Source organism: Cupressus sempervirens, chromosome 8, assembly GCF_028749045.1.
Source record: "Cupressus sempervirens isolate cs-2001-9-10 chromosome 8, ASM2874904v1, whole genome shotgun sequence".
Taxonomy (NCBI): Eukaryota; Viridiplantae; Streptophyta; class Pinopsida; order Cupressales; family Cupressaceae; genus Cupressus; species Cupressus sempervirens.
In genome coordinates, this window is record NC_143125.1 from 250,542,832 (window position 1) to 250,614,920 (window position 72,089).

The following is a 72,089-nucleotide window of genomic DNA, read 5'->3' on the forward strand; positions in this document are numbered from 1 at the left end:
GAAGAATCTAGTTCTTCGCGCAAGAGGTGGGTGTCTCCCACACGAGAAACCTCACTAACATGCATGAAGAAATAGCACACCCTATTTCTTCATGTGAGAAGAGATCATCTTCGTGCGAGAAAGGATAGTCTCACATGAAGACCATTTCTACAAACCTAAAACATGCTTAAAAATGCAATAAATGACCTCGTAAAGTGTGAAAATGAAAGTACAAAGATGGAAAATTGTTAGTGGTCCATAGTTTATTGGCCAACTGTGTCATCTAGAGCTCTCGAAATGATGGTATCTCACGTTCACTGCCATGTCTCTCTTAGAGCTCAATTCACTACAAGACAAAAAAAAGCACAAATGAATTGAAAATGACCCCTTGGGCCCTTATATAGCTATTGAACTAATTTCTCAAAGTGCTTTAATTTACGTAAAAATCACCCCTGTGGCTAATTTGACCGTTCTAAATCCATTTTTGAGATCGAATACAAAATCTGATACACCTAAGTGCCTCAAAAAATGCATTTAAAAATTTTGAGAACCGACACGATTGAACGCTTGTGTAGCCCAAATCTTTCTGATACTTTGTGATTCTTGGAATCTTGTCAACTCAAAATTCTTCAAATTTTCAAAATTAATTGTCAAAAAAAGTCAACTTTGGTCAACTTTTGGTCAGACTTGGTCTTCTAAACTTCAAAACCATGCTAAATTAACTCTTAATCTTCTTTCAATTTCTTCTACATTCTTTTGAATCTCATATTTCTTCTACTTCTTTATGTAACATTTCTGGTGTGTCATCTTTCAATTTCACTCCCAAGGGGGCAGGATGATTACATCATTGAATAATTTTTGCTCGGGGCATCTTGTTCCCATCTTATGTCCTCATCATTTGGGGCATCTCACCACTAGGGGCATCTTGTTCCCTCTTTCTGGCATCTTTTTCATCTTGTCATCATTTGATTATAGGTATCAGGACAATCTAAAACTCGACTCCTAAGTATCAAGCCTCATTCTAGGGATGATTCTATATCTCATAATTCGATTTTTTTATCTGCTATCACTCTCAGGTATCTAGGTGTTCTATCTAGATCCTTGAAGGTTAAGCTCCATTCTAGAGATAATCTTCTAAATGCTTTCAATCTCAGGTATCTAGGTGTTCTATATGGATCCTTGAAGGTTAAGCTCCATTCTAGAGATAATCTTTTAAATGCTTTCAATCTCAGGTATCTAGGTGTTCTATCTGGATCCTTGAAGGTTAAGCTTTGTTCTAGAGATAATCTTCTAAATGCTTTCAATCTCAGGTATCTAGGTATTCTATCTAGATTCTTAAAGGTCAAACTTCATTCTGAAGAAACCTTTTAAATGCTTATCAATTTTAGGTATCTAGGTGCTCTGCTTGGATCCCTTAGGATTAAGCTTTGTTCTAGAGATAGTCCTTAAAAGCTTATCAATTGGTCTTTGTATCATCAATTTTGGAACCAATCTCATTTCTTGATCCTTGCATCATGCTTTCTAATTTTCTTTCAATTGAACGTGTTGCTCACACATTCATTCAAAGAGGGGAAAAATGTAATACCCCAAAATTGGCTCATTGCCATTATACCAATTTTGGTCTATTTTTGATCAATCCTAAGACCTATTCTAATAGGCAATTCTTATTCTACTACTCGCTACTTGACTTAATTGTCAGATATAGAAACCCTAATCTGTATTCATCGTACTCATTATTTAATCCTTATAGTATGCACTCATATTAGCCACATTAAACCTGTTTGATTTCAATTTAATTTAATCTAAAGTATTCATACTTTATTAATTTAAATTATCTCCTAAGGCTAATGTACTATGGAATTAAATTTATTTAATTTAATAAATATGCCTATTCTAAGTAATTAAAAAAAATTATTTAATTAAATGGAGAAGCTACTTCTAAATTAATTAAACAAAATTATTTAATTAAATGGGAAGTTATTCCTAAATTAATTAAATGGAGTTATTTAATTAAATAAGAAAAGTATCTCTAATTAATTAAATATAAAAAGGTAATTATGAGAGCATATCTTATTTTATTAAATTAAATATCTCTCTTAATTTTCTCTGCAATTCAAGAATGGAAATTCCTAGTTCACTGTTGATCAAATTAGAAGTGACCCAGATCACTTACTCTCACACTGAAGTCTATCTGAGTTGACTGACTCTTACACTCAGATTTGAGCCAGTTAACTCCCTCTAATTTGGGAATCTTCCACCTTAACTGAACCTCATCTTCAATCCTAATCGTTGATTGAAATTGATCTCAACCGTTAATGGATTCTAGGAAAGTCTATTTAAGAGACCCTCATTTCCTCATTACAACGGTTGAATTCTTATGCTATCGAATTGTTGGTAAATTGCATACTCATTTTCTTATTATTTTCATAGCTTAATATCATCTAGCTCAATATCATTTAGATTAATTGTTCTCTCTCATTTAGATTTAATGTGGATACATATAATCTAGTTTATTTTATCTGTTCTTAGATTAATGCTTGCATAACATATAGATTAATCTACATAATCATATAGTTGCATTTAAATCCTTCATTCTTAGAGGGTTTGGTTGCCTACCCCTCGAATCTAAGGACATTAATTAGGCAAGATCTCTTTATATAGGAGGCAACAGGTCACTCTATCAAGCATTCTGGATGAACAATCCAATGTTTATCCCAAGATGACTTTACAGGTAATGACCACATTGAAGTGTCTGTGAGGTTCACATGCCCACAATTCATAGGTACAGGTCCATGCTTGATGCTCCTTCACCTCACGCCAAGTGGTTACCCACAAGAGATATTGGCTTTGTCATGGAGGTTCCATAAGCACAAACAAGGGAACACATATGTTGAGTGTAAAATCTTTGGGTGATCTGGGTAGTTCACTAGGATCGATCCTTGCACCAAGAAGTTGAGAAGAAAAATAGGGTGGTTACTAATCTTAGGGTGTTTAGAAAGGCCTTTTGTTCATAATGTTCCTCTTGTACCCAACTAATGGACACCCCACTTTGCGGTGGGTAATAGACCTCACAGTCACAAGAGCACCTTAATTAAACTGGCGTAGTGATCTCCTTATGGTCAAAATCCCATAAGTGATCACACTAAGAAAAGATAAACACTAAGTCTACCAAGGTAGCCTTGATTTTATAGTGGGTTGAAAGAGTCAGGTAATTTGCTTGTCCCCACTTGGGTCATTCCTCTCAAGTTGTTTGAGAGCAAGCCCTCTAAAGGATTCTAACTATAAAAAAATGGATCCACTCTCAAGGGTTAAGATTTTTGATTCACCACAAGGGTGAAGAGCATACTCCCTTATCTTGATTGTTTCCCCCAAACATGCCAAGAAGCTTTAATTAATCATCTTATTCTCAAAATCCAAAGGTGAGTCAAGATTTCTCATTCACCACAAGGGTGAAGAGCGTACTCTCCTATCACCAAAGAGTCTCAATGATAAGTTTAATTTTCTATGAAATGAAAGAAACTAGTAGAGTGCCACACTTGGAATAAAATAAATAGAAGAAAATTTTGTTTTTATGCTTTTGGCAGCCCCTACAACCAAGTGTTAGTAGCCCTTGCACATTTGAAGCTTTGACATTCTTTCTTTTTAGGAATGAAAAGAAAAACTCCCTACAAAGAAGCCAAGCTCAGGGCATAACAACCAAGTAAGACCTACAACAAAAAGTGGTTATTTTCCTCAAAGATCCAAGTTATCTTCCAACCAAGTGTATGCAAAGAAACTGCAAGCTAATCACAAATGCTTTCATTTGTACTCTTTGCTTTTGACCTAGTCAACAAGATTAAACTTTTTTTCTATGATTTTGGATCCAAAAATAGAAATAAAAAGAAGAGACCCCTACTACAAACTAGAGAGCTTTCCAAAAATGCAAGAAATTCAAAAAAATCTTTTTATTTGTGCCCTAGGGACCCATTTTGTTAAAATAGACCAGATTTATCAAATTGAGTTTTTGATCCTTAATATGACCTCAAAATTCAAAACACAAAGAAAGTACCACCTGTAGAATTCAAAAACCTTTCTGAAAATGTAATTTTTTCTTTAAAAATTCACTAACTTGTGAACAAAAATGACTTTTTATGAAAAAAATAAAAATTCATAACTAACGCAAATCAAGTCAACATTATCTAAAAATTTGACTGAGACATCTTCAACACAGTCAACTTGCAAAAAAAAATTCAAAACCGAACTCCAAGTGGTTTAGGAGATAATACCAAATCTTCAAAAACCTAGGGTTTTGGCCTTCAAACCAATCTTCATATGGGTTAGCCTTAAAACCAAAGTGAGAACTCTACAAAACCACTTGATTAGATCCAATATGTTGTTATAAAAAACTAAAAATAAGAAATGAAAGTAAATGGAGCTAGAAACTTGATTCAAGCCCCACAGTGGGTGCCAAAAATGTACACTAAAAAGGAGTCACACTCTAAACCCTTCTATCCAAATGATTCCATAAGTTCAAAATGCTTGGATGCCATCTTAAAGCTCCCTATCCATAGAGTGTAAGAGGATATGATTCAAGTATGAAGGCTCTTAGCTGAGCCTCAGAGATACACATCATGCTAGTAAACCATGCAATAGGAGGTTCTTTGAGATAAGAGAAAGAATGCAAGTGTCTACAATGAGAACTTTCAAAAATGTAATGCAAATGGAGACTAAGCTAGAATGAATATGAAAAATACAACTATGTTAACAAGAATGAAAGTATTACAATCCAAACTAGTTATGCTATGTGATCTTAGATTATTCCAAAAAGAACTAAACTACCATGCAAGATACTTGTAAACTAGTATGCAATGATTATGAGAGAATGAGACAAGGAATGAGAAGTTCTCCACAAAGCTCCAAGGAAACTTGTTAGAAAACCTGCAGCATAACAATATTAAAATGAGGATGGATCCTTTGAGGGGGAAATCTCTCTCCCTTTTAAATTTGTATGGATGGTAGAGATCAAGATGAAGATGGTGGATGATCAATGAAGGAATTCAAAAAGAGGAGTGATCCATGTGCACACACAAGTCAACCAATAGAATATAAGTTGACTTGTCATATAAGACGAAAGTCACAAAGCCTTTTCTTTTAATTTGAAAAAGGAATTTATGTGTGTACTTTAAGTGGGTTAGAAGAATGGGGTGTTTTATTTAATTAAAAGGGGACATGTTCTTTTAATAAAATAATGAACTTAGGATAGCATAGTCAAACTATAGGTTATAATCAAATTAACTGATTATTACCAATTTGGTCTAGATAAGTGATTAACTAAAATAGCCAAAATGTTGAAAAGGGAGCTAATGGTCTAGATGACCATTTTTAGGTGATTACACTATGATCCTAATGAAATTTACGCTATTCCTTTCCATGCATTGCTTCAATATATCATGTAGGATTACAAGGTGTAAGATTCTAGGCTAATATTGTACCATTGAACAAATAGTTCTTACTAATGTCTCACCATCACATAGATTTTCTAAAATGATTAAGAAGAAATCCATTTGGGGAAAATTAAATAAGAAAAATAATGTGTTGCAACAATTAATTATATTCCTCTTTTCTTAATTTTCTTTTTATTTTCAACAATTTCCCTAATACATAATCCTTTTTATAGCAAAGGAAACATTTCATACTATAATGAGGTGTAATATATACCAAATATGATCCATTTTATTTAATTTTAAATGGGAGAAGACATTAGAATGTAGTGAACCACACTCTACAAGGAGAAACACAATAGGCACTCAAGGCCAATAATGGACACTCATTACTGACTTCAACTATGGGGTCACACAAGAAATCAAACCACACTTTAATTTTTTTCCTAAATTAAACAAATATCATTACATAAAAAAGACACTATAACCACTATTGCCAAGGTATCCACACACATGGATCATTGTACACTCAAAATACAAGAGAAATACACCAATCATAAGATGCCCTAATGACATTCTCAATGTAGGATATCATGCACCTCTAAGAGCTACATGAAAATAGAAGATTCACTTTCTTCTCTACACATTAATCAATTAATTTCTACTAGATAAGTGAGTTCATCACACCTAGGTACCCTAGTTACATAATGCCATAGGGTCACAAAACTAAACAAATGTGCTCACACAACCACAACATTTATTATGTGGGTAACATATGCATAAAGATCCTAATATTTGAACATAGGATTTGATACTATATGTAATTCCCCATGTGATAGTCCTTAGAAATAAGGATTAAATATACTTTAGTTTTTTTGTTTAAACAAAGCATAAATGCATGCATACATTAATCATAAATATCACAACTGGAAGACTTAACCAACTAACCAAAGATCCCCAAGTGTTCCATTACTTACAAAATGTATACTTTTCCATATAGGTAATTAATCATGCAAGGTTAATTCCATTAAACATGATAACATTAGATTTGATTTTTATTTTAATGTCCAAACACAAATTCATAAATGTTTAAACATACATGTTTATTTGTGACTAAAATGTAAAGATAGCGTGAAAAAAATTCTAACCATTTTAAAAGTATACGGTACCCAATATGTTTTGACTTCAGAAGATACAAACCCCAAATGGGTATTCAAGTAACCAAATCATATAATTTGAAAAAATACATAAATTCTCACTATCAAAGGTACAATGAAGTACAATTAGTATTGTCTGATGAAACTCCTTTAGAATTCCAATGGAAGAGTTTATCATCTAAAATGATGCTAAAAAAGGGTGCAAAGTTTCACCAAAATGTCATACAATGAAATATTCTAATATACATTATTGAAGGAATTTGTGTAATGAATGATTATACATGGTAAAATAAAATATTATACTAGGCACAATGAAATATTCAAGTGAGCACGATGAAATGATGACAATGTGTGATAAAATGGCCTTCACTCTAGAAGTCATAACTTTTACATATAGACTCTAATTGAGACCTTCCAGAATGTGTTAGAAAGGTCTTGAAAATATCTAAAAAATCAAGGCCTAAAATATTCATTAAAAATTTATTTTTGATACCATACCAAGGAAATAAACATGGCCTAAAATAGGTGATCACAATTTCTAAAATATGTAACTGGTAAGAGGCTATCAACAACCAAAGAAGGAACATGGCAACACAAAAGTACAAAATAAAATGAAAGAAAAATTTACACTAAGAAGTAATAGATACATTAATATTGAGGCACAATCCACTCAATTAAAAGGAAAAATGATAAAAGCAAAACATCTAGGTTATCCATGAAGATACAAAAATAACATAAAATAACAAGAGTGCACACCAAAGTGCAAGAACAAAAGTTAAGTCAAAAGGGAAAAAAAGGAGGGATAAGTTGACAGTATCCTTCATTCGAAATATATCCATATTTTTTCTTTGATCCTCAACAATTGTATAGGTGGAAATACCTCCTAACCATGTAGAACTCATAGGACCACCCCATCTTTCTCATAGAGATAATAACCCAACCAAAATCTTGAAAGAAAACCATCCAAAGATAACACACATTCCAATTAGTGCATGATAGAAGAAATCAATGATATTGAATTTAATGCAATACATTATCTCACCAACTAGGTACATTATATGATAAATTTGTAGGGACTCTAGTGGAGTGGCATTACTCGTCTCATATAACCTAAGTAGCATTGATCCTTCATTCTGAATCCCATAGGAGGAAATATCTAGAATGTATTTTTTTCTAACTCCTTTGAGAGGATAGATACTATCTCTTTTTTATAATTTCCTCTATGATGCTAGACACAGCTCCTTAATTCCAAATCCTTTGGAAGGCTAGGTCAATAATTTTATCTTTCATTAAATTTTATTACATAGGTATTTATTTGGTTATCACTTATTATACCTCTCTGTTTTATACAACCATTTCTAGGTTGGATTAATTATGAGAAGCCACTCCAGACTTCTACCCTACATACCCATTCTATTCATACAATGAGTGTCCATAGGAATTGGAATTTTGGAACATAACCCCAAATGAACAATCACTCACCAACCTAAATCCAAGATTTTTGGTCGCACAAAATCCCACCCTACACATGCATACATTCTCATGGGTTGTCATGAATAACTTTAGAAAATAATCACGATAAACCCAATTTAAGGATTGGATTCGAGAAATACAACAAATGGTACAAGCATAAACACATTTAGGGAAAGCATTTGAATGGAAACCATATTAAATATAAAATATAACATATCTCAATCAACCACTTTTTTGAGAGAAAGGATTCCCATGGAATCCTCTAATCATATTTTTAGAACATGAGGATAGAATATGATGCCCAAAATACACTAATACTACAAAATCTAAGAAAATCTAATAAGAACCAAAATTCACATTTACAATAAAAATATGCTTTTGCATAAAAATATAAAATACCTTAGAATTTTCTCTAATCATTTTAAATCCATGATCCTACCCCTTTTAGCTTATGCTACTAGCCCATTAATAAAGTCAATCCAAACAAGGTGATATACAAACATTGGTGGTGCACAAACCAAGGAAACAATAAAAACACCCAATATTCAAACATCCTAGAATTTGATGGAAAAAAGAATAAAATTGAATCATAATAAAACTCCCATAAATCAAATAAAATTTAAGTTCCAAATAAGCATGCAAGATCTGATAGCATAAGATTACCAAAACTTTTATTTTCAAAAACATGAAATAAGAAAATGCTCATTTTTGTCCAACTAGGTGATATAACTGCATGAAAATAGAGGGGAATAATTCTTCTCAACCTCTAATCATTTAGAAATGAAAATAATTTATTAAATTGAAGTAGCACAAAAGAAATAGGAGAACCCTACCTCACTCCAAAAGCTAAAGGTTATGGCATAGAAAGAGATCTATGTTGTTGTGATGTCCCCCCAAGAGTATTTTTATGAAGATAAGTAAACATATATATATAATTTTATATTAGTCTCAATTATTATTGAACTAATATAAATTAATTAATAGTATTTTAAAACTATTTCATAGTTAACTATTATTAAATAAGCGATTCCTGGATTCAGTTTCAATTGCACACGAGAATGATAGAATTAGTGCCTTTAAATTACCATTTTGGGGAAATTGTGAGGGAGGCTTGATTTAAAATAAATTTTCAACTTGTAGAAAAAAGTAAGAATTAAAATTCAATTTTTCAGAACCTTTATGGCCTAGTGGAAATAAGGAGTGAGTGAAAATGTCCATTTTATCAGCAGAGAGAAACATGCAATGATTATCTAACTTTGGGTCTAATCACATGGAGATATATTGGTAGAACAAAAGAAGAAAATAATTTCAGCCCATTTTAGTTCTACTTAGTAATTTTCATAAAGGCTAGGAAGCGGACAAAGTGGTTGTGCAAAAAAATCTATGGTTTATTCTTTGTTTCTTAGTGGCAAAGGAATTTGGAGTTATGCACAATAAGACAACTATTCCTTTCCGGTTGGAAAATGTAAGAAATGAAGTGAAGGTATGAACATATTTCAAAAGTCATTCACTATTGTAGACTTTAGAACATGTTAAGGAAAAGACAAAATGTTTGACTTTAACACAAGGGAGATATTAGGGGTGATGATTTGGGTTCCATCGTTGACAAAGAAAGATGTTGTGAAGAGTTGACAGAAGTGTTGAAACATTATTTGCCAAACTTTCTAGTCCTAACATGGTGGTAACTAGTGAAGACCTATTGTGGTCCCACAATGCATGCCCCATTACAATTAGGAAATGGGGACCCCCTACTTTTTTAGATTTCCAGGCCAATTCTAAGGCCCTAAGTCCCCATCTAGATGGCAAAGAGTTAGGAAAGTAAAAGTGAAAAATCAAAAAGATCATAAAAAGTCAAAAAATTGAAAAAACCAAAAAAATCATAAAATTGAAAAAAAAAATTTAAAATTTTTTAAAATATAAATATAAATAAAAAAATAAATTTTTGCATGCATGCATAGCTTCAAAGGTGCGCAAGTGTGCACACCTTCAGTAATGTGCAAATGTGGACCTGCACAACTGGGCATGCGCTCACTCACACACCACTAAAGGTGGGCGAGCATTATATAAACCCCTTGCCCCCCTTCACTCCCCACCTTTCTCTTTTTTATTTCCATCATCTTGCATTCTCACCAAGAAGTTTACATTTGTTTATGAGCTCTGCACTCACTTCTCGACTCCACGCCTCTTGTCATGGCTCCACACAATAAAGGTGCACAAACATGGCCAATGCGCACTAGAGCACCTAACGACTGCACAAGTGCGCACTAGATCCCCACACCCCAAACTCGCTTAAACATGGAAAACACATAATGCATGAACACCATGCAACTGCACATCCATGTTGCCACGGCTGTGCCTACTATCTTGCATGCCCAACATTCACAACCCTCTCAGTGAAAATGAAAACCCCCAGGCACATCAACCCACTGCATGCATCATGTTGTGCACCCCATGCCACCACATGCATCACACCATGCATCTTGCATACTCATGCACTACGTACCTCCATGACACATGCAACAAAAAAGGAAAAAGAGAGAGGGTGTGAGGTGTACACCCAAACTAGTGTGCACCTATGCACACTCATTATGTAAAACCTCATGCCACAAAATAAAGAACCTAAGGTGAGCTAGACAGGTGCACTAGTGTGCACCTCCACTCATTAAATGTTTAAAACTTTAAAAAAACCTTAAACAATGTTAACTTGAAAAAATGGATCCTCCTACCAATTTTGATGCACACTTGCACACCTAATCTTGTGCGCAAGTCTGCACCTTTTTTTTTTTCTTTTTTCTTTGATAAACAAAAAAGGGGAATCATGTGGTTTTTGTGATTTTAACTTTTAGGTTTTCTTAATTCCATGCTAATAGACATCTCTTCTTTATGTAGATATAATGGCATCCTCATCTAGCGAGAAGATGGCACCCAAGCCTATGGTTTTAAAATTCCAAGGAGTCCCATCAAAGTCAAGATTCCAAGATGACTATGCAAAAATTAAGGATATTGATTTGGGACATACTAACTTGGGAGAGTTCCTTAGAATTCATAGAAAACCCACAAAGAGGTTAGCTCTAGTATCTGCTTTGATTTGATCAGGGTTGGTGAGCACAACTTCATACCCAACCTCAGTACAATCAATGGAGTTAATAATGACACTGGCACAACACTTTGTTCTTGGAGAAAGAGTGGTGAAAAGTGATAATATTGAAAGGGTATTTCATCTCCCAAGGGTGGATTAGTTCATAAAACTCTCTTATGAGGTAGTGGAAAGGTGGTATAGAGAGCACCTGAAAGAGGCAACATATATCATCCAATCATCTTACCTCATTGAGAAGACTCCTATGGGTAGGGTGACAAGAAAAGTGGATATGATGAGAGGCTATATAAAAGAAGATATTAGCTATTCCATCATTCTTCTAAGTAGGTTCATGGGTTTACCAACATCGGGGCACCTCAACATTTTCATGGTCAATTTCATTAAGACAATGAAGATGGTAAAGATGCCAATTGATTGGGCCATCAAATTAAGTGAGAACTTGTGTGAACAATTGGGGGTAGTTAAGCATAAGAAGAAGTGCTATATAACTTCCGACATGGTGTATCTACTAGCAGCTAGGGCCACAAATTATCCTAGACTATACAAGAGAGGAAACATGTAGGATCCTAATGCCTGGTCTTATATTGTTTACCCTCAACTGGTGAGGAAGAATCTCTTGGCACAAAGCAAGGAATACATGATCATGAATGATGCATTCATATTTGCAATCATCTAACACATAGAGGGAGACTATACAAAGAGGTTATCTAATGAGGAAATTGCATAGATAATAGTTGTGAGGACCTACTACATCTAGTTTAAGACATTCACATGTCTACAAGTAGTTGGTGCCTCTGTCAACCCCAAGAAGCTCCCTAGATATCCAAGTGATAAACTAGTGTTATTAGAGATTGCATGGCAGATTGAGTCTACATATGATAGGGTAAGAAAGAAATAGAGACCATGTCGAACATGGCCCCTAGTCATAGGACCATACTAGGTGAAGCAGAAGTAAGATATTCCATCTTTTGAGTGGGAGTTAGAACATTATCCCCTAGAGGAATATAACTCTCCCCAACCCTATTTTGGTAATATTGGGAAAGTTGAGAGTCTAGCTAGTAGAGAATTCCACCATGAGGAGGTCATTGAATACCATTGGATGAATGCAACAAATGACTTCAATGTCCATATTTGGGACTATTGTAGGATGAATTTGTATTTGGCATAGAAGGCTCTCAAAATAAGCATTCTAGAGGAAATAAGGTAGCAAGATTCTAGGGAGCTATTGGACCCCTATTCAACATGGACAAAATCAGAGAGAGATCTATCATGAATGTTGAGGTTGACAAAGAGGAGGGTGATGATATTAATCATCGGGTGAGGCATGTAATCAGAATGACAAGGGATTGGATCAAGAAACCTTTTCAACTTGATTCAATACTTGATACCATGATATTTCATGTGCAAGCCCGCCTAGAGAAAGGTAGAGGAAAGAAAGCTACAATTCCTACCTTTGCAGCCTAGTCTCCTATCAAGCCAAAAATATTATACCAACTTGACCGCTCGATTGGATACTATCACCCTCTAGAGAGGAAAGGAAAGAGGAAGAAACCCAACAAGTCTCTATCCCTCCTCCACAAGCAGAGCCAACATCCCCTTCTGCCTCCATGAAATAGAAAAGGATTAAGATCCAAATGAAGAAGAGACAAAGGGTGACTAAAAAAATGGTTCCTTGCCCATCTTTCCCTGAGACCATTCTAGAGGGAGAAGAGGAGGAAGAAGAAGATGATAAAGAGGAATAGGTGCCTTTGCAAGGAAGAACTTGACTAGCCAGAGCCACAAAACAATAAAGGAGAAGAAGTTCCACAATAACACTACCATCCACCCCAGAGAAACCCTTAGAAGTCTCTTCTTCAAAAGATGAAGTACAACAATGAGTGGATGAGCAAAGTGAAGAGGGCGATGATATTTTCAAAATGTCAAATTTTGATTTTATGCCCATAGGGAACAAATTGGTTGGGGATAAGATCAAGGATACCCCTATGGGTGAACCCCAACAAGAAGACTAGACATAGATGCCACCAAATTCATAGGGTCCTGATCTTACTCCCCCATCTCCACCACAAGTCATGGTGGTAGATAAAGGCTTGGTCACTACTCCACCCCAAAGTTTAAAAGAAGAACAAGTTCAAAAGGAACCTTCACAAGAGGATGAACCACAACAAATGGTGACTGATGAAGTATTGAAGGAGGGAAAAATGGTAGAATATTCTCAACCACCTTCCCAAGCCACTAAGGTGCAAGCTGGAGGGTCTATGAAAATAGAAGTCGTAGAAGAAGAGTCCTCACAAAGGGAAAGTACTCTGAGGAGTGATAAGGGAAAAGAGATAGAAGAACATACTCCTTCATCGTCAAGAGGTAGGTCTTCAACTGAGTGCATCCCAAGATGGTTCTAGAAAGAAATAATGAGGAGCACCAAACCTCAATTCCATGCTGATGAGGAAGAAATTTTTGAATTGGTTGAAATTTTGAACAAACCTGAGTCTCTATTACATGAGGCAAGACCATTAGCATTCATCAATAATACCTGAGACTAGGATTTGTTTGCACAAGTGGTCATTCCTCTTGAAGATATAGATGCAAAAAACCTCAGTCCTCAAGACTATCAAATTAAAAAGGTCATGCTTGGCAAGCCCACATGAGATATATCTTGATTGATGGTAACCATGGGGATTAAGGAAGTCTTTAGGAGCATGGAATAGGAAGAGGTCAAAATTTTAACACTTCGATGGAAAAATGAGATCCTGAGGGGATATTTAGCTAGATTGGTTGGTCATCTAGATCCTAAGCACCCCAAGGATACATTGAACACCATACTCAAAGAAGGGGAAACTGTACATTCAGATCCACTTTTGAAAGCTTGTCAATAGTGGTAGGAATTTTTTGAAGATAAGGGTATTTTGATCATCCATAGAACTTGAAATTACTACACACTACACAAGAGAACATGAATAAAATGGTGGCAATTCAGAAGTAGGACTTTAGCATTATGGATGAGGTAAGGGCTTGGTGTAAGGACTTACAAATTTTGCAAGCAATAAAGGGGCAAAGGTACATAATTTTGGTAGATATATATACAATAGAGGAATTAGATTTAATTGATGATTGGATAGAGAAGATTTTTTATAGTAATAAAGTAATGGAAATATTACATGTGGAGATCCATAGGCTCAAGGACCAAGCCTGAGAGTGAATTTTGGAACTAGAGAAGCATTACAGTGATGCATGCTTAAGGATTTTTGAAGATGAGGAATGGGAGAAGTTGTTACCTATAGAGGTAGTGGTAGAGATTTTTAAGAAGATTTTTGAGGAAGCTAATAATGACAAAGATATCTAGCAGGCTTTCAAAATAGAAGAAGCCTTGTTAGAATTAGATACCAAACTCGAGGATTTTGTTAACACATGAATTGAGGTAGAAAATTATAGACAAATGGTCAAAGACAAATATAAGGCTCTATATTTACTATATGTAGCTAAAATTATTGATATTATAGAGAAATTTAAGGGCAAACGTCTAGATATAGCTCTAAGATGAAGGAGAAAAAAACCCAGATACCAGAATTTCAATTTTCACAATTAGTAAAATTTTGAGATTTTGGACCATTTTGAGGTGCACAGCTCCATAGGTCCATAGCTTCATAGCGTAGGTCTGTAGGTCCACTTTTCTAGAGGTGTGTTGATAGTTAATTGCTAGTTCTAAAAATACAGCATTCCATGCATCAGAAACATATTCTGAGGGTAGTTTAACTTCGACAAATGCCCAGTGAAGGATCAACTTCCAATTTTGGCACTTCAAGACACTTCAACTTCAACTGAAAGATTTCTCATTCTTTCTTCTCTCATAAATTCTTTGTTTGTGACATGTAAAGGCTCATGCATCCAATTAATGAATAAAAATCGATGGAGTCCTACTTAGCACCAGTTAGATTGTTAGTTTTTTTAATTAATTAAAAGAATTTTATTGCAATAAGATATCTCTCACTCTCAACACAAATTAAGCAGACAATTTCTTATAAATAGTCCATTGTAATATGTAATTGAGGCCATCGTTGCTTTTCAATAGAATTGTGCTTTTGGTGCTCACATTCGAAGTGTAGTAATTCTTGCCTAAGTGTGTCATATTTTTGTGAATGAATGTTCATGGGATTATGATTGAGCCAAAGGTTTATTTCTTTATTTTTGGTTTTACAATTCATTAGTTCTGGTGTTTGTTATGGTTTTGACAAATTTTGCTAACATAACTAGCTTGAGAAGAAATCATCAAATTGTGCTTGCATAACTTTTTTGTCTCGCATGAGTGCACTTTCTATGGCCTTGCAATTTGATGAAGGGTGAAACATCATGTAATCACTAAGTTTCTCACTGACAATTACATCAGTGAAATCAGGGAAGCGCTACTCCTTCTTTCATTGGTTACCTACCAATTTCTTTGAAAGCTTAATTCACAAAATGTGTCATTTTCCATAGCTTATGTCCATTAGGAATTTCAATTTCATGCTATTTTCTTTGCTAACCCCTTGATTAGAATAGGAATTCATTCTAGTTTCATTGTTAGATTGCATTCATAAAAACCATAAAAAATACAAAAAACGTAGTTTTCTTGTGTGTTATTTTGAAGTAGTGTGTAGATTCTTTGTCTTGTCCAAAATCAAAACGAACCGGCAAAGGCCTCCTTGTGAACAATCATATTTATCTTCAACTAAATAGATTCTAGTAGGTCATGAGATCAACCCAAAACCTTGGAGTTAATTCACAAAATCATCTTTTCAAGAGAGGAGTTTGCAAGAATTCCTACCATTTAGCATCGTGCATAATGACAACTCAAGAGCAGTGGAGCTAGAAGGAGGGCCACACTTTTTATTCTCAAAAAAGAAGGAAATTGGCCAAAATTCAAAATTTTACACTTTTCACAAAAACCTACATTTTATATAAGTTCAAGAAATTTTTTGAGTTTTTAAGAAATTCAAGTTCATAGGTCTATAGATCCGCAGCTATGCAGGTGTGTAGGTGCGCAAAACTCTATGGTGTGCCTGATTTGTGAGAAAGTGTACTTCTACAGAAGTGTGTTTTTTTCCATAGTTTGTACAAATTGGAGGGTTTTTATCTAGAATCCCCATTTCAGCAAGCATTAAGATCTTCACCAAGGGCACACGAGTTTCTTGAGCTTACCCACTTTAACAAACCAAGTAGTGATAAAGGGATTCCTCAAATTCAACCACTTTCATTCAAATTTTCATCATTTTCTTCAATTCCACCTCCACTCCAGCCACCTAGTGGACCACCACATACTCCAATAGTTCCACCTCAACAACCATCCTTAGGTCTGCCAAATCTTCCAACGACCTTCTTCTTAAACATTGTAGACTCACCAATAAACTTGAGAGGTGCATTCCATGACCTCCCTAAGAATCCCAAAAAGTTTTTTTGAAGGTTTATTTACAAAGAAACACGAACTGCTGAAGACCACATTAAAGTATTCAAAGAATATGCAACCAAAAGTAGATTTCCAATAAGGATATGGTCCTTCATTTATTCCCTTACTCTTTGGGGGAAGTTTCCTACAATTGGTACATCAATTTTCCACCTGGGTGTATCAGAGATTGGGACACCTTTGAAACATTGTTCCTAGAGCAATTTAAAACATTTGTGAACCCAACATTGATACATCAACAATTCATATCAATTAAAAGGGATCTAGCTGAGATAATTTCGTGCTTCAATCATCACTTTCATATGGCATATTGCAAGTTGGAAACACCATACACTATACTAGTTGACTATGGATCCTCTTATTGCTATCTTTTTGAGAAGGCTTCCTCTAGTAGATATCGATACATTAGAAAAGGTCTTCACAGAAGCAATACATTTTACTAAGCAAGCCAATCCTAATAGAGGAGGATTGATTCTTCTAGCCCAAGCTATTATAGTAATGCCAACATACCTAGTTAGAGCATCCCTTAGGCCTAGTCAATTTTTACCTCTAAACCTAGTTCCACTATAATAGGAACCTACTCCATAGAACCTCATTTTGACATATCTAGGGTATGAACCTCCAAAGATTACTTTCTTTGAAAAGAAGGAAATAGTCCTTGTAGAAGCAGACAATAGCTTCATTTCAGAATTTCATCAGATGAAAAAGACTATGTCACAAATGAAAAATGAATTGACTTGTCTTAGGTTGTCATGAGGATAGAATAAAAACTTCCAAAGAAATAATCTCGGTCCTTACAACAACAATTATGGCCAAAATTATAACAAAAACTTAAATGGAAACAAAAACAATGTAGGAAATAATAATTGGGGGAACAATTTCAATCCTCCTCATTGAAATAATGGCTTCCAAAGATAGAATCGAAAGTGGAACACCCATCCAAATAATGGGAGCATTCATGCTGACAAAAACAACAATAACATTCAGTATGTAGATATCAATGCACCTAATGACAATGGTATGTACTGTAATGGAAATCAAGAAATGAATCAAAGCTCACAAGTAAATGATAAAAATCCTCCTATGCAATTTAATGCTATGCTATTAGAATCCTACAACCCCATGAAAAAGCCACAAGTAGAACAATGTACTTATGAAGAGTTCTCATTTCCATTCAACCAAGAACCTAACCTTTAGCATGAAGAAATGTTTTCCTTTCATAGTGGCAATCAAAATATTGACAACTTGAGAAGTAGAAAGGAACCTTTCATAGATGGAATTCCTCTAGTGCTACAACTGACTCCTCCCAATCCAAGGGCGAGCAAAAATTTGGCACCATTTAAACCTACACCACTTGGAGGACAAAAAAATCAAAACCAAGTACATGTACCAATGATATTGAAAAATCCTGCTTGGTCTACTGAAAGATACAATGTAGTGGAAGACTTCAAATGAACAAAAGCCAATATGTCTATGTTTGACATGTTGCAAAACTATCCACAATAACAAGGAGTTCTCATGAAGACCCTGGACCATACAAAGACTTCCCACAATGTGAATACTACCCCTCAAAAGGCAGTGTCACTGTAAGTTAACACTACGGAGGCATTACCCACTATGTTTAAAGACAAGGTAGAGGTACCCCCATTTTTTCTCAGTATCATAATATATGGGAAGAATCTTCATAATTTCCTTATTTATTTAGGAGCTTCGTGCAATTTCATGCCATTATCCATAGAACAAAAGTTAGGGGTCACCCCTCAACTTACCAACCGAATAGTGATACAGTTAGACAAAATAAAGGTGAAAGTCATAGGTGTAATGAAAGATGTATGGAAATAGTTGGCAATTGACCCTCGAATTCAAGATTTCATTGATATGCATGTGGTTAATATCCTAGAGATGTATGGATTACTCCTCAATAGAGAATGGACGAAGTGTCTAAGGCGATGGTTTTGCATAGATTTCACTCAGCTTTGGTTACCATGGAAAGGTCTGAACAATTGAATCAAAATAGATGTGGAGCCCAAGTTTAAAAAGTTGATTATAGATTACAATTCTCCTAATGAGGTAGCCCTCTTACACATAGATTTAAGCTCCTACAAGGTGATTCGTTTTTATACAATGTGGACTAGAAAACTGGATGATCAACATATCGACTCCATTATTTTAGCCCCAAAAGATGAGGTTGTAACACAATTCATAAACCATATGATGGCTAATCTACAATGTCTAGGAGAAGAAGTTTATCTCAATATTCTCCTCCTCCTAGGATTTTTCCAATTGCATAAAGTTAGCCATTTAAAGTTTGAGTGTTCATCATGTCAAGAAGTAATTGCTAAAGTGTTGACACAAATGGTCAAAGTAAAGAAAGTTGATGACCCACAAAATGGACCTATAGAAAACCAAAGTCCTACAAACACATATGATTCTATTGAAAAGGTTGAAGGGGAAACTAAATATTTGAATGCATCATATAGTGACACCTCTTCAGATAGTGAAGGTTTATCTTCTCCTCCACCCAAAATGATCAAAGTACAAAGAAGAAGATGATACATAAAGGGCTAGGGATGGACTTCAATGGTCATTCGTCCTCTACCTAAAGTGGAAGAAACTAAATAGTTGATAGAGGAAATTCAAGAAAAACAAGAAAAACATGCACTTCCTCTATCAAGAATTCACAATAGAGAGTCATCAAGTCCACCTCCCAAAAAATTATAAAGGGTGACTCCTAAGAAATAATCCTTTAAAGCTCAGATAAAAGAGAAATTGAGAATAAATAAGCACAAGGTTCGAAAAACAAGGAAAGCTCAATTTGGACTCTTTGCTTTGATGGTTACAAATGAAAATTAGGAGTCAGTGTAGGTATCGAGCTAATTGGTCCAAAAGGTAAATCTTTCTACACAGCATATCAGTTGCAATTTAGATGCACTAACAATGTTGTAGAATACAAAGCATTGATTTGAGGACTTCTCTTTGCACTTGAGAAATTAGTTATAGCTCTCATCATCGAAGGGGATTCTCAATTGGTTATCTGACAAGTGAAATCATTGTATTCTTGCAATGATAAGAGATTTCTTGCCTATATGAAAAGGGTATGGGATCTATTAGATGACTTCCAAGATTTGAACATAAAGTCCATCCCAAGGAGAAAAAACATGGTAGCTAACACCCTTGCCATTTTAGCAAGTGCATTACAGCCAGTTGAAGGAACAAATTTGAAATGATTTTTAGTTGAATTGGTTACTACTCCATCTATTCCTGACAATATCACAAACTTCCAAGTTTTTCAAGATGATCAACATTGACTAGAGTTTATTATGTGTAGCAGTCACTATAAGGGACAAGAAATAGATGACACCCTAAATGATGTATTTGAGGATATCACAACCCAAGATGAAGATGGAATCTTGAACTTGAAAACTAATACTATTCCAAGGGGGATGGTTGAATTAGAACGTATCTTTGATCATGATGTATTAGTACTTAACAAAAGAATCACTAAAGAAAAGGGGACTAACAAATGTGATTCTTACAATTTAGGAATGGAAGATGATCCTAAGATGGTAAGGATTGGGAAGGAATGTAGTTTATAGGAAAGGGAAGACATGCTCAAATTTCTCACATAATATAAGGATGTTATCGCTTGGAGCTATGAGGATTTGAAGACATATGATCCTTGGATCATTGCACATGATATTCCACTCAAACCTTATGCCAAACCTTTCTAAGAAAGGTAAAGACCTGTCAATCCTATCCTCAAGCCTCTCATAATGAAGGAAGTCAAAAAATTATAGGATGTGAAGATTATCTTCCCTGTACATCACTCTACATTGGTGGCTAATTTAGTTCTTGTACAAAAGAGGATAGGAGAGATTTGGCTTTGCGTCAATTTTTGCAATTTGAACTTGGCATCTCAGAAGGATAATTACCCATTGCCCTCACTGGATGAAGTCTTGCAAATCATGAACAGTTCAAAAATGATGTCTTTCTTGGATGGATATTCTAGTTACAATCGAGTAATGGTAGAAGAGGAAGACACATTAAAGACTTCCTTTATGACCAAATGGGGAACCTTCACCTACAAGAGAATGCAATTTGGTTTGATTAATGCGGGGGCTACATTTCAGCAAGCAATGAATGAAGTATTTAAGGGATTAATTAATACATGTATAGTTATCTATATGGATGACTTGAATATTTTTTCAAAGGATCAAACTACTCACATCGTTGACCTAAGACAAGTGTTCAATAGGTGTTGTAAATATGGCATATCTATCAATCAAAAGAAATGTTCATTTGGGGTCACTAAAGCAAAACTCCTTGGTCATATCATTTCTAAAGTTGGTATCTCCATAGATCCTAATGGATTTGAAGCCATTTTGAAGTTATCACCCCCAAACAGTTGGAAGGAACTCAAATCCTTCTTTGGAAAGATAATTTTTGTTCAAAAATTCATAGAGATTGTGCATCCTCTCAATAATTTTCTCAAGAAGGGAGCTAAAATGGAATGGGTTCCTAAGGTAAAGAAATCATTCAAGGATATCAGGTAGCCATTTCCATGGCCCCAGTATCAGTAAGCTCCAATTACAACCTTCCCTTTAAGATATATTCTTTTTCTTCAAAGCATTTGTGCACAGGGGTCTTGACCCAGAAGAAGGAAAAGGAAGATGAAAGACCTACTAATTTTATGAATTTCCCACTGAGAAATACTGAGTTGAATTATTCTAACCTTGAAAAATAGCCTTATTCCTTGGTTAAAGTAGTGAAGAAGTTTCACCATTACATATTAAGGAGTAAGGTGTATTCTATAGTACTTGACCCAGCAGTAAAGACATTATTGATGCAAAATGAGCTTGGTGAAAGGCAAGGTAAATGGATGGCGATACTTCAAGAATTTGACCCAGAGATCAAACCTATGAAATTAGTCAAAGGTCAAGGATTGTCAAGAATGATAGCTAATAACTAGATTGGCATTGAAAACAAATTTGAATTTGAGAAAGAAATAGGTGACAAAGACCAGAAGGAAATGATAGTATCTCAAGTTGATATTGGCCAAGGTGTGGTGACAAATGTTTGGTACTAGAATATTATGTATTACATATGGCAGAATCGATGCCCTAGTTGGATGAGTAGTTCACAATGTAGAGGTCTTAAAATGAAGTGTGAGTCATATATGCTACAAGACAACAAGTTATACAAAAGGAACTATGAAGGGATCTACTTAGAATGCCTAGGATGTGAAGAAGCAAAGGAATTCCTAGAACAATTTCATGACAAGTATGGTACAAGGCATGGTTCTACAGAAGTGATGGCTCATATGATTTTGAGATCAAGTTATTTTTGGCCCACATTGTTCAAAGATACTTTTGAGAACGTACACTCTTTTCATGTCTATCAAACAAGTGCTAATAGAGAAAGACATATGGTGATGCCACTACAACTTGTATATGAGGTATGCCCTTTCCCAAAGTGGGGGCTAGATTTCATTGGTCTAGTTAATCCACCATCATCAACTAGACACACCTAAATTTTTATGGCCACTAATTATTTCATGAGATGCACAAAAGTAGAAACTTTTAGAAATTGCACCACCAAGGTGGTAACAAACTTCTTGGAGGAACACATTGTTACCAAATTCAGAATGTCATTCACCCTTGTGTGCTATAATAGATCTTCTTTCGCATCAATATTTTTGACTCAATGGGCATTTGAGAATAAATTTATTATCAAGTTCTCTTCAAATTACTACCCACAAGGAAATGGGGTAGCAGAATCTACGAACAAGAACTTGATCACAATAATAAGGTGGTTGTTGAAGGAGAACCCTAGAGACTGGCATACGCAGTTGAAATATGCCTTACGGATAGATCGAGGATCAAAAATTCTTTGGGGACCTCTCTATATTTTCTCATTTATGGACAAGAGACAGTGTTACCACTTAACCTCAAGATTCATATTTTGAAGTTCATGAGTGGGTATGCTAAAGATGTTGACAAAGTACAAATCAAATTGATGAATCTTCTAGAGATGGATGAGAAATGGATAGTTGCATTGGAGCACATGGCTAAATATCAAGATATCATGAAAAGATGGTTCCACAAGAGAGCCACGATAAAATCATTCAAGATTTTTGACCTTTTTCTACTTTGGGATAAGGCAAAAGAAAAGTCTAGCAGCCATACCAACTTTCAACACTTGTGGACGGGTCCCTATTAGATTGCAAAAATCTTTGGAGAAAACACTTTTAGGCTCAGTTCCTTATAGGGGGAATTTCATCCCTTTCCAATAAATGGGAAATTTTTTAAACATTATTTTGAAGCCTAAAAGACACAAAAAAATAATAAATTAGTTAGGTTTTATTTCTGCACTTAGTTAGATTTTGTTTCGACAATTAGTTAGGTTTTATTTCTGCAAGTGTGTTTATTTTTTGCAAGTGTGTTTTGCTTTTAGTTGTGTTTTTTTTTCAGTCACATGTTTACTTTCAAAGCTGTGTTAGTCCCAAAAGGTAAGGTGTACTTGAGATTTTATCTTGCGATATTTCACTAACCACTCTTTGGTTCCAAATTCAAGAAGAGGTATTTCTTTGTCAAAACATTTGGATGATTGTGTGTCTTATACCAACTAAGCAATAGACATTGCTTGCAATAATAGAAAGACCTTTAGTCTTAAATTTAGAGTTCTAAATCAATGAGCTCTCAACACTTTGCAAAGTTAAGAATCGATCATCTTAGGTGGTGTTGAATTAAGGTTAAAGACAGCAAGGGACGATTCAAAATCTAATTGGTTCAAACAAGAGGGGTCTTCTCATTTCTAAAAGTTCTAAAAGAGGAATGCAAGGGATGTTCACCAAAAGATCAAATCCAAGAAATGACACCAATGTCCTATCTACATATTCTAAGCATAGCCAGGATACAGAATAAAGAAAAAAAATGGGAAAAGGATACAATTTCAAAACAACATATATTGTACTAAAACATTGCTTCATCAAGTAGTTACATTACAAGATACATGGAGTGATTCTTCAAAATTTTCCAAAAAATTAAAAGAAAGTGACAGCCCGCTAAGAGTCCTCGAACTAATTCTCTCATCTGGTCAAGCAAGCAATCAATAAATAACCTTAATGAAGATTCCAAATGGATGAACCAAGAAGGGTGGGAGATTGTTTCTATGTTGTCAGAAAACTCTAATAAGATTGCATCCTAGGATGTTGAAGGGAATGAATACACGAATCACACATTGAGCTCGAAGGTTTTGGATTTTGAAGTTTTGACTACGAAGTCATTCAAACTTTTCTCGAAGCATTTGCAGTTTGGTTAGTGTTCGACACATGTTGAAAGAATGTTTCCTGATGAAGAAATGCCTTTTTCATTTCTTCCATTTTTTGGGGCTATTTTATGTGGTCCCACAATGCATGCCCCATTTCTATTAAGAAATGGGGACCCCCTACTTTTTTGGATTCGGGCCAATTTAGAGGCCCTGAGTCCCTGTCCTGATGTCGAAGAGTCAAGAAAGTAAAAGTGAAAAATCAAAAAGGTCATAAAAAGTCAAAATTTTGAAAAAACCAAAAAAATCATAAAATTGAAACAAAAAAATAATAATTTAAATAAAAAATTGTGCGCATGTGTAGCTTTGAAGGTGTGCAAGTGCACACACGTTCAGTGATGCGTGGATGTACACCTATGTACTTATGCATGCACTCACTCACACACCACTAAAGGTGGGTGAGGGTTATATAAACCCCCCACCCCCCTTCATTCCTCACCTTGCTCTTTTTTCTTTCCATAATCTTGCACTCTCGCGTAGAAGTTTGCATTTTTTTTTTGAGATCCACACTCGCTTCTCGACTCCATGCCTCTTCCCACACCATTTCATAATCAAGGTGTACAAACATGGCTGGTGCACACTAGAGCTCCTAACCTATTGCATAAGTGCACACTAGATCCTAGTACCCCAAACTTGCTTAAACATGGAAAACATATAATGCATGAACACCATGCCATTGTGTATCCACATCGACACAGTCATGCCTGCTATTGTGCACACCCAACATTCACAACCCTCTCTGCAAAAATTAAAACCCCCATGCACCTCAGCCATCATGCGCATTGTGTTGCGCACCTCATGCCATCATAAGAATCGTGCCACACACCTCATGTCACCATGCACATTTTATTGTGCATCACACATACTCATGCACTGTGCACATCCACGTTGCATGCAAGGAAAAAGAAAAAGAGAGAGGGTGTGAGGTGTGCACCCAACCTAGTGCACACCTATACACACTACTATATTTGACCAAAATTTTTGACTATCAATTAAAAAGGTAAATGTTGGTCGGATTATAGAAGGAAAAATTTTGTTTTTCTTAAATCTAAGCCTGTGTTGGTCAAAATTTCGACCAACACGAGCTTAACATGAAAAAAAAAAGTTTTGGATTGGATGTTATTCAGCTCAAATTTGTGTGCACCAAAATCTCTCTTCCAATTATGCTATTAGGGAGTCATCTTGTCAAGACCTTATTTGAGTGTATGATATGAGTTGACTCCTCTCAGAGACAATAAGCTTCTTAACACGGAGCACGCGAGAGCTGCACAAGCAGAAGAATTGGTGAATGTGATTGACTATATTTTGGGGCTCTTAGCATGTGAATGAAGGCCATTAATGTTCAAATGGTGATGAATGCAAATGAGTTCTTTTTCTCACACTTGTAGATGGATATATGGATTTTAGATTTCAAAGTGGTGATTTTTGTTCAGAGCATTTATGATCGATTTCCCATCTTGACAATATGGAATCATGAGGTTATGGATATCAAGAAATATATCATCCAAAGGAGTTTGAGGTTCATTGAGAGGCTTATGAGTTTCGTGGAGAATGGATTTCTGACTGAAATTATTGTGGTTAGAGTTGGAGACAGAGGATGCAAGAACACTGCCACTAGTGAAGATGGGATTTTTCCAGCCACTGGGGTGTGATGAATACAGTCCTTCCTTAGCTCATCAGGGACCATAGTAACCCTAATCTCTTTCTTTTTATCATTATAATTAGTAAATAAAATCATCTATTGCTATTACTAATTATTCTTGGACTAATTATCTTGGAGTTCTTCTGCAATGCTCTATTGATATGTGGGTTTTATTTTCACCCTATCAGTGGATCTATCACTTAATTATCACAAATTGTAAACCTATGACATTGAAAGTTACAGTAAATAAGCCCCAAATATTCACTATCCATGATATATATCCAAAACATCAAGGATTTATTGAGGGTTTTGAAATTTATTGTAACTAACATGAAGGCATATTGAGTGGCTGAATGTTTCTCTTGGACCTGAAAAAATACTTAATACCTATATCTTGTTCAAGTTTTCAATAGCCGTACTCATTCTAATTTTTTTCTTAGCTTTAAGTTTTTAAACAATCTTTAGAGATTAGATAGATTTGTTCAATTATGTAATAGTAAGTTTAACTTGGAGTGTCTAGTTATTTCTTTCCATGGGAGATCAACTATACATTGTGAATGAAGCTGCTTCACAGGCTTCCTATTAGATATCTATAAATTCAATACAGTGGCAGTGTTAAATGTTTTGTATAGTAAATAATACTTCATACATTCACTTGTATGATAGCCTAGTGTCTATATACTGTGTAGGTGATTTTATCTTGTGATGAAGACCCTCCAATTGTTAGAATAATGGATTACAGGTAATCTCTGGTAATATATTGTTTTAAAAAGACAAATATTCTTTTGCATTTTATTTGATGAAAATAAGATCTACTATAAAGTATGGATTTAATGACGACAAATATCCATATTGGTTCTCTATAATGATAGCATTTGAAATTGATATATCTATTTCTTATAGTTCCCAACATAGTCGAAGATACTTTAGGCACTCATCTTTCTGTTGTCATTGTTGGTTGTACTTTTGACTAGACTTCTATTTATCTGTTGGTCATTCATAAACATTAATACAATTTCATTCTTTCTATTAAATTATGAATTATTATTGTTGTTACTTGCCCAAGGTAAAGTAACAATAAAAAAAGGACAATGAAGGTCCATACAATTAAAATGGCACAATAATATGTCTTCCGTAGCTTATTGTTCGTATATGGTTTTGTTAAAAGTTAGGAAATTGATGAGAATGTGGATGAGAAAAGAGATGTACAATTATATGAAAAGTGCTTTACCTAAACAAGTTAGAGGAAAGATTTAATATATAATTTTTTATAGATCAGTGATGTCCAAATCTAGTAGTAACACATAATTTACATTTGGATGCAAATTATGTACCATACTGATTGAAATTTCATGTTTTAATACACTTTTCACAGTTCTACATCTTGAAAGTTGAGGCAAGATGGTTAAAACATATGTTAAGCACTATTATTCATTTTATTTGATGACGTCCCAATGAAAAATAAGAGAAGCTAAAAATGGTGATTGGAAGGGGTGTGATGCAGAGACCTAGGTGGACTTTAAGCTTTTCACAATAAGAGGGACTTTCCTAGTGTTCTCACAACACAATCAAGCTTCTTCATAGGATCATTCTTCTTGATCCAGTCAACTTCAAACCATATCAGAGTACACATATCATTCTTTTGTGCCACCATAGGATCTACATCTTATAAACATAACCTTTTTCCCTCAATCCATCCATTGGATTCATCTAAACAATCTTGTTCACCAATCTATCAAATGCCCTCAATGCCTCAATAGGCTCCAATCTTGATTTCAATTCAACTAGGTGTTTTCTCTACCCCCTCACACTTCAAAAAACTTCAACTCACCTATTTCCAAGGTTTCTAAACCCCCATCTCATCAACTGGTACAAATACTCACTTCTAGCCCTTCACAAAGCCTATTTCCCAATTAGCCCAGCCTAATCAATTTTTCACACCTTTCTTCTACTTTTCCCAAAACAATTTGAAAGCTAAGACCATTTCTAGATACCTTTTTCCAAGCTACACAACTATCTCAAAGTTTCATACTGCTCCTTTGGACCAAATGCCCAAACCAACACTGTTGCTCCATAATTAGCCACTATTAGTCCTCCTATTACAAAGTAACTACTAACATCTCTCATTCCTAAAACCATTTAACCACAAAAAGAGTTGTATCCTAACCCAAAACAATGGATTTTCACATTTAAAAGAGATTCCACCAAGAGTTTCATGCTCAACCAACAAACCCTCCTTCCTAGGTGCCTATGCCTAGGTTTTTTTAAACTCACCTTTCCAAACACTTGTTGATCCTTCCAATGGATACAACACCTTCACATAGCCCTAAAATGACCTTCCATGCAATAAAATGTAGCCCTCATGTGGATGGAACTTCCAAACCTTGACTAGCCCAACATCTAGTGTTCCAAAACAACACTCTATCTTCAACTAGAGACCTTCTTCTCCAATCTCATTGCACATTCCTGCATATCTTTGCACAAAAAATCATTATATAGATTCATTTAACATATTTATAGCCTCTCCCATGAGTTACATCTCCATTATAGTAGTGGGAGAGGTGAAACTTTAAGTAATCTCAGAAAATTAACTCTCTATCAGATGACAGTGACAGTCACTAAATTGTTATGCAAAATCTTTTACAAAGGACCTATTCAAATGGAAAGAACTTTGAAAAACCTTCTAAAACATTTTTATGTTTGAAAGGAAAACTTGTAATGAAAAAAAACTTGTTCGAATCAAAAGACAATTAAAATATAATGTCACTATTCTGTGACAGTCTACAATGGCAGAGAAACACTATCTTTTTATTGTTTTTTTCCCAAAGCTTTCTTAAATGCTCGATACATCTCCTCGAAACTCATTTACATCAAATTTTTATAGACTCCTTTGGCACCTTTAAACTGCCTAATCCCCTAAGGAACCAACCAACTTCTCCTAACTATCTGGGTGACAGTTTTGATTAACTTTTAATAACTTTTAATAATAGTTCTACACCATAACCTTGGGTAGTGAAAGACTAAAGACCTTTTAACACAATTCCTAAATGACTCGATACTCCTTAATAAGACTTAATGACTCTCAAATAGTGCAATGTTCCCAATGACTCCTTCTTAACTCCTTGATTCCCTTAATGTGGCCTATTGTTAACACTTTGACAATTTGACATATTTTGCTAAGTACATTAGACTTATCTTCTTTCCATATGCTAATCATGACCTTTTGACCACATTCAACCATCCTAATACTTTCTAGGATTCCATTTGCCCTTGAAACATCATAAATGACCCTAGGTACATTCTAATTCCCATAATGCCATTTAGGCTTACATAATGATCGTAAAACATATTTGAAGGACCATTTCATGGTCTCATTACAACCAATGAACTATCATGGTCATGTACACATCTTTTTGCCTTTAGTGCCTTCTTGTTTCCTCATCCTTGGCCTTGATGCTCTTGCATCAAGGTGGAATCCATTTCTGGTCCTTGGGACCAAGTCCACATACCATGCATCAAAACAAGTAAAAGCTTGGGAATAGCTCTACTTAAATGCTACACCCACATATTCAAGTTTACTAATCTTAGCTCAGTCAAAATGTGAAAAGAATAAAATTAGCAGATTTCATTTTCAACATTCCATATTCAAGCATACTATCTTGAGTTACATCCATCATAAAAAAGAAGAATGGGTAGAACTCAAATCAAAATTGATATTTTGAACTCAAGATCATCTGTTAATTGATAGCCTATGGGATTTCTCTTAAGTGTAGTTAAACAAGGATATGAAAACATTACATTCTACTACAAAATCTGGGATTTGATAGTAGACAGCCCAAAATTATTTTTCCATTTTATTGAATTAGGCCTTGATGATAAACTCTGCAATTTGAATAGCAAAAACAAGGCTATTATAAAACCAAAAGGAAAGTGATTCTCAGGGCTATTCTGTATATATTTCTTATTTTGTGTGGGTGGGTAGTCAGTGTTTAGGACATGTTGATTATTTATTGGCTGACTGATCATTCTCTATTGAAGATAGTTAGCAAAACTCATGAATATCTTTAATTTTTACTTTTAAAATCAATACAAAACTTCTTAACTTTGTCGTCTTATCAATTCAAACAAAACAAGGAAAAACCTAAAATAGAAAATATTCATTTAGCAAATGACTTATATGTAATGATTTACAAGTTCTGATGTTGAATTTAGAGTACGTGATAGATAAGTTGAAAACAAGGCAGATGGCATGACCTTCTACTTTCAATCCGTCAGGTCAATTTGAATTTCATTCTCTACTTTTTCATTTTCTCTATTTTTATTTGCTTGGTTGACATTGATATCCCCTACTACTATCATCTCCATCAGTGCTATGAGCTTTTCTGCTATCTCCAAAGCCTTTCTTATCTTGTCTTCTTGGAATTCTCTGGCCCACTTGTTGGAATGTTTTATCAGCAAATCTGGTAATTGCTGAACACAACCCCGAATAAGCTCTCTAAAGTAACCAATCATTTCATTTCCCAAGCCAGTGATTAGAATGTTATCGTCCTTAAAATTATTATCATTTTCCAATTCAAATATGTAAGAATCTAAGACAGGGATGTAGACAAAATGTTAGCTCTTGTTTAGTGCATGTTTCTTATAGTATCCATGTTTTTCTTTTTCATCTCTCTAGAGGAACATAGTTTTTATTGCAATTGGGACAAATAATAGTAAGTATAGTATTTTTATTATAATTACAATCATGAATATTAGAAGTAGGACTCCAAGGCATCTGACCACATACCCAAGACACACTACAAGATAGTCAACTACATATCCATTTACACTTTTCAGATATTCAATCACAGGCTCCTACAATTCATTCACAAGCTCCTGTGATTCATTTACAGGCTCCTGGAACTCATTTGGAGGCTCTTGCGATTCATTCGTAGGCTCCAATTTTTCTTCCATTTGTGCAACCATTCATCTAGGCATTGCCACATTTCCAGAATCAAGATGAATGGCCAAATGAATATGAGAACGAATCTTGAAAGTGTCACATAGGAAACATTATCTCCAATTTTACACTCTGAGTTTTTCATCTCCTTCTCTAATTCTTCTTTCTCTTCCTTGAGGAAATAAAAAAGGTGTTGACTTGTTTTATTCCATTGAGCATCTCCTCCTCCATGCTACTCAATTTTCTTTTCTAACCATCTCATGTGCTTGTCAGCTTCCAAACTCATCTCAAAAGCTTCAAATTTACATGAACCAAACATATCCATCAATTGAATGGCTATGTTCTCAGGGAAGTCCAAAAATTCTAATAGATCTTTTATTTCTTTATAAGCGTTGATCATATCCTCTACACCAACATCCATCTTCAAATCCCACTCAAACTTTTATGTGGTGTCTAATTTTTAAGGGATTGAATTTTATGTTTTATTGTTTTGAATTTTGAGGTTGCATCCTAAAGTTGGTGTTTGATGCCTCTAAATTTGTGGACGTGTTTTGAAAGTGTTCATTTCTTTCATTGCACATTTTCAACATGGATTATATTTTCTAGTGCATTTTTTTCTTCTTTTCTTCTCAAAGGTTGAATTTGTAGGTATCATTTGGAAGTAGTATTCCAGTTCTTCAACTTTAGGATTGGATGTGATAATTTGTTTGAATTTGTGCAGATTGAAGGCTTTCTTCATTTATACTATAAATATTGGTTGGTTCATTTGCTTTCTTAGCCGTGTTAGCATTCCTTGCCTTGTTTTGAAGCCTTTCAGTTAGCCACCTTTTGAGATGTCCTTCTCATGTTCTTGGGACGTTCTCTAAGTTCAAATTTTGATTGATGCTTATGGTGCTATTATATGATCATGAATTTGGCACCTTTATTCCTCAAAAAATTGAAACTTCATTCTAGTCAATTTTTCTTGTTAGTTAAATCATCTAATTTTCATCAAAATATAACTGAAGTAATTGTTAGAAACTTCTTTTTTATAAGCTAGGTGCCACTTGTAGTTGCAAAACATTAGGACCGAGATTCCTTAGCCAAGCATTATTTGACCCCATTCTGATGACATGGGTCCCTAGATCAAAGAGTAGCTTCAAATTACTACTCAGATTCCTCAGCCTAATCTCATTGGCATTACTGGTCTCATTCAAATGATATGAATCTACTACTTATGAGCTAAGCTCAAGACCAAAGGGTAGCTTCACATTACGACCACATTCCTCAACCTAATCTCTTAGGCATGGTAGCTTTGTTTATTCTAGCCAGTATCATTCCTCAATTTCAAATGCACATAGGGGCTCTATTCATCCTTAACTTCTATGTGTTAGGGGCATGGTGCTTTATTTTCATCTTCCTACAACTTTTTTAAAACTTTTTCTATCTCTAGTCCCTTGTGGACATTAATATAATTTTCTTTTCTTGACATTAATATAATTTTCTTTTCTTGCTATACACAAGGTCTAGTTTGACTATTTTCTATTGAGATTTTATCCTTGAAGTTCATTTGGTAATGCTAAATTGTATTGATCTTTAACCTTCATTTGGAACTCAATGATTTCTTTTTGAGGGTGATTTCTATTTACTTGTTCTGACTGCAGTTTCCATTGTCTTCTTTCTCATGGGACATCACAATATCGTAGGCATAATCTTCTTGGTTAATTGGAATGTGCCTTGTGATCCATGCCATGGAGGATCCAATTTAAGTCCTTTGTATGATGATAACTTATAAAGTGGCTATAAACCCCAGATGTAATTCCTTCAAACAAAGAGTAGCACAAGAAATTTATTAAGTTTTTTCATAATCTATACAATATTTATTAATTATTGTGCATTATAATCTTTCACAATTATTATCTCGAATGTGGATGATCTAATGAGGGTATTGAAACTTATGGATGAGAAATGACTGAGTGCTTCATGGGAGCACACATAGGGAGACTACAACTTGAGTATTTGCGATTGTCTAAGCATGCATATTTTTGATAAGCTATGTTGTGGAAAATTATGGGGAAAGAAATTCAAACTAGTTTCCTAACGAGGTTGAGTGATTTATTGAAGTTGCTTTGGCATTGATGTTCTGCAGAATAGTGCCAAGTCACTTGGATGTTTGAATTGATCTCTCTGTTGAAGCATAATTTCTTAAGGACTCATTTTTGAAGGGTGTAGATGACTCATACTTTTTAGTTCATTATGACATATGTCGATGGAGAAAATGCTATTTTTTTGTCAACTCTTTTCAGATGTTTTAGCTTTTCCCCCTAACTGTGGCATGAAGTTAGATAAATTACATGTGGTTGCAGTACTGGATATTGATGTTGTTGGCACATTTACAATGAGTCAAGCAACATTGAAGTATTTGAGGGAAAGTGGAATTGGAAAGCCTCCTTTAAAGGCTAGTGTTATTTTAAACTTAAGTGCTACAATACAGTACCTCAGCTTTCTGGTATCAAATTCATGTCCGGGCTACCGCAAAGGTTCATTTTCAATCATTATATTCTTCTTGGATTAAGATTTGAATTAACTATTTAATAAATTTAAATGTTTCATCATAAACATGAGAGTCATTTTACTTACATAATAATTTAAACAAGTTATCTAGCAAATTTTTGTTTTGTTTACATGCAGTTGTTGATAGTCTTACAACATTTATGGCTTTAGAGTGGGGGATAGATTATGGAATACCTGTAAATCATATTGTGTCTGGTCCTATTGAAGGTATTCCTAAAATGGACATACTTTCACCCAAGGAATTCCTAGGTGATCTTCGAAAAAACCAACCTCTTTATAAAGAAGGAGAAAAATGGGATGTTTCTATGGCGATCATCTATTTGGCATCTGACACTGGTTAGTATCTCTTGAACCTATCTAATAATCAATATTCAAATCTCAAAGATGGAAGCTATTTGAAGAAAAATATTGTTTGGAGGGTTTATTTGTTTTTAAATTTCTTTTCCATAGACTTGGAGGTATTTTTTTAAAAAAATTAACAATTTTTGAAAATTCCATAATATAGAACTTTGAAAATAAGAATAGTATATTAGTCATACAAGAATGCTAATAGTGAAGGTTCTCTCTAAAAAAGGATTAGTCGTACAATTGTTTATGTCCCTCTTAAAAGCTATATACCTGATCGCTATAATTTTACATGGATTTTTGTATCATTCAAATTATCAGCTTGAAACATTATATATTCTTGTTTTATTTATTTTCTCTTTTTTTTATTTTAACTTGTATAGCAAAATTCTTCAATTTTTGAAAATTAATGGAGACATATCTCATACAGAAGATGTGTTTGTCTTCAAAACATGTCTCAGAAGGTGCAAGATGGCTCTCCCTATACCAGTGCCTTTTTCCTTATTCTGGAACTCATTAAAATCCTTCTATCCTAATCAATTTTAATTTAAATTTTGGCATGAATAAGGACTTTACATTGAAACTTAATAAGTGTACATAAACATTCAAATCAGCATTTTCATCGATGATCAGAGTGGTAATTAATCTACCAGATGAATTCTCACAAATAAGGGGCATAAACATGTTATTATATTTCTTTGAAGTGTTCATAGTTGTAAACATTAAACATCTGGTTTTCTTTCTTTCTTTACAAATTTCAAGAAATTGTGCCATTGAATGTTGGGAACATATTTGGTGTAGAAGACAATGGTCCCGCTACAAACTGGTTAGCCCTTATTCGCCATACATTGAACAAAAATACAAGTTTTTCACCATATATCTTGGATGGACCAAAAGATTCATCACTAGAACCTTGTAGTTCTGATTCTAATTGTGGATGTTCTCAAGCAAATCAGAATTCTGCTTCTTACCAGAGTAATTCCTTTCAGACTTTGAAATTTCATATCAAACCAAACATTGAACTAATTAAAAATCTAGCCTTGTTGATTGTGCAAATGTGTCCCTTTGGAAATAGATATCTCAGTAGACTGCAATGCGTGGTTTGGATTAGTTTCATCACAGGACAAAAGTGATTTCAATGTAAGGCATTCCTTGTAATATTGGTGCATATCTACATAGTTCCATTTTTGGTGTGTATAACAATGGCTCACTTTGAAAAGGTTGATTATTCTCTAGCTTTTTTCAAAAGGCTGTGATGTATATTCTTTTCACATCATTTAAATTTGCACTGGTATTGATGATTTCTAGTTCTCTTGGAATCAAACCCTTACATTTTTCTATTTGTGGAAGGTTTCTGTGTGTTGCATATAAGGGTTGGTTCTTTGAGCATCAAGATTTTTTTGCTTTGTTTTTTTGACTGAGAATGTTATCTTTGTCAAAGAGTAACTCTTCTTTGCATATCTGAGGATTCTCTTTGGGGAAAGCATATCTGAAGTTCTAATCTTTGCTACTATGAGGAGTTCCCTGTGAGAAGGCCATGGCTTCTTGGAGAAACCATGGAGTCAAATTAATCAGACCTTGGTTTTTTGGTGTGACTAAGTTCTACTTCTAGTAGTGAAAAACTCTTTGTTTGCAAGCAGATGGTTGATCGAAAAGGAGCTAGGTTCTTGAATTTTCTTCTTTTTCAATGGAAAGAAGCACTCATAGGGGCCTTAGAAAAGTAACATAAGTTGGCCCAATGAGATACTTGAACACATACACAATAACATCTCTCTGGGTGGGAGAGGAATCTTGGGTCTGCTATTTTTAGATAATGTATTCTTTAGCAAGTTTTGAATAATATATGACACATTTCATTATTTAACTTGAGTACTAGATTTGCCTAAATGATGTGTTCATACATTTTTCCCTTAATACATACACCCTTCATGTGAGAGCAGGGGAGAAATTTTACAGCTAGAAGGACTATGTGAAATACTTGGCATCAGGCAGGGATTATGACAATACAGAGGATATGGGCTGAAAGAGACCCAAAAAGAAATTTGGTAAAAACCAAGCTGATGTGGTTGAGGTTCAAGATGAGGGTGAACCTAAACTAGCTAGAAAACACCCCAAACAAGCAGTCACTATGATGAATTACAAGGAAAAGACACTTCATCTAAATGTGAAAGATTCAGTCATTGAAGCCAAGGAGGAAACAACCATGGAAGAGGAGGAGCTTGCCATTAGTTTAATAGTGAATGAACAACATTAGGAATAAATGCCTCCACAATGATGCTTGATATATTTTATAATCCATGATTCTCAGGGTGCCTCTTAGCCAATAGAAATGGTGTATGCTATGGATCTTTATATTTCTAGATTAATTTTTCCAAAGGAAGGTTTATTGGATAAATCAAAATAGGTTCATTGTGAGGGGTTTTGGGTTTTGGAAACATGGTCCATAATAGGATATGAAAATGGGTTTCTTGCTATATGGCTTCAAACTGAGGTAGCACAGTATGTGTGTGTAAAGCCTGCTGGCTCTTATAAGAAGTTCTTCACTATTCTAAATGAAAAGCAATGCTTTGTGTTGAGGTATACAAGGCTCTTTCCAAGCCTGATGGAGGTAATCCTAAACTAGGATTAGATGAATTGGTGGTGCATGTTGCGTTATCTATGTCTTCTAATAAGAGTTTTTAGGGAAGCTTTTGTGGGAGAGATTTCATAATTTCTCAAGGAGATTTAATTGTAAAATAGCTAACTAGTTTGGACAACAATTCTAAAGAACGTGATCAGATTTTTACTTGTTTACCTGCTCTTGTAGCTCTAGAGTAGGAGTGTCTTCAATCAAAACATATCAGGCTTGTTGGTATACAAATTAAAGAGAGCTCCGCTAGTACTATTGCTGGTGCTTCATCTGTCTATGACGAGGATGAGAAGCTTGCAAGATTGATGCAAGAGGAGAATGATTGGATGGCTGCAAGACCAAGTCAAAAGTCTCAAGGCAAGAAGAAGTTCTACATAAAAATCAATGAAGATGAAACTACAAATGATTATCCATTGCTTGCATATTATAAGGCCACTAAAGATGAAATGGATGAATATCTTTTTTATGATGATTCATGTATATTAGATCCTAAAGATCTACCCCATAGGATGTTGCATGATTGGTCTTTATACAATTCCAATTCCAGGCTTGTTCCCCTGGAACTTCTTCCAATGCTTGGTGGTACTAAGATAGATGCTACAGTATTTGGCTCAGGTGTCATGACAAAAGATGATGGTAGTAGCTATTGTTTGGATGTTGACTCTAGAGGGCGTAAAAATTGTCAAGATAAAGAGCTACATGAGATTCATGTATATTTAAGTGCTATCAAGGAATGGATGATAGAATTTTGAGCAAATATGCTCTTCATATCAATACACACTGATGGTGCTTGGTATAGGCTTGGGAAGCCTTCTAAGAAATATTTCCCATGGTGTAAACCCATTCTAAAAATTGCCAGGCTTGCAATCAAAATAATTGTATTGCTAAAGGAGAAAAATCGTGCTTCAAAACTTTCTTTCTTAGATGTGATTAGGAAGCTAGCAAGCCTAGATAAAACTGAGCCATTTTTTATCTCACCCAATTTGGATGTTGTAGAAAGGTATGTTGTTGTTCATGGTCAAATCATTTTGTAGTAGTTTGCAGAGTATCCAGATGAATGCATACAAAGGAGTGCCTTTGTCACAGGCCTTTCTATTAATATGGAACAAAGACATGATACAAAACTATCTTTCACAAAAAAGGGAGTTATAGTCAAAGAAAAGAATTTGAATACTAGGGCTAATGCATGGCCTGAATCTATCAACAAATAAGAAATGTGTGCAACTACTACAAAGATGATAAATCACATCTAGAGTGAGTACTACTCAATTTCTACGTATGATGAAATAAAGAAGGAAAATGGTGAGAATGGTGAGAAAGATGAGGAAGAACAGGCTCAGGAAGATAGTGAGGATAAGGAAGAGATTGATTTGATTGTGGTGGACAAAATTGAACTCTCCCCTATCATTAGAACAAGGAGAGGTAGATTGAGTAGCAAAGATATAAAATGGGTAGGCCAATCTATTGGTAAAACATCATCTGGAGAACCCCTATATAAGATGGTTTTTGCTGATTTAGATATTGCTATGGGAAGTGTAGTTCTAGTGTATTCAAAAGGTTAGGACTAGCACTCTGAGGATCTTCCCACTATTCTTTTTTTCGAATACATGTATGAGAAATCTAATGGGTCAAAAATGATTAATGACAGAGTTCTTCAGAGAGGCACTGAAACTTTGATAGGAAATGCTGCTAATCCTTGCGAAGTCTTTTTGACTCATCAATGCATTCAAGTTGAACTAAGTGGGACTCTATCACGTTCCCAACATTTTTTCCTTTCTTGATAGTCTTCAATGCAGGGCTTCTTTCTATTCTTCATTCTTTCTTGGCAAGCTTATGCTATTGGCATTTCCATTTAGCTTTATGTCTAGATTGATTTAACAAATGGTGCTAACAAAATGTTTAGAAGAACTTTGCAAAGAAATTTCAGACTTGATTTTTGTACATCCAAAAACAACTCAGAAATATTTAGCATTTCTGAGATACAAAATTAATCTATGCATAGAAAAATATCTAAAGATGGATGGATGACCAAAATTATATTCTAACAAGTGATTTCCTTTTTTGTTACTTAAACAAGTAGAAAATTCTTCTTCAATGGAAGCACTGACAGATTCACATTGAATGATATCCTTCCCCAATGTGTTTTTTCCTTCCAATCTGCAGCTTATCCATAAAGGAATTTAATAGGAATCTTGCAGTTTGTAATTCTAAGGACACACCAAGAAAATTCATTAGTTCATTGTAGTAGATAAAGCAAGTGATCACAATGAGTTAGAAAAGCAATCTAGAGAGTTAACAGATTGATAAAAAATTAAGAGAGACTGCCTACAAAAAACACTTGGCCACATACATCAAGTTGTTCGAGTAGAGGATAGTGTTTCTACGTAGAGTATGCCAACTACTATTTAGGAATATTATAATTTGAATAGAACAGTTACTTATTTACTAAGTCAAATAGTTGTAATGGTTGTTTCTATTTTTTTTACTAAAAATGGATTGATCTGATATCATATCAATGCAGCTTCTACCTTGGTTTTGTTTGGATCTAGTAATTAATACCAAGTCCTCATAGTGCTTTACAATGGTTGAAAAGGTTATTTCTTATGAATGAATTAACAAATTTATAACCTATCAACAAATTTTTTTGAATGTTGTAGGCAAAAAATTTGGATTTTGATGAACACAAAGGATGAATAGTTATTGGGAGGGTAAACTCTGGTACTTTTCACAAAGGTATGGAGATAAAGGTAAAGGATATTTTAGATATACAGAAAGATATGATAAATTTGATGCCATAGCTAACCCTTATATTAGATATATTCCAACAAATGTGGTGTTCAGATGTGGCATAGTGGCGTTGTATATGATTGGTTGAAGATAATGTCAGAAAATTTATTTGCATGACATTTCCTATAGACTCTTGGCAAATTTTATGGTCAATATTATGCAAGTAAAAATAGAGAATCCTTGTAATGAACAAGAAAAACTATCCCAAATTGAATATAAGAAATCCCAATACTAGAGTAATTGTAAATCTACAGACTAGGCTACCTACTGGCACCTCTTTTTTAGCCTTTTTATTGCAAAAGGTGAACAATATAATTTATAATCTATTCCATAGAAACTTTTCTTAAAACATATTTTCCACTGCTACACTTTGGCTTCTAGGGTCAATTCTGTATGAGTAATGCATTATGCTGTACTTTTTTGTTAAGGTTGTTTTAATTGATTTCGTGTTCAATCATTTGTTTCTTAGAATTGCATCTTTCAACAATCTCTTCAACTCTTAATTTTAAAGGATGCTTACAAAGCATCTTTTCTTGTTACCAAATTATGACATTTAGTAATTCATTTCCAACTTCCAAGTGAAGCTCAAAAGAAAGAAAGGATTTTATATTCCTATTTCATATCAAAATTATTTTGTAAATTGATGTAGCTATTTTCATTCAATAGAAATGTTACTTGAATGCTATGAAAGGGTCAAATGGACAAATTAGGGCCATATATGTTATGCTAAGAAAAATTGGATGGTGGTAACATCACTAGTTGTATTATGAATATTTTAGAAATCTTTTCACAAATGTCAAAGTATATGTGAAGTTGAAGATATTTGTTGAGATAATATTTCTTTTCTTACTATTTACATTTATTTTACCTTTCTAATGCTATTTTCCTACTAGTCTAACATTATTTGCTCTATTCATCTAATTTTTAAGAGATTTTAATCAGGTATTTAAGTTATAAATTTAATTGCAGCTCTTCTTAATTGAAACTTCTACAAGTGTATTCATCAGATGAAAAATTTAGGTTGGGTAAAGTCAGTGAACTGTTTGTGTATGAGAATTTTACAAAAGTTCTAGCTGAAATGGTCAAAGATGGAGATATCTGTGCTATCTGTGGTATAAATGATGTCCTTGTACGTATATATGTTCCTCTATTCATCCATTAAATATCCCTAATTTTCATTCCTAATCTTGTCCATCACGAAGCATTTCTTTTGAGTAATTTTCAAGGTAATATTGAAATGCATAGTTTTTGGTTATGTACTATGTTCAACACAGATTGGTGAAACTTTGGCAGATAAAGTTAATGGCTCAACTTTGCCTGGAATTAAAATTGAACAACCTATTGTGAAAATGGCATTTTCAATCAACACTTTGCCATTTGTTGGGCATGAGGTTTGCTCCTTGATTAAGTCAAATAGTGTTTATGTACTTATCACAGACACTTCTATTGATCAAGCTAATTCATTTTTCCTTTGAATAATTTTTCAGTGGAAACATATGACAAACAAAAAAATTAGGGAGCATCTTTATCGTGAACTTGAGAGGAATTTGGCAATGAAAGTTGAAGATGGGAAAACAGCCAATACATTCATTGTTAGTGGGAGGGTTACATTGAATATAACAATGCTAATTGAGAACATGTAGGTGTATATGGATTTTTATTTTCTCCAAACTGGATATGGTTAATTACAATAATATGTTTTACAAGCTGCAACACATTTATAATTATGGAGCTAGTTTCTTATCACTATGCAACTATTCATCTTAAACATCTTACAATCAAAAGGAACCTTTGACAATTATTTTGACATTTTGATCTTGTAGGTGGAGGGAAGGATTTGAGTTTATGGTAGGCCCACCTAAAGTTATAAACAAAAAACTTAATGATAAATTGTTTGAGCCCTATGAGGTACAATAATATCCTCATCATCCTAGATTTCTATTGATGATTGTGGAATCCTATAAAGAGTAAAAAGATGAAAATATGATGGCAATATATACTATATGCATTTGCAATATCAAACATTACTTCTCATATCTTAGAAATAATTAAATGCAAATTGCTATTGTTGAAGTACCAAAAACATATGTGGGTGCTATTGTGGAGCTCCTAGGAAAACGTCGTGGGCAGATGCTTGATGTCCAAGCCATAGGGTATGTCCTTTATCACACCTAGTTATCTTGAGTATATACAATTTTTTTTAAATATTCTACATATAAAAAACATGAAGTAGATATTTATAATCAGCTAACTCTAGGTTGTCTTTAGCCCATCATTTTTTTGTACTATTTTACATTGATTTTTCTATAGTGATATTTCTACTTATCTATTTTTATTTTGAGATGCACTAGGATGTATAAGACCTTTGATTTCACTTTGATTTGCCTTTTACATGCTTACTATAATTTTGTGTTCAACAGCCTGCTGTCTCCATTTTGACTGTGCACTAAATTATGCTTTTGAACACAAGTTTTTGTCAGCTCTTACAGTCCTTCAAGATATTGCTTGTGCTCCATCAAGTGTTTGAATAAAGTCTTTTTCTAAGAACAAGATGTAATAGCCACAACTTGATAAATTGATTCATAGAAACCTGGTAGACACTAGCTAAGTGTCTGTCAGAAGACTAAAATAGGTTACAAATATGGGGTTTGCAACCCTGGAGCCTGTGAGACAGGATGCCTCTAATTTAAAGAGAAATTGGTAAGTCTCTTGTGGAAAATAGTATGAGAATTCTACCATGTAAATTAGAATATGATTGAAAATTTATTTTTTATTAATATCAGTATCGTGTATCCTTCTAAGATTTTCCCTCACAGCAACATGTTTTGGTGTTTGCCATGGAAATGGTCATAATCATACTTATTTGGATAGTTGCTCATCAACCATCTTGCATACTATCAGTAGTTTTATACAAGTAACAAGACAAACAATGTTGAATCTCACTCCAGACTAGTAATTATAATAATAATATTAGAAACAAGCACACAAAACTATAAGGTCAAAGTTAGAAATTGGAATTAATTTTATTTGGTCCTATAGTTTCTCACACATTTCTGCACCCTAGATAGCTTCTTGACTAGAACTTTGGTTGTCTCTTGTTTTAGTTTGAGTGAATTATACTATCATTTTCTGGTTTTCTTCCTATTTTTGGGACCAAGTTGACCCTCTTTGCATGTGGTTTTATTTTCAACTTCATTCCTTGTGTTGGAGAGTCCATCATTCTCAACAAAGCATATTCTTAGATTGCTTGGACCATTTCTCTGAATTTCTCTTGATTTTGCACTCAAAGTTTCTTACTTCTTTAATTTTTAATCTACTTCAATAAGTGAACTTCTTGTGAAGAAATGGATCAAGGCAAGGCTTCTCCTTTGCATATGGCTTGATCTATCTTTTAGCAAATTTCTAGAACATTTTTCAATAGATACACATCAAACAAATTGAAGGCTTTTATCTATTGCCCTTCTATTCTGCTTTCAATTAGAATTTTTTGTGTGCCTTGTGTTAGCTTAGGCAAACAATTCAGTTTGTGTGTTACTGATAAAGCTTCTGCATGATCTGTACAATTTGTTAACACTATTACATAGGGTGAATGGTTTTTTATCATTGTTCAATTTTCTGCGCAGACCTCTATTTGTTGCACAAGCCTTTGTACCCTTCAAGTTTTTCTATAAAATGTGCACAAAGTTCTCAGTGTCATTCAACAATTGAATTTGAATTAGAGACTATTAATGTATTAGTTTCATCAAAGATTAGAGGTTCAAGTCAACTTAATTCTCGTTGGTGAAAAAATGATATATACACACATCAACATCGAAGTGCTTGAAGATTGCTCATTACCAATTAACTGCTTTCTCTAAACATTTGTCATGAAAGTATATTTCTTTGAAAATTGATTTGTGATATATGATTTGTAGGGAGATTTCATGAAGATGCCTTTTGCAAATGATTCTTTTGATGCAATCTATGCAATTAAGGCTACTTGTCATGCCCCAGATTTGGTAAGTATGCAAAATTTATCCATTGATTAAGATACACAAATTTGCATTTCTACAATTTATGCTTCATCATGAAATGTTTTTTTGTAATTGACTAAGAAGCTGACATAAGTGTCTCATTTAGTTGTTATAATATTCTACACTTGTATGCCTTATTCTCAATACTCACAAACTTTATGTAACCGGTGAGTAAGGTTAACTTCTATAAAGAGATAAGAAGAGTGTTTAAGCCTGGTCAACTATTTGTAGCATATGAGTGGTGTATGACTAACTCTTTTGATCCAAAGAATGAAGAACACCAAAAGATCAAGGTTTGGACCCACCCAAATGAAGTCTGTCTGTGTATTAAATTATGAAAGAATCATATAGACTTCAAGCATAAAACTTCCATAAGAAACTAGTATATCTAATTTTTGTTGTGTCGTAATTATTAAATAATAGGCAAAGATTGAACTTGGGGATGGGTTGTATAACATCTGTATAAGATCTTCTGAACCTGATGTGTGTTGGATGGTTATTGTAGAGTTGAATACTCCATTGGAAGATATGGGACATATGAGAGGTTCATAGATCCAATTGATAGCCATTTTGATTTAATGGATTTCATTCAAGATCATGCTCTTTTGGATTTGGACATTTAGAGTGGCTCTTAGACATTATCAAATAGAAGGGTTGAAACTGATCATATCTAAGTTAGATTGGATCATGCTTTGTTTCTCCTAAATGGTTAATGTCTAATGTGTGCTCTCTTTTATCTCTCTCATTGACTCTGACCACTTCCCCATTGTTTTCTAGTTGAAGATCTTGGGAAGGTCATCCCTTTCCACTTTGAAAAGATGTAGCTAAAGCTCCCTGATCACAAAAATAGGTTAAAGGTAGCCGAAGCATCAATATTGATGATACTACAATGTATAGATAAGTCAAGAAACTTAGCTTTGTGAAACCCGACATGAAGAAATGAAATAAATCATCTTTTGATCACATTTTTTTGGGAATAAGGATTCTCTTCTGAAGGTGCTAAAAAATGTTCAAAACTCCATCCAATCCAATGGTTATAATGATTAGATCAAAGACCAGCAGGATAGTCTCCTTGCTCATTTACTTAACATTATTCAAAGGAGGAGGAATTCTGGAAGCAGAGGTCATGAGCTTTCTATCAGTGTGATTTGTTTTTGTAACTGTTAAGCTTAGTCTTGGTATTATGATATATTGCAGATGCATCTAATTGTTGTACGTAAGACAGAGATTTACTTATGTGACAAAACCTTCCATTATGTTTTTTTTGCCAGATTTGGAGCTCAAAAATGAGGTGAAGAGACTTCAATCATTGCTATCTAAAAGGTTGATGCAAAAAATACTTACACAACCGACAAGTTGCAAATATCTCCTAGATTGTGGAAATCTACTTGTTCTTAAATAGCGATGTTTTTAACAGATACCGCTTGATGAGAAGATGACTTCATTCTTTGTAATTCAGAAGAAGACCCCATTTCAAAAGCATGGAGAAGAAGAGGAGGCTAAGAAAAAGGTTCATATCATTGACTTTGATATTTTGTCATGAACAATTTTTTTTTTCTTGATTATATAATCTCCTTGTTAAGCTATCTTGTATGATTTGTTCTTGTGGTGTAGAGAGCAGATGAAGAAGCATCTTGCTTGTATGAAGATTTTGTGGAATCTTTCAAGGCAGATGATGTACCTGGTGGCAAAGAATTTATACGAGGAAGAACTATCAATCTTGATGATTGATCAAAGGCTAGAACTGAAGGTTTGTGTGAATATGTACTCAGGTCTTTTGTTGCCCAATTGGTCTATTTCCACCTTGTTAACAAATGGTTTTTTCTATTTATTTCATAATAACAGGCGTGTCATCCAAAGATGCGACTTTTGGTTCAAAGAAAGGAAGCAGGTATTTGCACATATACTAGATTATTGCTAATGCTTAGCATGCATTTCTCAGAAAACAATAGGCTCTTACAACTAATAAGGGTTCATTTAAGTTCGAACATGTACTCCCACATGGGGTAGCTTTCTACACTTGCACTACTAATCATTCCTAACTTTTGAGCTATCTAACTAAACTTTAAGATTGAAAGAGGAGATGCATTTTTTCTCTGGAATAGGCAAATTTCAAATTTGTCATCATTCTAGCCCTTTTTCCTGGGCATTGTTGCCCTTAGCATGTTCAAAACATCGATATGCTTTTTTTTTATAAAAAATCTACATAACAATCAGCTAGTTAATCTTGGATTTCTTAGAAGCAAACATTTCTTCCTCGGATTGGGTTTTCTTCATTTATGCTGATATTAGTGCAAGAAGTTGGTCAAGCTGATGCAATCTACAACTGTGATGGCTTATTACTGTCTGATGACCAAACCTCTATAGATCACCTTGGAATGCTATAGTTATCCTTGTTGGACATCATCTTCTATGATACCATTTTGATTTAGTGATATAGAAATCCAAGATTTAATCTACTTACCACTAGATATATATATATATATTATATAGATAAATCTATAGGTACAACAGGTATTCTTGAGAAGAACTCCTATTTACTAGCCTAAGGTATTCTAAAGGGATAGAAATATGGGACCCTCCAATGGCAGTATAGGTCATTATGAGTAGGTTTTACATGTCAAGCTATAACTTTTCTTATACAATAGAAGTATAATGGATTTATAAAGGATATGATTCTACACTTTTGGAGTGTTGTCATTCTATATGTATATTTGGAATATCCCTTGAAAGTTACTTTTTTGGCACAATAACTAAATCCAATATTTTTAATGGATCACAAGTGTTGGGGTCCCAACTCTGGGCCTTCTAATCAGGAAAATGTTGAGAGCATAAACTATAATGTATTAGTGTGTATTATACACATAGTGAATAATAATGGAGGGAATTGAACCCTCCCTAAGGCTCACACTTGTTGAGGTCCACTTCAGCAATGGCCCTTCTTGTGAAATTGCTATCAAAAACCTTTCTAATGAGATAATGTGTTATGAGCTCTTCATCAGTGGGATGGAATGTGAATCTAGGAGGCAGTTGTTCATCACCCATATCATGACTATAACTAAAGTTAAGAGCCTCTATTATTGAATTCTCTTCCCTGTCACCCATAGTCATTTCCTTTGCTATTCATGTTTCACATGGGAGTCTTTTTATATGATGATTTATTTTCAATCATGTCCATTCGCTTCCAAACAATTCATATTCTATAAATTTGAGACACTAGAACTTTTGTGGATGTGCAAGCCATCGAAACATACTATAGGGAGGATGATAAACTTATTCTCTACTATCAGGCTTAGGCAAGTGATACAAATTGTAGAATCTTAACATATGGTTCTTCAAATTTTGTATCTCCTAAATGATTTCCTTTTAGCATATAACTTGTTGTGCATAGTTGCCAAGTTTGCTTATTGTATTAGGCATATTAATGAAGAAACATATTAGTTACTATTGGTGTTTATGATAGTTTGATTAGTTATTGTCGATGTTTTATAGGCATTCTATAAAATAGTTCACATCCCTGTGTATGATATGACATTTTGCATGCATCTTGCACTCTCTCATCTGACTGATGATGGATCACAGAGAGAGATCTGAAATGATGATGCTAAAAAACACACACAATCAAATCCAAAATGAACTTGCATTACAAATGGATTGTGGAAATCTAATATTGTTAATTTTGCATGCATGTCTACCAGGACAATCACAACTTAAACATATATGTCTACCAGGACAATCACAACTTAAACTATGTTTACCAAGACAATCACAACTTAAACATATAAATATGTATGTTTAAGTTGTGACTGTCCTGGTAGACATGCATGCAAAATTAACAATATTAGATTTCCACAATCCATTTGTAATGCAAGTTCGTTTTGGATTTGATTGTGTGTATTTTTTAGCATCATCGTTTTAGATCACTCTTCGTAATCCATCATCAGCCGGATGAGAGAGTGCAAGATGCATGCAAATGTCATATCATACGTAGGGATGTGAGTTGTTTTATAGAATGCCTGAAAAAAAAATTTACACCCAAGCATTGGTAGAAATTTCTACCTTCATTGGTCAAAATTTCTACCTTCATTGGTCGAAATTTCTACCTTCATTGGTCAAAAATTTTGACCTTCATTGGTCAAAATTTCTACCTTCATTGGTCAAAATTTTCTACCTTCACTGGTCAAAATTTCTACCTTTATTGGTTAAAATTTTCTACCTTCATTGGTCAAAATTTCTACCTTTATTGGTCAAAATTTTCTACCTTCATTGGTCAAAATTTCTACCTTTATTGGTCAAAATTTTCTACCTTCATTGGTTGAAATTTCGATCAATTCCTAGCAGAACTTGCACCATGGCTATGGAAGTTTTTCGGCCAATGTTTTGGTCAAAATTTTGACCAAAAAATTTCCGACCGGTCGAAGTTTGGTCAAAAAATGGTCAAAATTTTGAACAATAATGGTCAAAAAATGGTCTCAAATGTACTAGTGACACCCCCATTATGCAAAACCCTAAACCAAAAAATAAAGAACCTAAGGCAAGGTGTGCACTTGCGCACCCAAATAGGTGCACTTGTGCGCACCTCCACTCATCAAATGTTTGAAACTAAAGAAAAAGACTTAAACAATGTTAACTTGCAAAAATGGATCCTCCTACCAAATTTGGTGTGCATTTGTGCACCTAATCTAGTGTGCAAGTCCACATCTTATTTTTTATTTTATTTTTCTTTTATAAACAAAAAAGGGGAATCAAGTGCTTTTTATGCTTTTAATTTTTAGATTTTCTTAATTCTATGCTAATAGACATCTCTTCTTCGTGCAGATATAATTGTCCTCATCTAGCGAGAAGATGGCACCCAAGCCCTTGGTTATCAAATTCTAAGGAGTCTCGTCAAAGTCAAGATTCGAAGATGACTATGCAGAAATTAAGGATACTGATTTGGGAGATATCAACTTGGGAGAGTTCATCAAAATCTATAACAAATGCATAGAGAGGTCAGCTCTAGTATCTGCTTTGATCCAATCAGGGTTGGTGAGCATAGCTTCACACCCAACCTTAGTACAATTAGTGGAGTTAATCATGACACTGGCACAACACTTTGTTCCTAAAGAAAGAGAGGTGAAGAGTGTGATAAGGAAGTTGTATTGGACCTATGACCTGACAATATTGAAAGGGTCTTTTATCTCCCAAGGGCAAATCAGTTCATAAGACTCTCTTATGAGGCAGTAGAAAGGTGGTATAGAGAGCACTTGAAAGAGGCAACATATATCATCCAATCATCTTAGCTCATTGAGAAGACTCCTCTAGGTAGGGTGACAAGAAAAGTAGATATGAAAGGGAATATATGAAGGAAGATATTGGCTATGCCATCATTCTTCTAAGTAGGGTCATGGGTTTACTAGCAGCTGGGCACCTCAACATTTTTATGGTCAATTTCATTGAGACAATGAAGATGGAAAAGATGCAACTTGACTAGGTAACCACATTAAGTGAGAACTTGTGTGAACAATTGAGGGTGGTCAAGGATAAGAAGAAGTTCTATATGACTTTCTACATGGTGTATCTACTAGTGGCTAGGGCCACAAATTATCTTGGATTGTACAAGAGAGGCAAAATGCAAGATCCCAATGACTAGTCTTATATTGTTTACCCTCAACTAGTGAGGAAGAAGCTCTTAGCTCAGAGAAAGGAATATAGGATCGTGAATGATGCAATCATTTTTGCAAGCATCTGATTCATAGAGGGAGACTATGCAAAGAGGTTATTTGATGAGGCAATTGCACAGACAATAGCTCTCGAGGCCTACTACATCTAGTTTAAGACATTAATGTATCTACGGGTAGCTAGTGCCTTTGTCAACCCTAAGAAGCTCCCTAGATATCCAAGTGTTAAACTAGTGTTATTGGAGATTGCATGACAGAATGCGTCTACATGTGATAGGGTAAGAAAGCAATGGAGACCATGTTGGACAAGGCCCCTAGTCATAGGACCATGCCAAGTGAAATAGAAGCAAGATATTTTGTCTTTTGAGTGGGAGTGGGAAGATTATTCCCTTGAGGAATACAACTCTCCTTGACATTATTTTGATAATATTAGCAAAGTTAAGAGTCTGGTTAGTAGAGAATTCCACCATGAGGAGACCATTGAAGAATATTGGATGAACATGACAAATGACTATGATTTTCATATTAGGAACTATTGTAGGATGACTTTTTATTTTGTAGAGAAGGCTCTCAAAATAAGCAGTCCAAGGGAAATAAGGCAACAAGATTCTGGGGAGCTATTGAACCCCCTGTTCAACTCAGACAAAATTAGAGAGAGACCTATCATGAATGCCAAGGTTGATAGGGAGGAGAGCGATGATATTAATCATCAAGCTAGGCATGTAATTAGAATGACAAAGGATTGGATCAAGAAAACTTTTCAACTTGATCCAATACCTAATACCATGATATTTCATGCGCAAGCCCACCCAGAGAAAGATAGAGGAAAGAAAGTTACAATTCCTACCTTTGCAACCCAGTCTCCCATCAAGCTAGAAATAGTATACCAACTTGACTGCCCAATTGGATACTATCATCCTCTAGAGAGGAAAGGAAAGAGGAAGAAACCCAACAAGTCTTTATCCCTCCTCTACAAGCAGAGCCAACATCCCCTTCTACCTCCATGAAATAGAAAAGGATTAAGATCTGAATGAAGAAGAGGCAAAGGGTGACTAAAAGAATGGCGTCTTGCCCATCTCTCCCCTAGACTATTCCAAAGGGAGAAGAGGAGGAAGAACTGGAAGATGAAGAGGAATAGGTTCCTTTGTAAGGAAGAACCCAACTAGCCAAAGCTGCACAACAACAAAGGAGAAGTTCCACAATAACACCACCTTCTACCTGAAAGGGACCCTTGGAAGTCTCTTCTTCAAAAGATGAAGTACAAAAATGGGTGGATGAGCAGAGTGAAGAGGGTGATGACATTTTCAAAATGTCAAATTTTGATTTTATGCCTATGGGGATAGAATTGGTTAGAGATAAGATCAACGATACCCCTATAGGTGAACCCCAAAAAGAAGACTGGATGTAGATGCCACTAGATTCACAAGGTCCCAATCTTACTCCCCCATCTCCACCACAAGTTATGGTTGTAGATAAAGACTCGGTCACTCCTCTGTCCTAGAGTTTAGAAAAAGAACATGTTTAGAAGGAACCTTCAAAAGAGGAGGAACCATAGAAAATGGTGACTGATGAAGTTTCGAAGGAGGGGAAAATGGTTGAATATTCTCAACTACCTTCCCAAGACACTGAGGTGCAAGCTATAGGGTCTATGGAAATAGAAGCCACAAAAGAAGAGCCATCACAAAGGGAAAGTACTCCAAGGAGGATTGATAAGGGAAAGGAGGTAGCAGAACATAATCCTTCATCCTTGAGAGGCAGGTCTTTAGTTGAGCGCATCCCAAGATGGCTTTGAAAAGAACTAATGAGGAGCACCAAACCTCAATTCTATGCTGATGAGGAAGAAATTTTTGAATTGGCTTAAATTTTGAACAAACCTGGGTCTGCATTACATGAGGCAAGACCATTGGCATTCATCAATAATACCGAGGACTAGGATTTGTTTGCACAAGTTGTTGTTCCTCCTAAAGATATAGATGCAGAAAACCTTGGCCCTTAAGATTATCAAATTAAAGAGGTCATTCTTGGGAGACCCACACAAGATACAACCAGATTGATGGTAACCATGGGGATTAAGGAAGTCTTCAGGAGCATGGAATAGGAAGAGGTCAAACTTCAAACACTTCGATGGAAAAATGAGATCCTGATGGTATATTTAGTCAAAGTGGTTGGTCCTCTAGATCCTAAGAACCTCAAGGATACATTGAACACCATACTCAAAGAAGGGGGAACTATACATTCAGATCCATTTTTGAAAGCCTATCAATAGTGGCAGGAAAGTTTTGAAGATAAAGGTATTTTGATCATCTAGGGGAACTTGAAGTTACTGCACACTACACAAGAGAACGTGAATAAAATGGTGGCAATTTTGAACTAGGACTTTAGCATTATGGATGAGGTAAGGGCTTGGAGTAAGGACTTACAAATTTTGCAAGCAATAAAGGGGAAAAGGTACCAAATTTTTGTAGATGTATATACAATGGCAGAATTAGATTTAATTGATGTTTGGATAGAAAAGGTTGCTGATAATAATAAAGTAATGGAAACATTACATGCAAAGATCCATAGGCTCAAGGACCAAGCTCGAGAGAAAATTTTGGAAGTAGAGAAGCATTATAGCGATGCATGCTTAAGGATTTTTGAAGATGAGGAACGAGAGAAGTTGTTTCCTATAGAGGTAGTAGTAGAGAGTTTTAAGAATATTTTTGAGTAAGTTGCTAATGACGAAGATATCTAGAAAGCTTTCCAAATAGAAGAAGCCTTGTTAGAATTAGATACCAAACTAGGGGATTTTGTTGACACTTGAATTGAGGTAGACAATTATAGAAAAAAGGTCAAAGAAAAATGTGAGGCTCTAGATTTATTAGATGCATCTAAAATTACTAAGATTATAGAGAAATTCAAGGGCAAATAGCTAGACATAGTTTTGGGATGAAGGGGAACAAAACCCAGATGCCAAAATTTCATTTTTGACACTTAGTAAACTTTTGAGATTTTGGACCATTTTGAGGTGCGCACCTCTGCAGGTCTGTAGCTTCACAACTACATAGGTGCACAGGTCCACAGGTCCACTTTTCTAAAGGTGCATCAACTGTTAACTGTTAGTTCTAAAAGTAGAGCTTTCCATGCATCAGAAACATGTTTTGATGGCAGTTTAACTTTGACAAATGCCTAGTGAAGGATTAGCTTCCAATTTTGGCACTTCCAAATACTTCCACTTCGACTGAAATCTTGCTCATTCTTTCTTCTCTCATAAATTCTTTGTTTCTAACATGTAAATGCTCATGCATCCAATCAATGAATAAAGATGGATGGGGTCCTACTTAGCACCAGTTAGATTGTTAGTTTGTTTTATTAATTAAAAGAATTTTATTCCATTAAGATATCTCTCACTCTCAACACAAATTGAGTAAACGATTTCTTATAAATACTCCATTGTAATATGTAATTGAGGCTACCATTATTTTGTAATAAAATTATGCTTTTGTTGGTCACATTTGGAGTGTAGTAATTCTTGCCTAAATGTGTCATATTTTTATGAATGAATGTTCATGGAATTATGATTGAGCCAAAGGTTTATTTTTTTGTTTATGGTTGTAAAATTCATTACTTATGGTGTTTTTTATGGTTTTGATGAATTCCGCTAATGTAACTAGCTTGAGAAGAAATCATCAAATTGTGCCTGCATAACTTTTTGTCTCGCATGAGTGCACTTTTTATGGCCTTTTGATTTGATGAAGGGTGAAACATCATATTATAACTAAGTTTCTTACCGATGATTGCATTAGTGGAATCAAGGAAGCATTGCTCCTTCTTTCATTGGTTACCTACCAATTTCTTTGAAAGCTTAATTTGCAAACGTGTCATTTTCCATAGCTTATGTCCGTTAGGAATTTCAATTTCATGCTATTTGCTTTAAAGTTTTGTTATTTTATTTTTCTAACCCCTTGGTTAGAATAGGAATTAATTTTAGTTGCATTGTTAGATTACATTCATAAAAACCATTAAAAAATACAAAAACATAGTTTTCTTGTGTGTTATTTTGAAGTAGTGCGCAGATTCTTCATCTTATCAAAAATCAATATGAACCAGAAAAGGCCTCCTTGTGAAAAATCATATTTATCTTCAACTAAATGGATTCTAGTAGGTCGCAAGATCAACTCAGAACCTTGGATTGCAAAATCAGCTTTTCAAGAGAGGAGTTCGCAAGAATTCCTATCATCTAGCATCGTGCATAATGAAAGCTCAACAAGACCTCTATTGTAGCAACAATTGAACATACCAAAAGAGGAATTAACATTAAAATTCATGTTTGGATGACAAGGAAATCTTACTGACAGCTAAAGTAATTGGAAATTCTATAGTTTTCTATTATCTTCACAATTGCATCTTATTGCTATGTTATTTACTTGTAGAACTATAATTTTTTTTTAGAAATAAAATAAGTAATCTAAAGGATTTCAACTAAATATAAATCAAACCATTTGCTCTTTCTTTGTGTCAACTATAGCTGTCTAGGATTGTACATTTGACCACACAACTTATTTTCAAACATAGTCCTTAGGATTATATGTTGGTATCAAAGCCTCCCTTTCTGCCAACCTATGGAGAAAATTACATTCATCATACATATGAAACATGGCCACTATAATTTTATTAATACCTGAGTTAGACAAAACATGCATACTAACACTCTAGTACAGCAATCTAGTTCATCCATACAAGTTGATATTTAAGATAGTCATACAAAACTAGATGATGAAATAATTTTTGAACAAAATAATAACATGGGGGAAGTAGATGATACTAGCCCTAGATATTATAGAAATATTACTTTGGAGCCAACAAGATATGTAGAACAATGTTAATCGTATGATTAATTTGATGACTCAATTTATATCTCACAATCTTAATCAAAATCAAAATAATACAGGGAGAAATGGTCATCAAGAGGATCATTCAATAAATAACCAACCTAAGGGTTCTACAACTTCAAGTACTTTCCTTCCTACCTTAATCCCTAAGAATCCACAACTTGAAAGAGAACCCTCTATTATAGAATTACAAGAAGAAATATACTAGGATTGGTTATAGTTAGGGGATGAATTTAGATCATCAATGACTATTGGAGAATACTTGGATGTCAAGGTGCAATATAGGCCTAAAGAAAAATGGGATTAGATCAATGAATTAGAGAGAAAATTTAGTGAGATTTATATCCCTCATTTTGATGGATCAAGAAAAATGATTGCTAGAGCTTGGGTAAAAATACTTGAAACTTACTTTCAATTAAATCCTATGATGGAATATGAAGAAGTCAAATATGTCACTTTGCAGTTAGAAGGGGTGGCACACGAATGGTGGTACCATGGGAAAACAACCTTGATTCATAACTATATTAGAACATATGCTACTTTCATCGAGAGACTCATAGACATGTTTGATTCCAAAGACCCTAAACTCCATCTTAAGGATTTAACTCATCATAAATAAACAGTGATAGTAGAAAAATACATTTCTAAATTTGAGAAGTAAGTAGTTCTAGTAACTGAGATTATTGAGAGAAAACAATTATTATATTCATTGATGGGTTATTTGATGCACTTAAAAGGTGGGTCAAATCTCTAAATCCTCCATCTCTATAGACTTCTATTAAAAAGGAAAAATAAATAGATTATTCTTCTAAGGGAAAAATAGGAAGCCTTTCATGAATGAAACACCTACAAAAAATAAGTTGAATAAAGAGGAATGCGATGAACTTAGGAGAAAAAAGTATGCTTTAATTGTAAAGAATATTTAGCACCACATCATAGATGTTTGGGGAAAGGGAAAATACATTATATTGAGGTAGTATCAAATAGTTAAGAAGAGGAAAGTATATAGATCTGAACCTAGAACCTAGCTAGAAGACCATAGAACAGGCTTAGGAAAATAAACAAGGAAAATTTGTAATAACATTCATGACAGGAATGCCACATTATAATATTTTTAGAGTAAGAGGAGTGTTACAAGGTCAATGGGTAGTTATCATGTTATATAGTGGATCTACACAATTTCATTGATACTACACTAATTAAGAAACATGGTTTACATACACTAGAACATGAGGGATTTGATGTTTAGGTTACATGTAGCACTAATTTAGTAATCACACATTAGGTTTCACAACTAAGTATTGCTCTTGATAATTATATAGTAATAGATTATTTTTATGTGGTTGATTTGGCTAATACTAATGTTATTTTTGGAATTCAATGGATGAAGACTTTGAATAAATATTCATAGAGTTTCAAGCTCATGGAGTTTTCTTTCAAAGTTTATGGGAAAAAGGTAATTCTCAAGGGAATGTCAAATGGTGGAACCATGATTGTCTTTGCTAACAGGATGGATGCTATTTTCCATCATGCTAATGTTTCCTAGTTAGCATAATATTTCATCTCCACCAAGTTAACAAGCCTTGAATCTAAACATTATCAAATTGATTTGTAACAAATTTTAGATTCACATAGTTTTTTTTTTAGTGATATACCCCAGGAGTACCTCCACATAGAGGTTTTGAACATACCATTGAACTAGAAGAAGGGGAAAAGCCAATTATCACTAATCCATACTAACATCCTAAGAAATCCAAAGATGAAATAAAAAAGGCTATTAAGGAGTTGTTGGATATGAGACATGCCAGGCCCAGTTCAATCCCATTTGCTTCATATGTAGTATTGGTTAAAAAGAAAGATAAGACTCTATGCATGTCTATCTAGATTATTGTGCCCTCAATAAAAATACCACTAAAATAGGTATTCAACTCCTTGAATTGATGAATTGTTAGATGAATTACATGGTGCTATGTATTTTTACATAATTGATTTGAGGTTAGGGTATCATTCGATTAAGTTAAGGGAACAAGATATTCATAAAATTGTTTTCCACTGTCATTATGGTGATTATGAATTTTTACTCACTATCATTTGGGTTGACCAATTCTCTAGAAATATTTTAGTCCTGTATGAATCATATTTTTAATAAACAAAGTTGAGTAAATTTCTACTAGTTTTCTTTGATGATATATAATTTACAAAAAAACTTAGGAGGAACACTTGAAACATATTGATGAGATTTTGGGTATAATGGAATCACAATGACTTGATGAAAAGGCCTCTAAATTTGAACTTGGTATGACTAAAATTTTTATTTGGGTCACATGATCAATGCCAAAGTTGTGCAGGTACATCACGAAAAGATCAAAACCATTTTGGATTTGCCATCTCTGCAAAATCTTTTAGATTTAAGAGGTTTCTTTGGTTTATGCAGTTATTATAGGAGTTTCATTCAAGTTTTTTCAAATCTTGGAGCACCATTGATAGATGTTACCAAAAAGGGGGTGTTCAGATGAACTAAGGGAGCACAACATATATTTGATAAACTCAAGGAGGTAATGAGCTCTTTCCCAGTTCTTGCACTTCCAAATTTTAATCAACCTTTTGTATTAGAATGTGATTCTTCTGGTGAAGGAATGATCACAATACTAATGCAAAACAAACATCATATAGCTTAAGAAAGAATGAAACTCAACAATGTTGAAAGGTTATATTCAATATATGGTAAGGAGATGTTGGCAATAATGCATGCATTGGCTAAATTTCGACAATATTTGGTGAGTGGTAGATTTGTGGTGAGAACTAACCATAATAGTTTGAAATATTTCTTGGGCTAGAAATATTTGATTGATAGGAAGTAGAAGTGGATCAGTAAGATCCAAGCTTATGATTTTGAGATTGAGTATGTTAAAAGAAAGAACAATGTGGTTGTTGATGCATTATCCATGAAACCTAAAATATATACTATATTAGGAGTAAGATTTGATTGGAAATATTTGTTTATTTGTGGAATATTCTAAGAATGCATTTTCTTGTGATTTTAGTTGATGGGAATGCTCAAGATGATAGATACAAGATTTTAAATGATATTATTCACTACGAAGTTTTTTTTTTGGTATTGGGGTCTAAATTAAAATTGAGAATCATGCAGGAAGTTCATAATTTTCCCTTGGCAAGACATCTAGGATATTTTAAAACTTACTATCAAATCCATAAATGATTCACCTGGAAAGGGCTCAAGGGAGATGTGTTGCAATATGTCATAGAAAGCACTACCTATCAGCAGAATAAATCTGAACACACATATATAGTGAGATTATTATAGCCTTTACCTATTCCAAAAATAAATTGGGAATGTATTTCCATGGATTTTATTACTAGATTACTCTGGGTACAAGGTAAAGACTTCATTTTTGTAATAGTTGTTAGATTCATAAAATTTTCACATTTCATTGCAGAGTTTACATCTGTCAAGATCGTAGAACTATTTTTCAAGGAATTTTTCAACTTACATGTTTTACCAAAGAATATAACTAGTCATTGAGATAGTAGGTTTATGAGCACCTTTTGGGATGAATTGTCCAAGTTGATAGGTATAGAGTTGAATCAAAACACTATCTACCACCCACAAACAAATTGGTTAAAGGGTACCTCTATAATTATGTTGTTGGGCACCACAAATCTTGGGTTTGATGATTAGATTTGGGAGAATATTGTTACAATATGACCTATCATATGTCTATTGGTATGACTCCATATCAAATATTCTTATGGGTATGATGCTTTATCTTTTTTAATCTTTCTTTTAGCTACAATAATATGCCCAAGTCACAAAATTGGCTTAAGGAATACCAAGATAATCTAAAAGAACTTAAGGAAAAATGGCAAGCTATATAGAGTTAGCAAAAACTTTATTCTGGTAGGAAATGTACCAATCATAGTTTTGAAGAAGGAGAGTTGGTGTATCTTAGGTTGTAGCCATATTGAAAATATTCTCTCAAATGCAGTAGAGATGAGAAGTTGAAGCCTCGCCTCTATGGACCTTACCAAATTGTCAAGAAAATTGGTACAATCACTTATGAACTAAATTTACTAGAGGGTAGTTGCATACATAATGTTTTCCTATCTTTTGACTCAAGAACTCCTTAGGAAAATAGGTAAAAGTATCAAAAGGATTACCACCCTTTAATTTTGAGATAAAATTGGAAATCATACTCGAAAATATTTTGGATATATGAGGAAGGACTTTGCATAATCGGTCCATCAGGGAAGATGGGTGAGTGCACCAAGATGGTATGCAAAAAAGTGGACACTATAGGAAAAAAATTGAAAATTTCATATATCATGATCACATTATGTGTACTTTTCATTAAATTAAAAAATGGGCTTGGCTTGTTACTGAGCCAAGAAAATAATATTAAAAAAACATCACACTAAATATAACGTGGTCACATATTTACTTACAAAAAATACCATCACATTTTACTGGCAAAAATAAAATTTTGTTTGCCCATAGACTGGATCATTTTTCATGCCCAAATCCATGGAAAACTGAGGTTAAAATCCAAAAATACCATAAACATGATTAGGCATGCCTCCCTCAACCTCAAATTCATCGTTTTCTAGTAATCTTCGATGACACCTCCACGAAAAGGTTAGCTATCGTTGTTTTTGTTTTTTGTATTGTATGTTGTATTATTTTAGGTTTTTTATATTGATTTTTTTTATAATCATTTAATAATGAGATACATCTAGACCTAGTAAATGTAAAGGAAACTAAAGGATGCATCTTGTGGAAGAAGAAAACATTAACCTTGAAGAAACACCTCAAAATGAACCACAAAACTCTCAAGAGACATCCCCAAACACACAAAACCCTCACATGGATGCCCCTTAACAACCACCACCATGTCTGAGGCCTCCACAAATCTCATTAGATCATGTGAACTCTAGTGAATAAGACCTTGTTAATTGTCTCATAGAAAATAGTGTTGGGATAACTAATTTAGTTAGTAGGTTGGGGTCTTCTAGCCTTGGCCACCACTCCACCCTAGCTAACAAATTAGAAAGAATGGTACATTAACCTTGAAGAAATACCTCAAAATGAACCACAAAACTTTCAAGAGACATCCCCAAACACACAAAACCCTCACATGGCTGCCCCTTAACAACCATCACCATGTATGAGGCCTCCACGAATCTCATTAGATCATGTGAACTCTAGTGAAGAAGACCTTCTTAATTGTTTCATAGAAAATAGTGCTAGAATAACTAATTTAGTTAGTAGGTCTTCTAGCCTTGGCCACCACTCCACCCTAGCTGAAAAATTAGAAAGAATGGCCACTAGTGCCAATGAGGTGACCAAGGAGGTAAATAAATGGGGTTCATGGAGTGATAGGTGTCATGCCTATTATGTTGATGGGCTATCCTATGACTAAGTGAAAGATAAAAACATAGAAAAAGGTGGCATATGTGCTTTTTCACCCATCCTTAGACTAGCCTCAACCTAGAGGAAACTACCCCTCAATTTACTATTCATTGGTGCACTCATAGAGCGATTAAAAAAACTTTTTGAGATAGGTGGTATATGGTGTTTGACCAACCACCCTGTAATAATAATGAGGTACCCTTATTTTTTTGAGAAAATTATATTGTGAGTTTATCATTGGTGAGAAGCCAAATTACTTTGACTTTTGATAGTTCTAGGGTAGATGAGGGGATCTGTATAGGATAGACCCAGGGCCCATAGAGTCACCCAGAAAGAGCAAAGAAAGCATCTAGCAAAAAAACCTTTGATTCATGTTGTTCCCCCCACAATCATGAATGAGTCTATGGACTTATAGACTCTTCATGCAGTAGCATAATTGATTGATGTCATGATTGAGCATGGCACATAGCTAGCCCCAGGAGGGGGTACATCATCTCCATCATCATTAAAAACTCCACTAGAGTCATCTTAGCCCATGCCACCTTCTCCATCATTAGATATTCCATTTGGGTCAACCCTCAACCCATTTAGCATGTATGCATCAGTTGCCATGGTTTGTGTGATGGGGTAAATAGCAATGCAAGTGAGGATGGATTGACATCCCATTCATGTATACATTGAGGGAGAAGATTCCATGTATCTACTCCTGAGGACATGGCCCTTATTGATGATCTGATGAGGATGGTGTTTTCTGGAGGGGCGATAGAGGCTTATTTGTTTATATTTTGACATGTTATTAATTAATTTTACCTAAAATTGATAAATTGAGACATATTTGTATTTAATTAAGAATAGATATTGATACATGATTTATGCAAGTTGCAGGGTGTACTGGGTGATAGGAGCACACCTCACGGTGTTCATTCGAGTAGACTTACATGGGTAGCTCAAACACCTAAGGTAAAGCAAAAAAATTCACTCTGTAATAAAAAAATACTTGTTGGTTTGAAAATATTAATTCTTAATAAATATGCATATTTAATTGGTGTTTTATAGGGCTTGTCTATAGGCTAGGCATCTCAAATTGATGATGTGACGCTCTGTCCCATTGACTTTGGCCTAGTCTTGCACTCTTCTTGTTTATATATAGTATCATATTTCTTTCTCTTATGTTACCTATGATTTTTTTAGGATACCCCATGTACCCTAAAGTCATCAGGAAAGAGGAAGAAATCATCAAGGACACCCAAATAAAGAAGTTAAATAAGTTCAATTCTACTATATTTGTTAAAATAGAATATGATTGAAGATGATGAAATTTCTAGTCTATATGGATGAATGCATCTAATTTGTTTATTGTAAATACATGTAGAAATAAATGGATTTCACAAAGATGATGAATGCACAAGATGTCATTTGGAAAAGGTAATATTCTCATAATTTATTTTAGTCTCATTCTTGTTTGCTCAAAAATATTATAAATTGGGTTCCTTTCTGACTAGGTGTCAACTGTTATGACTTTTCACATAGGAAATTGTCATATTTTCATCTTCATCAGTGGTTCCTCCTAACACTACATGAAGACCATCAATGGTATGCGTTAGAACTCTATATACACACTTTAAACACATGGATTTAAATATTTAATTGCATGCATTTATTGCATTTAACCATTTCATTCAAGTACATAACATATATTGTATTTTACCATACAAGAAAACATCACAACAATTTCATCAACTAATGTGCCTTTTGTGTTTTTACTATGTCCTAATTATATCTGGTCATGCTTTAATTTTTTAACTTGTTACAACCACATTAAGAATGATGGATTTTCTTCCTATTCACTTTTCTAGTAGCCCCACTCGCTTAGTTTGGAGTCCATCACCCTCATCATTCATCACTAGTGTAGAAGAACAAGATGAAGTAATAAAAAATTCAACAATCAATATAAATTGCAGTCCTCTATTTATTTTATTTTATTTTATTTTTGGATAATATAATCGACTTAGCATTTGAATTATTCTTGTACAGATGTAGAGAGAGCCACACAATGTTGTGAAGAAGCTTCATTTGGATTATCCCACTTCATCATATATTTTCATAAATGCATGTTATTTAGATACATCATTGTGGTCATTAAATGGCCAATTTTTGTAAATATTCAACATTTGTAGTGTGCATATTGACCTTCATATAGGCAATACCACATTTTATAATTGTGTTTTTGATTTGACATATATTCTATATTTGGACATGTACTCTTGATATTTGATCTTATTTGATTGGGCATGAAACTTGATGTTTGATACTATTTGCATTGTATTATTTTTGGTTTTAGATTTGCAATATGTTTGTAATAATAATATATATTAAATGTTTAGATGCATAAAAAAGAAGGAAAACTTTTAAAATGAACAAGATGAGCTTGATAATGTTGAATAGATGAACCAATGTCAAGATATATACCATAATAATTTAGTCTTACAAATAACCTTGATGAGACAAATTAAAAACAATGACAAAATATTGTGAGAGTTTTGCCTTTTTAACAGTTATATATTGTTATGCTCAATGATGAAGATATATGGTTATAAATTTTATTGTTGAAGACATAGACCTTAATATGTAGGAAGGATTCAATGTCACAAATGAGATTGATAATGTTGAATTGATGAACCAATGTTAGGATATACTAGATAGATTTAGTCTTTTAACTGATCTTGATGACACAAATCAAAATCAAAGATAAAATTTTATGAGAGAATCCAATAAACTATTCCATTAGCTCTAGATGGGTGGGTGAACCCTAGGGACACCCTTGTTTTAGTCATGGAGTGTCCAAAACAATCACGACTACCATGCACTGAAGTGTCTCCAAGGTGCACTAAGAACATTTCATTTTCCATCTTCTAATGGTCATACATCAGATCTTGTGAGGGATATATACAATATGTTAGATGGTACATGACCCTTTTTATGAACCCTATAGTAACCAAGCTTAGTTATGAGATATTCCAAGTGAATTTGATTTAGCACAATATTCTCACTTTATGTCAAAACGTGTATTATTGCTTAGTGAATTGGAGCAACACTACATATCTTTCCAACCATCCATTGTGATATTTATTTGAATATTTTGTTAGCTTTGGATGGGCAAGTGAACCCTAAGAACACCCTTTTTTCAACCGTAAAGTGTCCATATGAGTCGTGACCACCATGCACCAAAGTGTCTCCAAGGTGCACTAAGCACATTTTAGCTATCATATTCTAATGGTCATATCTCGAAGCTCATAAGGGATGTAGAAAAAAATTTAGATGGCACATGAGCATGTTAAAAAACCCCATAGTAATTTTTCTTAGTTCTAAGAAATTTCAAATGGATTTGATTTGGCACAACATTCTCACTTGATACCAAAACTTGCAGTCTTGCTCAATGAATTGGAGCAACACTTCATAGCTTTCCAACCATCCATCATGGCATCGATTTGACTATTGCATTAGCTAAGGATGGGTCACTAAACCCTAGGAATACCCTTTTTCATTCATGGAGTGTCTAGAATAATTGTGACCACCATCCATTGAAGTGTCTCCAAGGTTCACTAAGCACGTTTCAGATGCCATCTTCTAATGGTCGTATTTTGAAGCTTGTGAGGGCTATAGATAAAATATTAGATGGTACATGGCCATGTTGATGAACCCTATAGTAACCTATCTCTATTTTGAGAGATTCCAAATGGATTTGATTTGTCACATCATTCTTTCTTGATTCCAAAACTTGTAGTGTTGCTTAGTGAATTGGAGCAACATTACATATCTTTACAATTTTACATTGTAGCATTGATCAGGTGTTCCGTTAGCTCCATATCGGTGATCGAAGCCTAGGAACACCCTTATTTTTGTTATGAAGTGTCCAAAAAAATTACAACTACCATGCACCAAAGTGTCTCCAAGGTGCACTAAGCATGTTTCAGCTTCCATCTTCTAATGGTCATACCTCAAAACTTGTGAGAGCTATAGACCAAATGTTAGATGGTACACAACCTTGTTGATGAACCCTATAGTAACATGTCTTATTTCTAAGAGATTTCAAATGGATTTGATTTAGCACAACATTCTCGCTTGATTCAAGATACAACATCCTAGGAATGCCCTTGTTTTGACCATGGAGTATCCAGAACAATCATGACCACCATGCACTGAAGTGTCTCCAAGGTACACTACACATGTTTCAACTGCCATCTTCTAATAGGAATATCTCATAACTCATGAGGGCTATAAAAAAAAATTTTAGATGATACATGACCGTATTTATGAATAATCTATCTTAGTTCTAAGAGATTCCAAAAGGATTTTATTTGGCACAACATTCTCGCTTGATGCCAAAACTTGTAGTGTTGCTTAGTGAATTAGAGAAACACTACATATCTTTACCACCATCTATGGTGTCACCAATTCAACTATTTCGTTAGCTCCAGATGGATGAGTGAAGCTTGAGGATAACCTTTTTCAGTCGTGAAGTGTCCATAACAATCACAACCATCATGCACCAAAGTGTCTCCAAATTGCACTAAGCACATTTCAGTTACCATCTTCTAATGGTCATATCTTAAAGCTTGTAGGGCCTATATACAAATTGTCAGATGGTACATAACCATTTTGACAAACCCTACAATAATTTGTCTCAATTTTGATAGATCCAAATATATTTTGATTTGGCAAAGAATTCTTGGTTGATGCAAAAACTTGCACTGTTTCTTAGTGAATTGGAGCAACACTACATTTCTTTCCAACCATCCATTGTGACATTGAATTGACTATTTATTAGCTCTGGATGGGTGGATGAATCCTAGGAACACCCTTTTTTTGTCTATGGAGTGTCTTGAACAATCACAACAACCATGCACCAACGTGTCTCCAAGGTGCACTAAGCATGTTTCAGTTGTCATCTTCTAATGGCCATATCTTAGAGCTTGTGAGGGCCATAGATAAACTCTCAAATGGTACACAACCATGTTGATGAGATCTATAGTTACCTATCTCAGTTCTAAGAGATTCCAAATGGATTTTATTTGGCACAATATTATCCCTTGATGCCAAAACTTTCAGTGTTGCTTAGTGAATTGGAGCAACACTACATATCTTTGCAACCGTCCATCATGGCATCAGTTCAACTATTTTGTTAGCTCCATATGGGTGGGTGAACCCTAGGAAGATCCCTTTTTTTCCATGGAGCATCCATAACAATCACGACCACCAAGCATTGAAGTGTCTCCAAGATGCACTAAACATGTTTCAACTATCATCTTCTAATGGTCATATCTCGAAGCTCATGAGGGCTATAGACAAACTATCACATGGTAAACAAGCATGTTGATGAACCTTACAAAAACATGTCTTAGTTATAAGATATTCAAAATGGATTTGATTTGGCACATCATTCTTGCTTGATGCCAAAACTTGAAGTGTTACCTAGTGAATTAGAGCAATACTGCATATCTTTCCAATCATCCATCATAGCATCAATTTGATTATTTTTTTAGCTCTTGATGGGCAAGTGAAATCTAGGAACACCCTATGGAATTTGAATGTGTAAATGTTAAATTTTTACAACTTTTATGTTCAAAATTTGGTTTTGAATATGTACATGTTACATTTTTACAACTTTTCGATACAAAAATTTGGCATCTAAATATGCGTATGTTACATTATTATAAGTTTTCTATACAAAATTTGGCATCTGAACATTACATTTTACATTTCTTCTCAATTTCTATATACAAAATTTGGCATCTAAATATGCACATTTTGCATTTCTTCTTAGTTTCTATATACAAAATTTGGCATCTAAATATGCACATTTTATATTTCTTCTCAATTTATGTATACAAAATTTGGCATCTAAATATGCACATGTAACGTTTCTTCTTAGTTTCTATATACAAAAAAAATCATCTAAATATGCACATTTTACATTTCTTCTCAGTTTCTATATGCAAAATTTGGCATCGAAATATACACATTTTACATTTCTTCTCATCTTTATATACAAATTTTGGCATCTAAATATGCACATGATAGACAAGTTACAAAATCTCACATAAGATATATACAAAAGTTTCAAAAAATATTCTACTGGATAATGTACAATCATTCTTTTGGATCAACATAGCCTTTTGGATCAACTCTAAACCTTATTATGTCAAGTACTACCTCATGATCAAATTAACAAACTTTCCACAAATTCTTGTTAAGAGGTCTACCATGGTATTTTATCAACTGAATATTTGTTGCAAAAACAAGGTTATAGAAATGAAGAATATTTCTATGTGTCTCTAAATCCTTAAACAACCAGGCATTAGAATTCCTAATAGCGCACCTTCATTTGATTAAAACTTATAAGTCAATTCCATAGTAATCATAAAATCACTTTAACCCTAGTTTTAATGAAACTAGACACAATAATAGTACCTTCTAATCCAAGTGCATGTAACAACAATGAATCCTATAGAGTACAAGTGATACCCTCACCGTCAGTGACTATAGTTGTCAATTTCATTTTTGCCTCAATACAGTGACACAATAAGTAATTTTTCCCTTCTTCATTAAACTCATTTGCAATGATTGCATATACATGAGCTTCATTTAATATACAAGGATATGTTAATACCAAAAACAATAAAGAGTGAAATTTTAAAGAAGTATTTTAAATTGACAAATTACTTGGCTCAATTAAGTTAAATACATGGTCCCAATCTGTTGATACTTCAATTTGGTTCAATTGTAGTGCTCTAGGGATTTCATATGAATCAAGAGGTGCAAAGGTCATTTTCAACCCATTGTCTTGATTCACATTCATCCCATACAAAATACATGCATGCGGAGAAAAAACACGTGAGTTGTCTAGTATAAATTGCTAATGATAATGCATTTGAACTTCTAAAAGAATGCATCTCACACGATCCTTTAAGGGTACAACAATCCTACAATTTTTTAATGTCATCTTCCCTTATCAATAAAAAAAGTCTAGAAACCAAAAACTTGCCTGCATTACCTAGTCCCACAGTAGAGTTACACCATTACATTATTGATTTTTCATCTTTTATCATTGTGCCACCTTTGTACTTCAATTCCTCTTTGACAAGTGCTATTCTCATACATCCTCCCACACCATTATGCTCTCCCTTTCCACGCCCTTCCTTAGTGAAGTTCCAAAAATCTTGGGCACCACTTGTCACGTGCATTCAAGTCAACCAGTAGAAAATCCTTGCATTCTTGAATTTTGTCGTGCAATTTTATGATCAGCATATGTGTTGATTGTAGAGAATATCTCTTTCTCTTAAACTGTCATAGAATATTCTAAAAGAACCTTGCACAAACTTTGATGAAAGGGTTCAATTGTCACTAATGTAGAAGTGATACTCTCTTATAACATTTTCATCATCACCTATGCTATCATGTACATGAATGAATGCTATATGCACAAAAATTGAGACTTCTGTAGAGTGGTAGTACATAGGCTATACATCATTTTGAGGCTTTAGTTTATAATTTTCAGCAAAATCAACAACAGAGACAATTTTTCCCAAGGGAAAAATGTTCTTACATATCTTAAATTGCTTATCTAACTATCTAGCTCTATGTGTATGGACTATGTACTCATATACTAGTTTCTCTTGAAAAAACTCCATAAAACCAACTAAAGATATATCCTTTTTCAATAGTTCACATCTCTTCATTTCTTTTCCATGTTCAACATCATACGTAAACTATAATTAAATTGTACTTTCCAAGAGACACTATTTTTTTGGCCAATTTCATGTGTGTTCTCTACATGTGGGCATGTTTACAACTTTTGTAAACCACCACATTTATCACCTTTCAAATGCATAGCTTTATAATAAATGTTGCCATCATCTCATGTGTGTAGTATACTTGTAATAAACTCTCTTGTTGACTTTGGATGTTCTTTTAGACCACATTCCTACAAAACATCTTTAGTGTGAAAAGTACAACAAATAAAGGGATAAATATCATAATGCATGAAAAATTCAACATGAACCCTACAAAAACATGTGGTGCATGTATGATTAATCTTGACATAAAATGATTTTTTCATCTAAAAAAACCTTTGGCTGATTCTAATTTGAGGATACCTTTGAAGAAAAATTTCATAAAATTGTGTTTGAGTCATATCTAAAAAGTGTTGTAAATGTGGGTCACAATTTTTACTCCCAATCCACCTTTTGACAACATCTTTTTGGTTTGGTGAAGCCCTTGTTTTTTCAAACCATAAATTTTTAATTAATACCCATAGTGCATCAACAACAACCTTGACCTTGCATGGGAGTCTACCCGAGAATGACTAAAATTGATCATTACCTTTAGGATCCTAAATTTTATCATGCCTCTCCATGGTTTTTTATAATGTTGTTCTACTTATCTTTAAGGTCTTGATTGTTCTTCTTATTATGTGATAGTCTTGTATTTACTTTCCCACTATGGTTGATGTGAGGACATGCCAACTAACATTAGCATCTTTAGTATGTGATTTTGAACCAATGGTTCTTTCACTACTATGCTTTGATGATCTTAACCCCAAAATTCTCATTGTCTCTCTAACTTTCAAATTTTTAATCATTTGAACAAATGCTTGACATCTTCCACTTACATTTAAATTTTCAAAATGGTTATTCCATATCTTATTAACAATTATTCTACAATTTATTTTCAACATTTTATCATTCATTGGCCTCATATCATTTTCATCAATGTCAATTAGAAACTTTGGCTTTCTAAAAATTATTCTAGGAGGAGTAGACAATGGTTTATTATGTACATTAGGTGCATTAGGTACATGAGGTGAATTAAGTGCATCACATGATTTAAGTGCATAAGGTGAATATGGATCATTATGCAAATTAGGTGCATAAGGTGAATATGGATCATTATGCAAATTAGGTGCATAAGGTGAATATGATTCATTATGCAAATTAGGTGCAAGAGGTGAAATAAGTGCATGCTCTTGAATCTTATTTGCTACATTAGGTGCATTAATTTCAATTGGTTTATGCTTTTGAAATTCATTTTCTACATTATCAATTTCAATTGGTGTATGCTCTTGAATCTCATTTGCTACATTAGCTTGTTCCTTCCCATTGTTCATAATCTACAAAATATAAATAAATTTGCATTAATAAAAACTCAAAAAATAATTCAATTCAACCATTTTATATAAAGTCGAAGTTATAATGATTATAAAAACATGAAAAAGACACCCAAAAATATGAAATTTTGATCATTTCAAAGAAACAAGTCATAAAAAATGTGTGCCTATAGTAGGACACCCTATGACACAACAATTGGACCTTGCAACAACTTGAAATAATTATTTAAGGCCATTACAGAGGGTATACACACACACACACACACACACACACACACACACACACACACACACATATATATATATATACATATATATACATATATATATACATATATATACATATATATATACATACATATATATATATATGTACATATATATATATATATACATATATGTACATATATATACATATACATATATGTACATATATATGTACATATATACATATATGTACATATATGTACATATATACATATATGTACATATACACATATATATATGTACATATATGTACATATATACATATATGTATATGTATATATATGTACATATACATACATACATACATACATACATACATACATACATACATGTATGTATGTATACATACATGTATGTATGTATGTATGTATGTATGTATGTATGTATGTATATGTATGTATGTATATATATATGTATATGTATATAATAGGAAGTGGCAATTGGCTTTAGTTTTATACACTTATAATGCGATCACGTTACTAATAGTATGAGAATTGAGTTTTACTATCAATAACGCACTCGTGTTATTTAAACATTAAAATACAAATGTGTTTAGGCTTGGTAATAGACCTATTAAACTACCAAAAGGCTTGGTTTGATCTTTTCCCTCCATTTTTGTTGCTTTAGACATTTTTTCATCTTGTAAGATCAATTTTGGTCTTTGACATCATCAGGTTTGCAAATGGTGAACTGGGTATCTCTAAAATTACCACCATAATCTCACATGTATTATTACCTTTCTAACCATATGCATTTTTCAATTTTTGGACAACATTAACATTGTGAAGTTAATTTTTCTATATCATTGTCTTTAGAGCCCTCTAAGATATATGTCTGCCATTCTTTTTAATAACTTTTGATTTACTTAACGAAATAAAAAATAAAATATATATTATTGTTCTACACTTGGTTCTATACTCTTTTTTTTTTTAAAGTGTTGGTTTTAGATTATTTTGATGCAACCTATGCCTAGTGCACTAACAAGTACAAAAGTTTTAGGATGGTGTCACTTCAAAAAATATAGAAAAAATTACTACTTCTCAAAAAATTATGAAAAAATGCAAAAATTCTAGATATCTCTCTTATCTATCATCCTACCAAAGGATTTTTCAAAATAATAAATATAACTATATGTTTTGTTGAGCGTATGGAAACAATTATGTTATGTTTTTCAAAAAAAAAAACATGAGAAGTTGTTCATGTGTGCGAGGTTTGACCCTCTTAATCTTAACCTTTTTTAAAAACCTTAGTAGTTTAGAACCTAGATTTATAGTACTACAATTTTTGTGTTTTACACATTTTCTCATTTTGAGTGCATGACCCTCAAATGGGTCTTCCAAGATCAAGTTTACCTAATTTCAAAAAAAAGGTGTCCACTTATACCCCCTTTTTGCACACCATCATAGTGCACTTACCCATATATGGTACAATGGAATAATTTTACAATGGATGATGCTACATGGGAAGGCAAACAAGTGCTACAACACCCATATTTACAGTTTCTTGTGGGAAAGCAACATGGGGAAGGGGAAATTTGTAATGTCTTCATTCTAATTGAAATAATATAAATTAATTAATAACATTTGAAAACTATTTCATAGTTAACTATTGTTAAATAGGTGGTTCCCAGATTTAGTTGTTAGTTGTACACAAAAATGGTAGAATCAGTGCCTTTAAATTGTCATTTTGGAGAAATTGTGAAGGAGGTTTGATTGAAGATGAATTTTCAAGTTGTAGAAAGAAGTAAGAATTAAAATTCCTTTTTTAGAACTATTCTGACCTAGAAGAAATAAGGAATGAGCACAAATGTCCATTTTATTAGCAAAGAGGAATGCACAATGGTTATCCAACTCTGTTTCCAATTACATGGAGGTATATTGGTGGAAGATAAGAAGACAAAAACAACATCGACACATTTTGGTTCTACTCACAAATTTTCACAAAGGATGGGAAGAGGAAAAAGTGGCCACACAACAAATTTGGAAGCTTCTTTGTTTCTTAGTGGCAGAGGAGTTTGGAGTTACCCACACACAACAAGACAACTATTCCTTTCTAGTTGGAAAATGTAAGCAAGGAAGTGAGGCTATGAATTAATTTTCAAATTCATTTACTATTGTCAGGATCAAAATATGTTAAGGAAAAGACAAAAGGTTTGAATTTAACATAAGGGAGATATTGGGGGAAGTGAGTTGAGCTCCATCGTTGACAAATCAAGCTATTGTGAAGAGTTAATGGAAGTGTTGAAACATATTTTGCTAGACTTTCTAGTCATGAATCAATGGTAACTAGTGTTTCAACATTGAAGATATGGACTATATAGAAACAATTGAATACACCATAATAGGAATTAACATCAAGATTCATAATTGGATGACAAGGAAATCTTACTGATGGCTAAAGAAATTGGAACTTTTATAGTTTCTAATTATCTTCACAAGTGCATCTTATTGCTCCGTTATTTACTTGTAAAACTATAATTCCTTTTTTGAGGAATGAAATAAGTATTCTCTATGATGTTAATAGTTCAAATTAAAATTCTTTCAATTAAAGATAAATCAAACCATTTACTCTTTCCATGTGTCAACTACAACTACTCGGGATTGTACATTCAACCATGTTGCTTATTAGTCCTTGTCATCAAGGCAGAGACTATAGTTTTCAATAGCATTTTCTATATTAGTTTGCTTTTTGGACATTGGGCATTCCCTTTTAATCTATGGTCTAAGTAAAATTTCCCATTAAAATGATTTTGTTCATTTTTAATTTCTTATTTTTCATTGGATTTGAGCTTTATTCCCAGTAGTTTTTTTCTATTTATATTGAAAAATTTGCAAAAAAAGAGAGGAAGGTGCTAGAAACATTGAATGTTGCACGACATTTGACAATTATCAAGTCATTGAAAAAGATAGTTGGTAAGTCTTTCAAAAAGACAATTGTTATGAACAAACCAACATGTCGATCTTTTTCTTTCTCATATCATTTTGGTTGTTAAAGCTTAATTTGTTGGTTTTTAGCATTTCCAGAATGGAATACATATGATATTTGTTTGATCTGGGTTATCAATAATGTTTGTTTAATCTATATTATTTTTTTTTGTTTGATTTACATTGTTCAATAGGGCAATCATATGCACCATTTTCTCCAAGTAGTTTCTCTGTGTGGGAACCAAAGGTAGCAGAGAAATAGTTCATTAGATTCATTGGACAAATGGGCCTCTTGGCATTAGTCTAGGCTATGGCTATGGAAGGTGATCAACTTTTAGATTTTACTTTTAAAATTTATTGGATATGTGCCAAGTTTATATTTGTTCATATTTCTTTTGTTATACTATTCTAATTTTTTAAATTTATTTAGTTTCATGATAAATCGAATTATAGTGATGTGGCCTCAATGGGTCCCTCTAACTTGTAAAAGTGGTGTTGGCAACATTTTATTTGGAGGTGAATTAGATGAATATTAGTTGGGTTCTCCCTAAGGTCGCATTTTTAGCATTTATTTATCTTCTTCATTTTAATTATTTTAGTTTCTTTTTTCAAAATTGAGTTCTTATTTGAAAATTAGTACTTTTTTAGTTGCTCTGTGAGTTTCTTTGAGCTTTTGCTTCAAAGTTATTTTATCTCTAAGAATATTGGCATGTCTATAGAACCTACATAAAATTATTATCCAATGTCCACATCCATAAAATTTTCAGCAAATTCCATAAAACTTTATCCTATAATAAGTAAGTTTTTAGCTATTCAAAATTTCAGAGTATGGAGATATAAGTGATGTGACAGACCTACAAACAAATAAAAATAATCCAAAAAAGTGATCCTTTCGAGCTTGCTACACAAGAATGAAAAGATTTTAAAATAACCATATGTATACAAACCATGGATGACCCTAAGATTTCAAGGAAAAATCATT

At 33.8% G+C, this 72,089-nt stretch overlaps 1 pseudogene; it reads left to right on the plus strand.

The window, feature by feature from the left end:
• Positions 1–32,712: 32,712 nt before the first annotated feature.
• On the plus strand, positions 32,713–44,522 carry LOC149542420 (DNA (cytosine-5)-methyltransferase 1B-like; annotated as a pseudogene).
• The last annotated feature ends 27,567 nt before the right edge of the window (positions 44,523–72,089 follow it).